Below are 72089 nucleotides of genomic sequence, written 5' to 3'. Positions count from 1 at the left end.
TTCACAAATTTAGAGGAAGAAAAATAAAAGCTGGATAAACAAGTAACTTGGAATTCATCATTATCTTATCTTGACCCCCGAAGTGGTCAATGTGAACTCAAAGTTCAAAAGATCATAAATATGCAAAGAATTGCAATTGAATTGCCTGATGCATTCACAGATACGAATAGAGTTACTAAATCACATATTCCAGCTATAAACGCACCTGCTCGAATTGACATTATAAAAATATCTAATTAATCTAATGTGGGTAGAAAACGTGGAAGACCACTTGGTTCTAAGGATGTAAATCCACGTAAAAGGAAATAGCAGAATAAAGCAGTTAGTCCAACCCCAGAAGAGGTTGATGGTAAAACTCCTGAAGAAGTCAATAAAACCCCAGAAGATGTTAACAGTAAAACTCCTGAATAAGTATATAAAATCCAGAAGAGATTAATGGTAGAACTCATAAAGAAATTGATAACACCCCAGAAGAGGTTGATAGAGTTCCAGAAGAAACTCAAGTATCAAATAATTATGAGATTTTTATAAATTATGTAATAAATAGTATTATATTAAATAGAAATAAAACACATGTTGATGAAATTTTTGCATTTGCTATAGCAAGTGATGTATATATAAAGCAGAGTAGCCTCTAATACAGGTATATATATATATAAAGAGTGGTCGTACGATTTCTGCTTTATACATGTATTAGAGCCTACTCTCCATATATATATAAGGAGACAATTATTATATGTTATATCTCTCTGACTCACCACTTATTGGAAAATTAAAATTTTGACCCCCATTCAGTCAAACCCTGCCTCCACCCCTGTTTGTTGTATATGTTTGATTTAACATAGATAAATTTATTTACGTATAATAGACATAAAGTTAGAGCTTACAGAGTGCACTGTAAATTTATTTACGTAAATTTATTCGTCAATTTTGGGAATCATACGATAGCATGTGAAGACAAACAATTAAAAATATCAGACATAACAGAGTGCACTGTAAAGAAATTTTATGCATAATTCCAGTTGTATTTATTTGATCTTCTAAAATTTTACTTAAAGAGTAATGATGCTCTTCTAAAATTTAAAAAAATTGTACAAAGTTCCAATGCTTTTAAATCATCCTAAAATTTGCACTAAGTTTACACTTTTTTTAAATCTAAGTTTTACCACCTTTGTTTTTTTGGAGAAGGCCTATTTTTACATATTTCAATTTTTGTGGATCAACATTGCTTGAAAGTTGAATTCTTATAACATTATTTTTTTTTTCTCTCGTCTATGGGCCAAGATATAATAACTATTTGTTCTTGTTGGGCTAATAAATTGACCTCAATTTTCTACCCAATTTTAGGCAGGCATCATTTCATTTTAACTATCAAATTGATATTATTAATTAGTTGTACCAATTAGACTAACAGCCCGAGGGACTACAATAATTTCATATATAACTACTGTTCAAATTTACATCATCACCAAATTACCTACTAAATAAATACATACACAATTGATGAGATGCAATATCAATTGATCTTCTTATACTTCTAGCATGAGTTGATCCAATATGCTCTGAAAAGCTGTCTCTTTGTGTGTGTGTGTGTGTGTGTGTGTGTGTGTGTGTTAAACATTAAACACAACGCAACCTATGACAAGAATAATTCCTGCCATGACAAATGCTCGAGCGGCAACTCTTTCTGGCATACTCCCACTATCAACCCTTAGACACATTGCCTCATATACCGGCCAGCAATTCACAACGCCAAACCCTGCTAGAAACACTTCCATAACCATGCCATTAATTCTGATCATTCCTACCGTGAATGCGCACAGGCTAAGTATTGCCACCGTGCCTAATATGACAAAGAAAGGCGAGTCTACCCCAAAATCAAAGAAGCCTTGGTCAAACCTATATTGAGTGTAGAAACCTGGCATTATATATATGTGTTGATTTCAAAACTTACTATGAGATTTTTTGCTTCACTAATTTCCCTATATATCCACCAATTCCGATATGTTGTTTCAACATTCAAGCAGTATTAACAATTTTATGAATATAACGTTAGTGAGTTTAAACCCAAAATGTTAGAACTGTCACTGGTAATTAGCGACACTATTAGTTATGGTTTTTGTTTAAGGATGTGTCACTTTTCCTTTTTTTGTTTAAGGATGTGTCATTGATAGGTCCACATTGCTTACAAGTTTGAGATAATTATTAATGATTGTTCTTTACAAAAAACCATCACTGATGATGTATTATGTAAATGCTGAGACATATTGAAATAATGTATTAACATTTACTCATGTTGAATTCAGAGTAAAAGGACCTCCTACACTTGAACAATATCATAAATAACAAAGAAGTTCCTAAAATTACCTCTTGTTCTGTTCGTCGTCCATGACTTTGCTCGTGAGATTAAAACCTTGGGTGGAGATGTTGAGTTGGTTGAACAAAAATTCCATAATAGCGAAGGGGAATGCGGTGAGGCCACGAATAAGCCACACTCGCTGGTCACTCCACCAGCGCCTAAAAGTGCTCTTGTAAGAGACAAAGTCGGCCATGTCTACAATGTAGGCTGCCAAGAAAAGGTATGCATACAGATAAAACCATGGATTCGACGGCTGCAATTAGGTAAAATCAAAAATTCAGTTAGGCAAGTTACAGTAGTACATTTTATAGGTATTCTTTCATCTTTTTAATGTATTTAGTTTCGACATATGCTGCCTATATACCCATTATTTATCTTCTTTAGAAACTGAAAGCCAATATATTAATGTGTGTCGATGAATGCACTTTAGAAACTGCTGTAGTTAAATTTATAATAAATATAGTCTTGGAAATCATTACTCAGCTATAAAAAGAAAAAAAACAAGATTAAGATTATATAAGCATAGTAATACACCTTTGGAAATAATGGCCTATTGTTGATTAGAGCAAGTTGAGGCAGAACAGCATAAGTGGCAATAGGGATGCACCAAATGCCCCAAAATGCGTAGCTCGAGTAATCGAGCCCCGGTCCAAGCGAGACCTTTCTGACACAAAAAATTAAGGGGCAATACCTGGAAAACCCCACCTGCAATCATCCAATTGAGCCCCAATTTATATACTTGTGCGATCGTAACAGTACAGGGATGGTATGGTTATCCATAAGCATAGCAACTTTTAAAAGGACATTTCTTTTCTTTGCTCTAAATTAGATAGTGCTTAGTGGAGTGAGGCTATGGTATTATGCATAGTGCAGATGCATCTGTACTATGGATCAATATCTTAGTTTTCAAAATTAAGATAGTCAATATATATGAACCGTTTAACATTTATCTTCATATGAAAATGTACTCGCAAACTAAATTTTATTTTTCTTTCAGAATTTTTTCACTATTTCCTTGGATAGGAAGAAAATCACTACTTTTGAATGGTCTAGAATTTTTGAATCAAGTGATTTTCTATCTATCTAAAAAAATAGTAAAAAAAATTTTGAAAAATGTAAATTTTGATCTACAAATAAATTTTCATATGGAGATCATGTTGAACAATTCAGATTGATTATTTGGATCTGTTAAAAAAACATTTGACTGGTAAGCGAAAGCCACAAAAGGCATTACCTCAGAGAGCCCAACAGCCCACCTCTTACACTGGTTAAGCACATCATTCAGGCTTTTGGGTGCTTCCCCGAGAAATGCTGGCTCGGGCGGGTCACAAAATACCGATTTCCATCCTTCGCAGTGCAACCGATAGCCAGTGTTGTAGTCCTCAACCAAGGAACCATAGCGAAAACCAATCTGATATTTTTAAAACAGTAATATATATATATATACATATATATGATATGAGATAAGTTCTTAGACAAGTCTTGCACTGTTTGTCTATCTTTCACTATTTGCATTTTTTTTAGCAGAATACATCACAATTGACATATTGAAATTTGTGAACAAGTTCCTCCAAATTAAATGTTTGATTCATAAAGAAAATAAGGACTAGATCCTTATTTTTACTCAAAAAAAATGAATGATTCAACTATTCAAGAGAACCTGATCAGCACAATATTTATTTTGTTCATGTAATACATCATCTCTTCACTCCAAAGGTGTAATAAGTGTTCTTAATATTGAAATTAATTAAAAATACCCAGAAAAAAAAAAAGCATGATGTTGGCATGTTGCTCGATAATTTGTGAAGGCTATTTATTTTTATTTATTTTATATAGTTAAGGCTATTTATTACTCTAACAAAAAGGAGAGGGATACGGATCGGATAGTGGTAAAACCATATCTGTATCCGTTTTTATTTTTTAGATACGAATATGGATCGGATATTAGACGAATACGGATACGGATCGGATATTAACCGGATACGAATATGGATATCCGTTTTTTATAATAGTGAATAACATAATTTTTTTCATAATATATGTTAAACTATATAATATATATCTACTATTCGGATACAGATAATTAAAATTTAAAATCATATATGTATCCGTATCTGCACAGATATTCGAATATCGGATATCCGCATTAAATTTTTGGATACGGAGTCGGATACAGTCGGATACAGTCGGATACAGTCGGATAATATCCAACCTGTTTGCACCCCTAAGAGGGAGACTATAAACATCACAAAATCAATTTTTTTTTTTCTGAGCAATAAGAGAAAAGTAGAACTAACCGTGTTTCCCCATTTAGTCCCGAATTCATAGTCACAACCCGCTGTCTCGATCGCTTTTTCCAAAACCATCTTCAACCCAATTTGCTCCTGATCATTTACACCTTTCAATGATGAACTAAACAAGGCACGCCTCGCATGAAATGTGTTGGTACCGACATAAGTGGGCCCGCATATTCCATCGAGACCATGACCATTTATCAGAAAGATGCGCTTAAGTTCACCTCCATATATATCATTCTTGTTGATTCCCTGAAAAAGCTGAGGGAATTGCACAAAAGCAAGCCTGGCTGAGATGGTGGGGTCGAGGAAATAGCAGAGTGCCCGATGTGGTGAAGTCGGGTCACTCGAGTACATGTCACAGTCGACTGTTAGAATTATCGGTGCATTTGTCAGGACACTCGAGACACGTACCTGACAAATAGAAGGACAGATTCAATTAGCACCATGATATATTTAAGGGGAGAGTTCAAATTTCTTCATTTTTAGAACTACAATAACTCAAAATTTAAAGTTTAAATGTCAAAATAAAATTGTTAAATATGATCTATATCATTTTCTCTATGCTCACATTAAAGATCACGACATTTTGATTTTCTTTTAATTAGTATCAAGAGCTTGCAAAAATACATTAATGTGGATAAAATATGGATGCTGATTTTTCAATTTATTGGTTCATATAAAATCAAAATCGTCAAGTGATTATTTATTATGTGCATGTAGAGAAAAAAATATATATTACATCTAACTATTTTATGTTGACATGTAAATTGTAGAATTTTATAGAGGCAAAAAAAAATAGAGGCATTTGAACCCGGCCTACTATGATTCTAATCTAGTATGGTAAATTAAGGTTTATATTCATTAACATTCATTTTCTACATGACCCTAGGTTCTAGGATGTCAGAATATACAAATGAAACTAAAAATGTTAAATTCTACTATTAATAGTTGGTCTTACCAGAACATTAAGTGCCCCGGCCTTGAAGTTATGAGGAGATTTAGGATGCTTCTCTCTTGAAACATAAATCAGGTTTGGCATGACATGACCAGAGGTATCAGTATCTATGCTGCTCTCAAGTAGCACCTGCATGCACATGAGAAAGAAAAAACCGTCACTAATGGCAAACTATCATGACAGTTCCTTAAATAGAACCGTCACTGATAGCTAGTTTCGCTAACTATCAGTGACGATTTTTGTTTGATGAACTGATGAGCCATTGATTATCAATGATCAGTTTTCTTACAAGAACTGTGACTTATGATAACAACATTTTATTGATTCGAACCTGGACGACCGTAGGATGGTTGTTGCGGGAAAAATCCTTCCACTTCTGAAAAATGTGTTGATATTCCTCTGAGGAAACTATCTCAGCACTAACATTGCCTTTATCCAGTGCACTTTCTACCTTCTCTTTCATAGCATCATACATCATCTACAACCAAAAATTGTAACAACAAAAAAGAACACTACTTTCAATCAGAAATTATGATGAAGTGAATTGATCATCATGAATCACAAGTACAGAAGATATCATCAGTGTCGGTTTTTTTAAAGAATAGTCACTAATAATATTTTTTTTAAATCTTGACAGTAGCTGTCAAGTATATATATAGTCACTGATAATTAGTGATAGCAAATATGTAAATAATGTGGATATGTTACTGTCTCTGATAGTGTTGCTAATTATTAGTAGTTCACCAAATCTTTGGTGAACTCAAGTCTAAAATCCGTCAAATCGACTTCAAATGACGAATCCAAACCGTTGAAACCCGCCTACCTTACGAGTGATGCATCTACGTGTGAAAATTTTAAACATTTGAATTAATTTAGTATAAAGTCAATCGGTCAAAATTAGAAGTTTAATAAATTAATTTGAATGCATTCATTTTTTGAGCGTTTTTTGACCGGTTAAAATTTTCACTCGTAAGGTAGGCGGGTTTCAACGGTGCAGATTTCTTATTTGAAACCGATTTAATGAATTTTAGACTTAAGTTCACCAATAAACTTGGTGAACTTAAGAACACCCTAGTTCTACTCTATAATTAAGAACTGATATTAAATTTCAATATCATCAGTGTCGGAATTATTAATAACAAACTCAAAACCAGCACTTATAGCACTCTACAACATCTCGCCTACACAAATCTGTCACTATCCGAAATTAAGTGACTATTGATAAGAATATCATTATTATTGGCAGAACTATATGCGATAATATTGACAATAAAAAATACTTTTATCTTCGCTTTCTAATCATTATTATTGACAGAAATATATGCAATAATACTAATAATAAAAAAATACTTTTATCTTCGCTGATAGTGACAGATTCTTGTAGACACTGGTGAAGTACTAGTAATACTTCTAATATAAAAGGCTATACGGAGTTCGCTGCATAAAATCTTTAATTTGATAAACAAAGGTGATGGATACGTGCCATGTGCTTTTGTTTTATATCTACATCTATCAGATATTTATGTGAAATTAATGAACTTAACGTGTGGATAACATTATATTAATTGTGTCACCATTTGCAGCATTATTGGAGTCGGCTTTTGTCTCGGTATACAATTCCAAACCAAGAAAAGTCACTGCCGTATAACCTTTATTTTCCGTTTCTGTTTGCAAAATTTAAAGCGTTTTAGACCCACATAAAAAATCAGAATATATTTCAGTCTTAATAGAAACAAAACCTCATAAATTTTGGACCATACACAGCGCATACCAGTATCATTCTAATCAAATCAACTTGAACTATAGTGTGACTATTGAAGAGATATGCAACAATACTTCATAGAAAAGAACAAACGGTCGGTTTCGCCAACAGGAGATTTTTATAGCCTATTTTTTTTTAGTATTTTGAAAATAAAAATAAAAACATGACATCAACTTTTTTTTTTATTCAAGTAATGTTTGGTCGAACTAAAGTTAAAGTGGCCTATGTTAGTTATTCTGATCTAAGTCAGTCTAAATTATTTATTTTTGATTGAAGTTTAAAAAAAGTAAAAATAAAAAATAAAACATAAAATTTGCAAATAGTACTGGTAGTGAGTCTTGAACACAACACAAAGATAAGGCAGCAAGAAAAATGATTTAGTTTAAGCCATTTTAGACCATTTAATTTGTACTATATTTGGACATTTTATCAGAAAGTTGTCATGTTTTTAATTTTTTAGATGCTAAAAAAAAAGTTTTGATGGTGAGCTTTTCTGATTTTAAAATATTTCAAAATTACTTTTTCATCCTAGACAACTAGTTGGACCGTAGGACCATAAAATAAAAATAAAAATTCTCTCTGTGTTTTTTCACTTAAATTAGACTTTTCTTTTTCTTTTTCTTTTTCCTTGTTTGTTGGAAGTGTAAATTTTGTGAGAAGCTGAGGTTATTTCTTTACCAGAATTTATGTTCAAAAGAAAGTAGATTAGGTTGATGCCTATAAAACTAAAACAGAAAACCAACATCCAATAAAACCAAGATATGCTGCCTGTTCCAAAAGAACTAGTCCAAATTGTCCAATAACACAGCTATCTTTGACAAAGGACAGAGGATTAACAGAGGCCATATATTATATATATGATATAAAATTATAAATCATCCTAAAATTATTGTGGGCTAGTATATATACATCCAACAAAATTGAATGAAAGTATATTGTATAGGTTGTTCTCATTTTTTGAAAAGAAAAAAAATGAAGGAAGCTAACAAGATAGATAGATATATATATATATATATATATATATATATATATATATATAATACATATATAAATGAACAAAATTAAAACATTATCCTTTTAATAAACAGTTTAGCACATATTAATTATCAAAAAGTTAAGAATATAAAGCAAATTAATTACCTTGAGCTTGTCCTCGTCACCACCACCGCAACAACGTCCCGAAGCAAAGAACACCTCGGGCGATCTATCTTTGATTCCGTTCTCCCTACAAAACGGCAACCAATGACGTGCAAATTTTGCACCCTCCATGAACGCAAAGAGCGTCACATCGGCACCACCATCATCGGAAATATACACCGACAACTTCTCAGTAGGATAATCAAAGGCTAAAAGTGAGAGCGCCGTGCTCACAACACCCATCGGTGGCTCCTTGTTTGGATCAGCGGTGCACACAAACACATCTAGTGCCGGCCAAGTTGTCCGTTCCGGTAACCTAGCCGGAAACTCTTGCCGGTGCACCGGCCTCCACTTGAAGCCCTGTGCACAGACCCACATGAATGCTAGGATGAGATCGGATACTAGGATCGACTGTAATAAGACAGCTTCGAGGAGGGTAGAGGAGGCGAAAATAGATGTTATTCGATGATAAATTAAGGCAAGGATAGCTAGGAAGTATACGAGCATATGCACACGGTATATCGGTATTTTACGGTCGAGATGGACCATGTTGAGTGGTGGATTGAGCTTGGCAGGGATGGAGGACTTGGTACTCTCCATCTTTGGTTAAAATTCAGAGGAGGAGATGACCAGTCAGTGAGCAAGTGATCGAGTGTGGTTTTGTTTGCTTAAATAGGCATAGTAGCATATATATAGAGAGAGGGAGAGATGAGTGTACGGATCACATCCAGTCAATATCGAAACTAAAAAACTTAAATGAAAGGTCGAAACATAAAATCTATAATATATGACATGTGAAATTTAAATTTAAGTTTTCACAGTTATCAAGTAAACTATATAGAATTTTATGAAGGACTGAATTATGTGAACATTTTAAAAAGAAATAATTCTTTTAGTAGAGGAGAGTTCAAATGTATCTATTTTTTGTGCCTCCGTCATGCATTCATTTTGAAAAACTTGAATTAATAACTAAAAATTTAAAACTTAAAAGTCAAAATAAAACCGTTAGATATGAGCTACATCATTTTATCTATTCACGTGTAAAAAAATTATGACATTTCAATTTTGTTTTGGTTTTCATCAAGAGCTTGTAAAAATGTACTAATGTAAATAATTTCTAGACGTTGATTTTTCAAATGATTAATTCACATAAAAATAAAAAATCAAAATGCAATGTTTTTTTATGAGCACAGAGAGAAAATAACATAGATAGCATCTAACGGTTTTATTTTTAAGTTTATGATTTAAATTTTCATTTATTAACGTTTTTAAAAATGAAGGTATGATTTGTTTTGTGCTATGGAGAGAAAGGTGTGCTAGAGTTTTTAGACAACAAAATCAGACAACAAGACAGATTTTTGCACAGATCATACAAGAATTTGATGCATGGTTCAGATAGCAACAACAAGTGCAGCAGCAAGTGCCGCAACAATAGACTGTCATTTAAATTTAATTTTCTTATTCCTTTTTCCATTATGTTTTATTTACTTTGACATTTTCCTTTGGAACCTTTTATTTGTAATTGTCACACCCCAGATTTTTACCATCCGGAGTGTGATTATATAAGCATCTTCACACTTTTCCTTGGCCCGTCAATCTACGTCGCCAACAAAAAAGAAAAACAAAATAACAAAACGGAGTCAGCTACAAAGCTCAGTAACCGGTTATTTAACGACGCGCTTCTCTACAATTGGCTTAAATTAACAACCATTGAAATAGGCCAGATTAATCCACACAAATTCACATTAAATTATGCACGCATATTTAACTAGCAATAGCACGTCGGTCTAGGTTATCCATAAAACCAGTCACATCATATTCACCAATGTGTAATCCCTGTCACAGGCGATTCCCACATTCTCATAACACAATTCATTTAATCCGCCAATCCAATGGGAAATCCATCCAACATTGGAAGACCGCCAACCCACTGGGAAATCCATCCAACAATGAGAGGCTACAATCACATATCAAATTCCAACTTCAGACCCGCTATCCCGTTAAATATGCCATCATAATTCAATATGCAATATCAATATTCAAGTCAACCATACAAAACGAAAACACAGTTATAGAGAAGTCCGGTTACCTTATATATAGCGAGATGTTCAGAATTTCCAATCGGATTGCAACGATGGTTGAGAATAAGTACGACGTAGTTGGAATTTGAATCAGACATATAATAGGGTTCTTCTTAATCGGTTGTGCAAGGTAAAAATGAGAGAGATAGTGTGGCAGGAAGTTAAATAAAAAGGTTTGTAATCGAATCAAATTACATGATCATATTAATTGAAGGAATTACAAGTATAGCGGCAGGGAATTGAAGGGAAGTTTAACCAGATAAAACGAAACAAATAGGCGGCAGGAAAATGAAATAAATTTAAGGGTGCGGTTCAAATCCAAAATTAAATGGAAGTTAATTTATAGGAGGCGGTTTAAAACTGATATGAGGTGGCAAGAGTTTAGATGGCAGGGGAGACGTCTATTGCATTTTATTTTAATTTTCTCCATATGGTTTAGTTAATTTAAATGATCGGTTATAAGTGATTTAATGCATAGAAATAAAGTTAGAGTAAAAAGCACTGGATGGCATCAAATAAAAACTAATAATTTTGTTTTTTTATATATATATAATGGAAACAAATGCAGTGTCAGGCCCAAAATTTGGAATAACATTTCTATTATATACTTTTTTTTTCTTTTTTTAACAATTATATCTATGTATATGTATTCTAAAACTTTATTTTGACAGAAGTTATAATTTTGATTATAATAAATAAATATTATTTTATCAATAGATCTATAACTATTTTTTTTTAATCATGAAAAACATTGTTTGCCTAAAATAATAATAATTATTTAATGTTTCGGAATGTTACATTCATCCCTCCTTCAAAAAGAATTTTGTCCTCAAAATTCAAATATATAATTAAAAATAATAGCACTACGCTTTCGTTGCGCAACTCTGATTAAATTATAAAATTATTCCAAAAATAAATCAAATTAAATATTGATAACATATTTAACGGGTTCAAATTAGACATAGATTAATTTGATAAGTAATGAATAACTAAAGTAATTGATATGTCGGATTTCACATGTCAGAATCAACAATGAAATGCTATTAAAAATATGTTGGGTTGGTAACGAAGATTAAGAGTGGGACTAATTTTGGTGTTGTCAATGAAAGATGCAATTCAATCAATAATAAAATTAATTTATCATAATATTTTATGCATGCTAATTTGAAGAGGGATAAACAGTTTTGCATGCAGAAAATTGATATAGAAAATCAAATCATATACAAAATCAAATTGTTCAACTTATAAGGAAAATCATACTAGTGCAAATCGGATAAAAGACAACTACGATAAAAAAATATATGTATATGTATTCAGTGGAAACAACATTTAATCATACCGAATTACTAAATTTTTTTTTTTTTTTGGATTGGTCTCATATATCAGATAGATCAAAATTCAAATTGAATATAGATAACAAATGAAATTTGGACCCAAACACAGTCCGAGGAACGAATGCTCTGATACCATATGTCACACCCCAGATTTTTACCATCCGGAGTGTGATTATATAAGCATCTTCACACTTTTCCTTGGCCCGTCAATCTACGTCGCCAACAAAAAAGAAAAACAAAATAACAAAACGGAGTCAGCTACAAAGCTCAGTAACCGGTTATTTAACGACGCGCTTCTCTACAATTGGCTTAAATTAACAACCATTGAAATAGGCCAGATTAATCCACACAAATTCACATTAAATTATGCACGCATATTTAACTAGCAATAGCACGTCGGTCTAGGTTATCCATAAAACCAGTCACATCATATTCACCAATGTGTAATCCCTGTCACAGGCGATTCCCACATTCTCATAACACAATTCATTTAATCCGCCAATCCAATGGGAAATCCATCCAACATTGGAAGACCGCCAACCCACTGGGAAATCCATCCAACAATGAGAGGCTACAATCACATATCAAATTCCAACTTCAGACCCGCTATCCCGTTAAATATGCCATCATAATTCAATATGCAATACCAATATTCAAGTCAACCATACAAAACGAAAACACAGTTATAGAGAAGTCCGGTTACCTTATATATAGCGAGATGTTCAGAATTTCCAATCGGATTGCAACGATGGTTGAGAATAAGTACGACGTAGTTGGAATTTGAATCAGACATATAATAGGGTTCTTCTTAATCGGTTGTGCAAGGTAAAAATGAGAGAGATAGTGTGGCAGGAAGTTAAATAAAAAGGTTTGTAATCGAATCAAATTACATGATCATATTAATTGAAGGAATTACAAGTATAGCGGCAGGGAATTGAAGGGAAGTTTAACCAGATAAAACGAAACAAATAGGCGGCAGGAAAATGAAATAAATTTAAGGGTGCGGTTCAAATCCAAAATTAAATGGAAGTTAATTTATAGGAGGCGGTTTAAAACTGATATGAGGTGGCAAGAGTTTAGATGGCAGGGGAGACGTCTATTGCATTTTATTTTAATTTTCTCCATATGGTTTAGTTAATTTAAATGATCGGTTATAAGTGATTTAATGCATAGAAATAAAGTTAGAGTAAAAAGCACTGGATGGCATCAAATAAAAACTAATAATTTTGTTTTTTTATATATATATAATGGAAACAAATGCAGTGTCAGGCCCAAAATTTGGAATAACATTTCTATTATATACCTTTTTTTTCTTTTTTTAACAATTATATCTATGTATATGTATTCTAAAACTTTATTTTGACAGAAGTTATAATTTTGATTATAATAAATAAATATTATTTTATCAATAGATCTATAACTATTTTTTTTTAATCATGAAAAACATTGTTTGCCTAAAATAATAATAATTATTTAATGTTTCGGAATGTTACAGTAATACTGGACACCACTGGTGTCATTTTAATCAATGAAATATAGAGGTATCAACCTCTGCATTTCTTCTTCAAAAAAAAAAAATGAAGGTATGGTGGAGGCACAAAAAATAGGTATTTGAAATCTAGGAGAGGTGGGTAAAAAATATATAATGTTCCAGGAGAGGTGGGTAAAAAATATATAATGTTCCAGGAGAGGTGGATTTTCGAAATATTGTTGTTTATTGTTTTTACAAAATAATATTCTAACAATTTTATATCAATTTAAGAATTAAATTCAAAAATTACTACTAAAATATAGGTTTGTTACATGGGTAAGATTTTTCTTGTCACATGGGGCAGTTACAAGGGTTACCCATGTAACGAGTACTCTTGTTACAAGCCTCCATTCAAATACTAAATTCCAGACTTATTACATGGATTATTCGTGTAATAACATTTCGAATACTTGTTACATGGGTCTACTCATGCAACTGTTGAGTCTCAATTCTGTAGACTTATTACATGGATATGAGATGAGTTGTTGCATAGATATTCATTAAAATATACTTTCTAGCCTTGCTAGCAGGTCACGGGTTTTCAATATTTGTTACATTGGTAAATAAGAGACAATTGTATGGATAGACATCAAACTTTTTACATGAGTGATTTTTGCAAGGGAGTACTCATGCAATGTGTCAGAAATGTCATTTTTGTTGCATGGACACTTCACACCCATCTAACAACTAAGTGTTACTCATGTAACAAGTCCAGCTTCTAGTAGTGAAATAAATAAAAAAAATAACTTAACTTTGGCATTCTTGACTTCAATTGTGACTAGCTATAGAGAATTTATCTGAGATGAATTAATGTTTCTTTCCAAAATGTTTTTAATTGAAAATTTTCTTTCTTTCTGATACGTCCTATCTCAGAAAGAATAAGCCATATGTTTTTTAGAGTGGAAGTCGGTAAGGTGTTCGAACTCTTCCCTATATATCTTGTGTGGATTGAATTATGAACCTCTAACTCGGCTGAGTTTAGGGCTTTATATAGATCAGCCCGTAACCATTGTATAGGGGAGCGGAGTGTTTCAGGCCCAACTACGTAATTGGATTTGGTGGGCCTTCAACAACGTTCACTGTACTCAGCCCACGAGTAGTCCTTGAGAGCCTTTGGTACATGGCCTATCACTTTCTTTTCTTTTCTTTTTCTTTAGCATTCCTGAATAGAAGAGTTTCCAATGAAAAACACCGAACTCAATAAATTTTCTTTATGTTGTATTTTACAGAGAAGTAATGCTCTTTGCTTTTCTTTTAAATTCAAACAAAATATAATATGTAAAAGTAACTAAAAATTTAAATGAAATTGAAATTAATGAAAAATATAATAATCAGTCATATGTTTTAATTACGAAATAACTTTGCAACTTTTTCCGAATAGGTCGTGCTGAGAACGTGTTATAAAATAGAATAAATTTAGCGCCTTGAAGTCTAAGTTTAGCGCTCCAAATATAGCATTTTATGCTATATTTGGCACCAATGATCTCCCATGATCTCTATGTTCTCCATGACTCCTCACCCTTAGGCTAGGCTATATAAACCCCTCTTATAATAGGAATTAGTGTGCATGTTTTACTTGTGTAAGTCCATAGTTTAGAGCAGAATATTGCGTGAAATATTTGGAGTCGTGGAGAAGAAGAGGCGCTCGAAGTCCAAGGCGGAAGAAGAGGAGTCTTCTAAGGAAGAGGTGTTCTAGGTTCTAGGTTATATCTTTTTTTATTACTTTTTTTATTTTGTCATGGCTTTGAGTAGCTAAGCTCCTCCTCGCTAGGGATGGATGTAATGAATTCCAATTGATCTTTACTATAATATTTATTTTTCTTTTATATCTATTTGAGATTTCGTTATACATAAAATGCTATTGAAATATGTCCTTGCATGCATAGTTATGTCTACAGATGGTCCAGTGTCCTCCACATACCAATAGGTGTTATAAGTCGTTGTACCTCAGTGTGAGAGGGCATACATGTAAGTACTATAAACACTTCGGCTAACGAGGCCTGGCCGCGGTTCAAAGGCTAGGATTCGAACCCAGTGGGCTCCCTTGGCATGACATAGATTAGATAGCATCTTGAGATTTACTTAGGAATTTATTTATTACTTGTAATGAATAGGGTTTAGGGTTATTACTTAGCGAGTAATAGGGGAATATAATTAATTAGATTGGTGTGAGTGGTTTAATTACATTATATCCTGTGATAATCAGAATTGTCCCCCACAAGCCGATCTTAGAGTCGAAGAACCTTTCAAATACGTATAGAACCGAACCCAAGTAATTCGTAGGGAATAATAGTACAGGTATGCGGCTCTGCTCTGCGGGGTGGTCTATATCGCATACGGCAGTGACAGAAGACCGTATGCGGCAGTGACAGTGTCGTATATGGGTAGACATGAGTACCATAAATATTGTATTGAGTTAATTAGAAGGAATTTGTCCATAACCCTAGAGGCTCCCTAAACTTGGTTTATAGCAATTAGCATCTCCACCTATAAATTCACCAGAGTAAATTGTAAAATCAAACTGCACCTATTATTATTATTTATTTATTATTACTAGTATTCACGCATCCCAAACAAAGCCGAAGAACCTAGACTAGTATTATTGTTGTTAAACTACTAAGATCTATCCCTATGGATTGACACCCGACACTACTGCATGGTAGAATTATGCGCTTGTAATCCGACAGAGTAGCATTAGGATAACTAAGTATATATTTATACATACTAAAAGTTAGTAGTCTCATTTCGAGTCATCAATATCAAGTATTACAAGTAATTATACATATGCACTAGAGTAGCTATACCTATGTAGTCAACTATTTTCGTTAGGGAAAGATTAGTGCAAGGACGATTGGGGAAGGTTAATGTGGGGATGCGGGGTCTCCACTACTTCATTTGATGTAGGTTAACGCAGGGGACCATTGAGAGACTGAAAAAGGGGATAGTCATATTAAATTACGCATGCAAGTATTAATATATTAGTTTGCAAGCATTAATTTCTTATCTTCCAAGTACTTATACCTATAAAGATTTGACATAGGACGAGTGTAAGAACTGAAAAATAAAGGATCATATAATTAGTGGGGACCATAGTACAACATTTCTCTATTGTAGCTGCGGGGATAGAGGGGGGACTATAGTGTGGAGATGAATATAATTATTCATAAATTAGTGGTTATCTAATAAATTAATGGGGAAACGAGACCAATATATTGATTAAAAATATGAACATACATATTTGAATGCATTATAAATGTTTTTAAGAAGAATTTGATGAATATTTATTGTCAGAGGTGGAAATAGCTTAATAGAATGGGATCAGTTCACCCCCAATTTTTTTAAAAAACTGGTAATGGATTATGCTTTTGTTCTGTAAATAAAGTACAATGCGTCTCCACTACTTCTAGCATTTTAGATCATTTTTTTAATCAAAAATATCAAAAATCTCACATGAAGAGTAACGAGACAATTATTATTTTATGTTATATCTATCTCTTATATTCTCTCTCTGACTCACCAGTTATTGGGAAAAAAAAAAAATTGACCCCTATTCAGTCAAATCCTGCCTCCACCCCTGTTCGTTGTATATGTTTGATTTAACATAGATAAATTTATTTACGTATAATACACATAAAGTTAGAGCTTGTTCGTCAATTTTGGGAATCATACGATCGCATGTGAAGCCTAAAACAATTAAAAATATCAGACATAACAGAGTGCACTGTAAAGAAATTTTATGCATAATTCCAGTTGTATTTATTTGATCTTCTAAAATTTTACTTAAGAGTAATGTTGCTCTTCTAAAATTTTAATAAATTGTACAAAGTAGCAATGCTTTTGAATCATCCTAAAATTTGCACTAACACTTTTTTAAAATCTAAGTTTTACCACCTTTTTTTTTTGGAGAAGGCCTATTTTCATATATTTCAATTTTTGTGGATCAACATTGCTTGAAAGTTGAATTCTTATAACATTATTTTTTTCTCTCGTCTATGGGCAAAGATATAATTACTATTTTTTCATGTTGGGCTAATAAATTGACCTCAATTTTCTACCTTGCAATTTTAGGCAGGCATCATTTCACTTTCACTATCAAATTGATATTATTAATTAGTTGTACCAATTAGACTAACAGCCCGAAGGACTACAATAATTTCATATATAACTACTGTTCAAATTTACATCGTCACCAAATTATCTACTAAACAAATACATATACAATTGATGAGCTGCAATATCAATTCATCTTCTTATACTTCTAGCATGAGTTGATCCAATGTGTACTCTCCTCTGAAAAGGCTGTGTACGTGTGTGTGTGTGTGTGTATGTGTGTGTGTGTGTGTTAAACATTAAACACAACACAACCTATGACAAGAATAATCCCTGCCATGACAAATGCTCGAGCGGCAACTCTTTCTGGCATACTCCCACTATCAACCCTTAGACACATTGCCTCATATACCGGCCAGCAATTCACAACGCCAAACCCTGCTAGAAACACTTCCATAACCATGCCATTAATTCTGATCATTCCTACCGTGAATGCGCACAGGCTAAGTATTGCCACCGTGCCTAATATGACAAAGAAAGGCGAGTCTACCCCAAAATCAAAGAAGCCTTGGTCAAACCTATATTGAGTGTAGAAACCTGGCATTATATATATGTGTTGATTTCAAAACTTACTATGAGATTTTTTGCTTCACTAATTTCCCTATATATCCACCAATTCCGATATGTTGTTTCAACATTCAAGCAGTATTAACAATTTTATGAATATAACGTTAGTGAGTTTAAACCCAAAATGTTAGAACTGTCACTGGTAATTAGCGACACTATTAGTTATGGTTTTTGTTTAAGGATGTGTCACTTTTCCTTTTTTTGTTTAAGGATGTGTCATTGATAGGTCCACATTGCTTACAAGTTTGAGATAATTATTAATGATTGTTCTTTACAAAAAACCATCACTGATGATGTATTATGTAAATGCTGAGACATATTGAAATAATGTATTAACATTTACTCATGTTGAATTCAGAGTAAAAGGACCTCCTACACTTGAACAATATCATAAATAACAAAGAAGTTCCTAAAATTACCTCTTGTTCTGTTCGTCGTCCATGACTTTGCTCGTGAGATTAAAACCTTGGGTGGAGATGTTGAGTTGGTTGAACAAAAATTCCATAATAGCGAAGGGGAATGCGGTGAGGCCACGAATAAGCCACACTCGCTGGTCACTCCACCAGCGCCTAAAAGTGCTCTTGTAAGAGACAAAGTCGGCCATGTCTACAATGTAGGCTGCCAAGAAAAGGTATGCATACAGATAAAACCATGGATTCGACGGCTGCAATTAGGTAAAATCAAAAATTCAGTTAGGCAAGTTACAGTAGTACATTTTATAGGTATTCTTTCATCTTTTTAATGTATTTAGTTTCGACATATGCTGCCTATATACCCATTATTTATCTTCTTTAGAAACTGAAAGCCAATATATTAATGTGTGTCGATGAATGCACTTTAGAAACTGCTGTAGTTAAATTTATAATAAATATAGTCTTGGAAATCATTACTCAGCTATAAAAAGAAAAAAAACAAGATTAAGATTATATAAGCATAGTAATACACCTTTGGAAATAATGGCCTATTGTTGATTAGAGCAAGTTGAGGCAGAACAGCATAAGTGGCAATAGGGATGCACCAAATGCCCCAAAATGCGTAGCTCGAGTAAGCTAGCCCCGGTCCAAGCGAGACCTTTCTGACACAAAAAATTAAGGGGCAATACCTGGAAAACCCCACCTGCAATCATCCAATTGAGCCCCAATTTATATACTTGTGCGATCGTAACAGTACAGGGATGGTATGGTTATCCATAAGCATAGCAACTTTTAAAAGGACATTTCTTTTCTTTGCTCTAAATTAGATAGTGCTTAGTGGAGTGAGGCTATGGTATTATGCATAGTGCAGATGCATCTGTACTATGGATCAATATCTTAGTTTTCAAAATTAAGATAGTCAATATATATGAACCGTTTAACATTTATCTTCATATGAAAATGTACTCGCAAACTAAATTTTATTTTTCTTTCAGAATTTTTTCACTATTTCCTTGGATAGGAAGAAAATCACTACTTTTGAATGGTCTAGAATTTTTGAATCAAGTGATTTTCTATCTATCTAAAAAAATAGTAAAAAAAATTTTGAAAAATGTAAATTTTGATCTACAAATAAATTTTCATATGGAGATCATGTTGAACAATTCAGATTGATTATTTGGATCTGTTAAAAAAACATTTGACTGGTAAGCGAAAGCCACAAAAGGCATTACCTCAGAGAGCCCAACAGCCCACCTCTTACACTGGTTAAGCACATCATTCAGGCTTTTGGGTGCTTCCCCGAGAAATGCTGGCTCGGGCGGGTCACAAAATACCGATTTCCATCCTTCGCAGTGCAACCGATAGCCAGTGTTGTAGTCCTCAACCAAGGAACCATAGCGAAAACCAATCTGATATTTTTAAAACAGTAATATATATATATATACATATATATGATATGAGATAAGTTCTTAGACAAGTCTTGCACTGTTTGTCTATCTTTCACTATTTGCATTTTGTTTAGCAGAATACATCACAATTGGCATATTGAAATTTGTGAACAAGTTCCTCCAAATTAAATGTTTGATTCATAAAGAAAATAAGGACTAGATCCTTATTTTTACTCAAAAAAAATGAATGATTCAACTATTCAAGAGAACCTGATCAGCACAATATTTATTTTGTTCATGTAATACATCATCTCTTCACTCCAAAGGTGTAATAAGTGTTCTTAATATTGAAATTAATTAAAAATACCCAGAAAAAAAAAAGCATGATGTTGGCATGTTGCTCGATAATTTGTTAAGGCTATTTATTTTTATTTATTTTATATAGTTAAGGCTATTTATTACTCTAACAAAAAGGAGAGGGATACGGATCGGATAGTGGTAAAACCATATCTGTATCCGTTTTTATTTTTTAGATACGAATATGGATCGGATATTAGACGAATACGGATACGGATCGGATATTAACCGGATACGAATATGGATATCCGTTTTTTATAATAGTGAATAACATAATTTTTTTCATAATATATGTTAAACTATATAATATATATCTACTATTCGGATACAGATAATTAAAATTTAAAATCATATATGTATCCGTATCTGCACAGATATTCGAATATCGGATATCCGCATTAAATTTTTGGATACGGAGTCGGATACAGTCGGATACAGTCGGATACAGTCGGATAATATCCAACCTGTTTGCACCCCTAAGAGGGAGACTATAAACATCACAAAATCAATTTTTTTTTTTCTGAGCAATAAGAGAAAAGTAGAACTAACCGTGTTTCCCCATTTAGTCCCGAATTCATAGTCACAACCCGCTGTCTCGATCGCTTTTTCCAAAACCATCTTCAACCCAATTTGCTCCTGATCATTTACACCTTTCAATGATGAACTAAACAAGGCACGCCTCGCATGAAATGTGTTGGTACCGACATAAGTGGGCCCGCATATTCCATCGAGACCATGACCATTTATCAGAAAGATGCGCTTAAGTTCACCTCCATATATATCATTCTTGTTGATTCCCTGAAAAAGCTGAGGGAATTGCACAAAAGCAAGCCTGGCTGAGATGGTGGGGTCGAGGAAATAGCAGAGTGCCCGATGTGGTGAAGTCGGGTCACTCGAGTACATGTCACAGTCGACTGTTAGAATTATCGGTGCATTTGTCAGGACACTCGAGACACGTACCTGACAAATAGAAGGACAGATTCAATTAGCACCATGATATATTTAAGGGGAGAGTTCAAATTTCTTCATTTTTAGAACTACAATAACTCAAAATTTAAAGTTTAAATGTCAAAATAAAATTGTTAAATATGATCTATATCATTTTCTCTATGCTCACATTAAAGATCACGACATTTTGATTTTCTTTTAATTAGTATCAAGAGCTTGCAAAAATACATTAATGTGGATAAAATATGGATGCTGATTTTTCAATTTATTGGTTCATATAAAATCAAAATCGTCAAGTGATTATTTATTATGTGCATGTAGAGAAAAAAATATATATTACATCTAACTATTTTATGTTGACATGTAAATTGTAGAATTTTATAGAGGCAAAAAAAAATAGAGGCATTTGAACCCGGCCTACTATGATTCTAATCTAGTATGGTAAATTAAGGTTTATATTCATTAACATTCATATTCTACATGACCCTAGGTTCTAGGATGTCAGAATATACAAATGAAACTAAAAATGTTAAATTCTACTATTAATAGTTGGTCTTACCAGAACATTAAGTGCACCAGCCTTGAAGTTATGTGGAGATTTAGGATGCTTCTCTCTTGAAACATAAATCAGGTTTGGCATGACATGACCAGAGGTATCAGTATCTATGCTGCTCTCAAGTAGCACCTGCATGCACATCAGAAAGAAAAAACCGTCACTAATGGCAAACTATCATGACAGTTCCTTAAATAGAACCGTCACTGATAGCTAGTTTTGCTAACTATCAGTGACGATTTTTGTTTGAGGAACTGCTGAGCCATTGATTATCAACGATCAGTTTTCTTACAAGAACTGTGACTTATGATATATAACAACATTTTATTGATTCAAACCTGGACGACCGTAGGATGGTTGTTGCGGGAAAAATCCTTCCACTTCTGAAAAATGTGTTGATATTCCTCTGAGGAAACTATCTCAGCACTAACATTGCCTTTATCCAGTGCACTTTCTACCTTCTCTTTCATAGCATCATACATCATCTACAACCAAATATTGCAACAACAAAAAAGAACACTACTTTCAATCAGAAATTATGATGAAGTGAATTGATCATCATGAATCACAAGTACAGAAGATATCATCAGTGTCGGTTTTTTTAAAGAATAGTCACTAATAATATTTTTTTTTAAATCTTGACAGCAGCTGTCAAGTATATAGTCACTGATAATTAGTGATAGCAAATATGTAAATAATGTGGATATGTTACTGTCTGTGATAGTGTTGCTAATTATTAGTAGTTCACCAAATCTTTGGTGAACTCAAGTCTAAAACACATCAAATCGACTTCAAATAACGAATCCAAACCGTTGAAACCTGCCTACCTTACGAGTGATGCATCTACGTGTGAAAATTTTAAACATTGGAATTAATTTGTATAAAGTCAATCGGTCAAAATTAGAAGTTTAATAAATTAATTTGAATGCATTCATTTTTTGAGCGTTTTTGACCGATTGACTTTACATTAAATTACTTCGAATGTTTAAAATTTTCACATGTAGATGCATCACTCGTAAGGTAGGCGGATTTCAACGGTTCGGATTTCTTATTTGAAACCGATTTAATGAATTTTAGACTTAAATTCACCAATAAACTTGGTGAACTTAAGAACACCCTAGTTCTACTCTATAATTAAGAACTGATATTAAAGTTCAATATAATCAGTGTCGCAATTATTAATAACAAACTCAAAACCAGCACTTATAGCACTCTACAACATCTCGCCTACACAAATCTGTCACTATCCGAAATTAAGTGACTATTGATAAGAATATCATTATTATTGGCAGAACTATATGCGATAATATTGACAATAAAAAATACTTTTATCTTCGCTTTCTAATCATTATTATTGACAGAAATATATGCAATAATACTAATAATAAAAAAATACTTTTATCTTCGCTGATAGTGACAGATTCTTGTAGACACTGGTGAAGTACTAGTAATACTTCTAATATAAAAGGCTATACGGAGTTCGCTGCATAAAATCTTTAATTTGATAAACAAAGGTGATGGATACGTGCCATGTGCTTTTGTTTTATATCTACATCTATCAGATATTTATGTGAAATTAATGAACTTAACGTGTGGATAACATTATATTAATTGTGTCACCAATTGCAGCATTATTGGAGTCGGCTTTTGTCTCGGTATACAATTCCAAACCAAGAAAAGTCACTGCCGTATAACCTTTATTTTCCGTTTCTGTTTGCAAAATTTAAAGCGTTTTGGACCCACATAAAAAATCAGAATATATTTCAGTCTTAATAGAAACAAAACCTCATAAATTTTGGACCATACACAGCGCATACCAGTATCATTCTAATCCAATCAACTTGAACTATAGTGTGACTATTGAAGAGATATGCAACAATACTTCATAGAAAAGAACAAACGGTCGGTTTCGCCAAGAGGAGATCTTTATAGCCGATTTTTTTTTTTTGGGTATTTTGAAAATAAAAATAAAAACATGACATCAACTTTTTTTTTTATTCAAGTAATGTTTGGTTGAACTAAAGTTAAAGTGGCTTATGTTAGTTATTCTGATCTAAGTCGGTCTAAATTATTTATGTTTGATTGAAGTTTAAAAAAAGTAAAAATAAAATAAAAGATAAAATTTGCAAATAGTACTGATAGTGAGTCCTGAACACAACACAAAGATAAGGCAGCAAGAAAAATGATTTAGTGTAAGCCATTTTAGACCATTTAATTTGTACTATATTTGGACATTTTATCAGAAAGTTGTCATGTTTTTAATTTTTTAGATGCTAAAAAAAAAGTTTTGATGCTGAGCTTTTCTGATTTTAAAATATTTCAAAATTACTTTTTCATCCTAGACAACTAGTTGGACCGTATGACCATAAAATAAAAATAAAAATTCTCTCTGTGTTTTTTCACTTAAATTAGACTTTTCTTTTTCTTTTTCTTTTTCTTTTTCTTTTTCCTTGTTTGTTGGAAGTGTAAATTTTGTGAGAAGCTGAGGTTATTTCTTTACCAGAATTTATGTTCAAAAGAAAGTAGATTAGGTTGATGCCTATAAAACTAAAACAGAAAACCAACATCCAATAAAACCAAGATATGCTGCCTGTTCCAAAAGAACTAGTCCAAATTGTCCAATAACACAGCTATCTTTGACAAAGGACAGAGGATTAACAGAGGCCATATATTATATATATGATATAAAATTATAAATCATCCTAAAATTATTGTGGGCTAGTATATATACATCCAACAAAATTGAATGAAAGTATATTGTATAGGTTGTTCTCATTTTTTGAAAAGAAAAGAAATGAAGGAAGCTAACAAGATAGATAGATATATATATATATATATATAATACATATATAAATGAACAAAATTAAAACATTATCCTTTTAATAAACAGTTTAGCACATATTAATTATCAAAAAGTTAAGAATATAAAGCAAATTAATTACCTTGAGCTTGTCCTCGTCACCACCACCGCAACACCGTCCCGAAGCAAAGAACACCTCGGGCGATCTATCTTTGATTCCGTTCTCCCTACAAAACGGCAACCAATGACGTGCAAATTTTGCACCCTCCATGAACGCAAAGAGCGTCACATCGGCACCACCATCATCGGAAATATACACCGACAACTTCTCAGTAGGATAATCAAAGGCTAAAAGTGAGAGCGCCGTGCTCACAACACCCATCGGTGGCTCCTTGTTTGGATCAGCGGTGCACACAAACACATCTAGTGCCGGCCAAGTTGTCCGTTCCGGTAACCTAGCCGGAAACTCTTGCCGGTGCACCGGCCTCCACTTGAAGCCCTGTGCACAGACCCACATGAATGCTAGGATGAGATCGGATACTAGGATCGACTGTAATAAGACAGCTTCGAGGAGGGTAGAGGAGGCGAAAATAGATGTTATTCGATGATAAATTAAGGCAAGGATAGCTAGGAAGTATACGAGCATATGCACACGGTATATCGGTATTTTACGGTCGAGATGGACCATGTTGAGTGGTGGATTGAGCTTGGCAGGGATGGAGGACTTGGTACTCTCCATCTTTGGTTAAAATTCAGAGGAGGAGATGACCAGTCAGTGAGCAAGTGATCGAGTGTGGTTTTGTTTGCTTAAATAGGCATAGTAGCATATATATAGAGAGAGGGAGAGATGAGTGTACGGATCACATCCAGTCAATATCGAAACTAAAAAACTTAAATGAAAGGTCGAAACATAAAATCTATAATATATGACATGTGAAATTTAAATTTAAGTTTTCACAGTTATCAAGTAAACTATATAGAATTTTATGAAGGACTGAATTATGTGAACATTTTAAAAAGAAATAATTCACTTTTAGTAGAGGAGAGTTCAAATGTATCTATTTTTTGTGCCTCCGTCATGCATTCATTTGTACTAATGTAAATAATTTCTAGACGTTAATTTTTCAAATGATTAATTCACATAAAAATAAAAAATCAAAATGCAATGTTTTTTTATGAGCACAGAGAGAAAATAACATAGATAGCATCTAACGGTTTTATTTTTAAGTTTATGATTTAAATTTTCATTTATTAACGTTTTTAAAAATGAAGGTATGATTTGTTTTGTGCTATGGAGAGAAAGGTGTGCTAGAGTTTTTAGACAACAAAATCAGACAACAAGGCAGATTTTTGCACAAATCATACAGGAATTTGATGCATGGTTCAGATAGCAACAACAAGTGCAGCAGCAAGTGCCGCAACAATAGACTGTCATTTAAATTTAATTTTCTTATTCCTTTTTCCATTATGTTTTATTTACTTTGACATTTTCCTTTGGAACCTTTTATTTGTAATACTGGACACCACTGGTGTCATTTTAATCAATGAAATATAGAGGCATCGACCTCTGCATTTCTTCTTCAAAAAAAAAAATGAAGGTATGGTGGAGGCACAAAAAAATAGGTATTTGAAATCTGGGAGAGGTGGGTAAAAAATATATAATGTTCCAGGAGAGGTGGATTTTCGAAATATTGTTGTTTATTGTTTTTACAAAATAATATTCTAACAATTTTATATCAATTTAAGAATTAAACTCAAAAATCACTACTAAAATCTAGGTTTGTTACATGGGTAAGATTTTTCTTGTCACATGGGGCAGTTACAAGGGTTACCCATGTAACGAGTACTCTTGTTACAAGCCTCCATTCAAATACTAAATTCTAGACTTATTACATGGATTATTCATGTAATAACTTTTCGAATATTTGTTACATGGGTCTACTCATGCAACTGTTGAGTCTCAATTCTGTAGACTTATTAAATGGATATGAGATGTGTTGTTGCATAGATATTCATTAAAATATACTTTCTAGCTTTGCTAGTAGGTCACGGGTTTTCAATATTTGTTACATTGGTAAATAAGAGAATTGTATGGATAGACATCAAACTTTTTACATGAGTGACTTTTGCAAGGGAGTACTTATGCAATGTGTCAGAAATGTCATTTTTGTTGCATGGACACTTAACACCCATATAACAACTAAGTGTTACTCATGTAACAAGTCCAGCTTCTAGTAGTGAAATAAATAAACAAAATAACTTAATTTTGGCACTCTTGACTTCAATTGTGACTAGCTATATATAGAGAATTTATCTGAGATGAATTAATGTTTATTTCCAAAATATTTTTAATTGAAAATTTTCTTTCTTTCTGATACGTCCTATCTCAGAAAGGATAAGCCATATGTTTTTTAGAGTGGAAGTCGGTAAGGTGTTCGAACTCTTCCCTATATATCTTGTGTGGATTGAATTATGAACCTCTAACTCGGCTGAGTTTAGGGCTTTATATAGATCAGCCCATAACCATTGTATAGGGGAGCGGAGTGTTTCAGGCCCAACTGCGTAATTGGATTTGGAGGGCCTTCAACAACGTTCACTGTACTCAGCCCACGAGTAGTCCTTGAGAGCCTTTGGTACATGGCCTATCACTTTCTTTTCTTTTCTTTTTCTTTAGCATTCCTGAATAGAAGAGTTTCCAATGAAAAACACCGAACTCAATAAATTCTCTTTATGTTGTATTTTACAGAGAAGTAATGCTCTTTGCTTTTCTTTTAAATTCAAACAAAATATAATATGTAAAAGTAACTAAAAATTTAAATGAAATTGAAATTAATGAAAAATATAATAATCAGTCATATGTTTTAATTACGAAATAACTTTGCAACTTTTTCCGAATAGGTCGTGCTGAGAACGTGTTATAAAATAGAATAAATTTAGCGCCTTGAAGTCTAAGTTTAGCGCTCCAAATATAGCATTTTATGCTATATTTGGCACCAATGATCTCCCATGATCTCTATGTTCTCCATGACTCCTCACCCTTAGGCTAGGCTATATAAACCCCTCTTATAATAGGAATTAGTGTGCATGTTTTACTTGTGTAAGTCCATAGTTTAGAGCAGAATATTGCGTGAAATATTTGGAGTCGTGGAGAAGAAGAGGCGCTCGAAGTCCAAGGCGGAAGAAGAGGAGTCTTCTAAGGAAGAGGTGTTCTAGGTTCTAGGTTATATCTTTTTTTATTACTTTTTTTATTTTGTCATGGCTTTGAGTAGCTAAGCTCCTCCTCGCTAGGGATGGATGTAATGAATTCCAATTGATCTTTACTATAATATTTATTTTTCTTTTATATCTATTTGAGATTTCGTTATACATAAAATGCTATTGAAATATGTCCTTGCATGCATAGTTATGTCTACAGATGGTCCAGTGTCCTCCACATACCAATAGGTGTTATAAGTCGTTGTACCTCAGTGTGAGAGGGCATACATGTAAGTACTATAAACACTTCGGCTAACGAGGCCTGGCCGCGGTTCAAAGGCTAGGATTCGAACCCAGTGGGCTCCCTTGGCATGACATAGATTAGATAGCATCTTGAGATTTACTTAGGAATTTATTTATTACTTGTAATGAATAGGGTTTAGGGTTATTACTTAGCGAGTAATAGGGGAATATAATTAATTAGATTGGTGTGAGTGGTTTAATTACATTATATCCTGTGATAATCAGAATTGTCCCCCACAAGCCGATCTTAGAGTCGAAGAACCTTTCAAATACGTATAGAACCGAACCCAAGTAATTCGTAGGGAATAATAGTACAGGTATGCGGCTCTGCTCTGCGGGGTGGTCTATATCGCATACGGCAGTGACAGAAGACCGTATGCGGCAGTGACAGTGTCGTATATGGGTAGACATGAGTACCATAAATATTGTATTGAGTTAATTAGAAGGAATTTGTCCATAACCCTAGAGGCTCCCTAAACTTGGTTTATAGCAATTAGCATCTCCACCTATAAATTCACCAGAGTAAATTGTAAAATCAAACTGCACCTATTATTATTATTTATTTATTATTACTAGTATTCACGCATCCCAAACAAAGCCGAAGAACCTAGACTAGTATTATTGTTGTTAAACTACTAAGATCTATCCCTATGGATTGACACCCGACACTACTGCATGGTAGAATTATGCGCTTGTAATCCGACAGAGTAGCATTAGGATAACTAAGTATATATTTATACATACTAAAAGTTAGTAGTCTCATTTCGAGTCATCAATATCAAGTATTACAAGTAATTATACATATGCACTAGAGTAGCTATACCTATGTAGTCAACTATTTTCGTTAGGGAAAGATTAGTGCAAGGACGATTGGGGAAGGTTAATGTGGGGATGCGGGGTCTCCACTACTTCATTTGATGTAGGTTAACGCAGGGGACCATTGAGAGACTGAAAAAGGGGATAGTCATATTAAATTACGCATGCAAGTATTAATATATTAGTTTGCAAGCATTAATTTCTTATCTTCCAAGTACTTATACCTATAAAGATTTGACATAGGACGAGTGTAAGAACTGAAAAATAAAGGATCATATAATTAGTGGGGACCATAGTACAACATTTCTCTATTGTAGCTGCGGGGATAGAGGGGGGACTATAGTGTGGAGATGAATATAATTATTCATAAATTAGTGGTTATCTAATAAATTAATGGGGAAACGAGACCAATATATTGATTAAAAATATGAACATACATATTTGAATGCATTATAAATGTTTTTAAGAAGAATTTGATGAATATTTATTGTCAGAGGTGGAAATAGCTTAATAGAATGGGATCAGTTCACCCCCAATTTTTTTAAAAAACTGGTAATGGATTATGCTTTTGTTCTGTAAATAAAGTACAATGCGTCTCCACTACTTCTAGCATTTTAGATCATTTTTTTAATCAAAAATATCAAAAATCTCACATGAAGAGTAACGAGACAATTATTATTTTATGTTATATCTATCTCTTATATTCTCTCTCTGACTCACCAGTTATTGGGAAAAAAAAAAAATTGACCCCTATTCAGTCAAATCCTGCCTCCACCCCTGTTCGTTGTATATGTTTGATTTAACATAGATAAATTTATTTACGTATAATACACATAAAGTTAGAGCTTGTTCGTCAATTTTGGGAATCATACGATCGCATGTGAAGCCTAAAACAATTAAAAATATCAGACATAACAGAGTGCACTGTAAAGAAATTTTATGCATAATTCCAGTTGTATTTATTTGATCTTCTAAAATTTTACTTAAGAGTAATGTTGCTCTTCTAAAATTTTAATAAATTGTACAAAGTAGCAATGCTTTTGAATCATCCTAAAATTTGCACTAACACTTTTTTAAAATCTAAGTTTTACCACCTTTTTTTTTTGGAGAAGGCCTATTTTCATATATTTCAATTTTTGTGGATCAACATTGCTTGAAAGTTGAATTCTTATAACATTATTTTTTTCTCTCGTCTATGGGCAAAGATATAATTACTATTTTTTCATGTTGGGCTAATAAATTGACCTCAATTTTCTACCTTGCAATTTTAGGCAGGCATCATTTCACTTTCACTATCAAATTGATATTATTAATTAGTTGTACCAATTAGACTAACAGCCCGAAGGACTACAATAATTTCATATATAACTACTGTTCAAATTTACATCGTCACCAAATTATCTACTAAACAAATACATATACAATTGATGAGCTGCAATATCAATTCATCTTCTTATACTTCTAGCATGAGTTGATCCAATGTGTACTCTCCTCTGAAAAGGCTGTGTACGTGTGTGTGTGTGTGTGTATGTGTGTGTGTGTGTGTTAAACATTAAACACAACACAACCTATGACAAGAATAATCCCTGCCATGACAAATGCTCGAGCGGCAACTCTTTCTGGCAGCCTCCCACTATCAACCCTTAGACACATTGCCTCATATACCGGCCAGCAGTTCACAACGCCAAATCCTGCTAGAAACACTTCCATAACCATGCCATTAATTCTGATCATTCCTACCGTGAATGCGAACAGGCTGAGTATTGCCACAGTGCCTAATATGACAAAGAAAGGCGAGTCTACCCTAAAATCGAAGAAGCCTTGGTCATACCTATATTGAGTGTACAAACCTGGCATTATATATATGTGTTGATTTCAAAACTTATTATGAGATTTTTTGCTTCACTAATTTCCTTATATATCCACCAATTCCGATATATTGTTTCAGCATTCAAGCAGTATTAACCATGGTATGAATATAAAGTTGGGGAGTTTAAACCCAAAATGTCAGAACTGTCACTGGTAATTAGCGACACTATCAGTGACAGTTTTTGTTTAAGATGCGTCACTGATAGGTCCACATTGTTTACAAGTTTGTGACAATTATTAATGATTGTTCTTTACAAAAACCATCACTGATGATGTATTCTGTAAATACTGAGACATAATGAAATAATGTATTAACATTTACTCATGTTGAATTGAGAGTAAAAGGACCTCCTACACTTGAACAACATCATAAATAACAAAGAAGTTCCTAAAATTACCTCTTGTTCTGTTCGTTGTCCATGACTTTGCTCGTGAGATTAAAACCTTGGGTGGAGATGTTGAGTTGGTTGAACAAAAATTCCATAATAGCGAAGGGGAATGCGGTGAGGCCACGAATAAGCCACACTCGCTGGTCACTCCACCAGCGCCTAAAAGTGCTCTTGTAAGAGACAAAGTCGGCCATGTCTATGATGTAGGCTGCCAAGAAAAGGTATGCATACAGATAAAACCATGGATTCGACGGCTGCAATTAGGTAAAATCAAAAATACAGTTAGGCAAGTTACAGTAGTACATTTTATAGCTAGGTATTCTTTCATCTTTTTAATGTATTTAGTTTCGACATATGCTGCCTATATACCCATTATTTATCTTCTTTAGAAACTGAAAGCCGATATATTAATGTGTGTCGATAAATGTTGCTTACTGCTGTAGTTAAATTTATAATAAATATAGTCTTGGAAATCATTACTCAGCTATAAAAAGAAAAAAAACAAGATTAAGATTATATAAGCATAGTAATACTAATACACCTTTGGAAATAATGGCCTATTGTTGATTAGAGCAAGTTGAGGCAGAACAGCATAAGTGGCAATAGGGATGCACCAAATGCCCCAAAATGCGTATTGCGAGTAAGCTAGCCCCGGTCCAAGCGAGACCTTTCTGACACAAAAAATTAAGGGGCAATACCTGGAAAAACCCACCTGTAATCATCCAATTAAGCCCCAATTTATATACTTGTGCGATCGTAACAGTACAGGGATCGATGGTATGGTTATCCATAAGCATAGCAACTTTTAAAAGGACATTTATTTTCTGGACCTTTTTTTTGCTGTAAATTAGATAGTTTTTAGGAGAGTAGGCTATGGTATTATGCATAGTGTGGATACATCAGTACTATGGATCAATATCTTAGTTTTCAAATTAAGATAGTCAATCTGAACCGTTTAACATTTTTCTTCATATGAAAATGTACTTGCAAACTAAATTTCATATTTTTTTTAGAATTTTTTCACTATTTCCTTAGGAAGAAAATCACTACTTTTGACTGGTCTAGAATTTTTGGATCAAGTGATTTTCTACATATCTAAAAAAATAGTAAAAAATTTTGATCTACAAGTAAATTTTCATATGGAGATTATGTTGAACAATTCAGATTGATTGTTTGGATCTGTTAAAAGAACATTTGACTGGTAAGCGAAAGTCACAAAAGGCATTACCTCAAAGAGCCCAACAGCCCACCTCTTACACTGGTTAAGCACATCATTCAGGCTTTTGGGTGCTTCCCCGAGAAATGCTGGTTCGGGCGGGTTACAAAATACCGATTTCCATCCTTCGCAGTGCAACCGATAGCCGGTGTAGTAGTCCTCAACCAAGGAACCATAGCGAAAACCAATCTGAAATTTTCAAAACAGTAATATATATATATATGATATGAGATAAGTTCTTAGAGTCAAGTCTTGCACTGTTTGTCTATCTTTCATTATTTGCATTTTGTTTAGCAGAATACATTACAATTGTCATATTTAAATTTGTGAGCAAGTTCCTCCAAATTAAATGTTTGATTCATAAAGCAAATAAGGACTAGATCCTTATTCTTACTCCCAAAAATAGAATGATTCAACTGTTCAAGAGAACCTGATGATCAGCACAATATTTCTTTTGTTCATGTAGACATCCTCTCTTCAGTCCAAAGGTGTAATAAGTGTTCTTAATATTGAAATTAATTAAAAATACCCAGAAAAAAAAAAAAAGCATGATGTTGGCATGTTGCTCGATAATTTGTTAAGGCTATTTATTTTTATTTTTTTATAAAAGTTAAGGCTATTTATTACACTAACAAAAAGGAGAGTGAGACAACAATTTCATAAAGTTTATCTTCTGGTATAAACATTACAAAATCAATTTTTTTCTGAACAATAAGAGAAAAGTAGAACTAACCGTGTTTCCCCATTTAGTCCCGACCTCATAGTCACAACCCGCCACCTTGATCGCTTTTTCCAAAACCATCTTCGACCCAATTTGCTCCTGATCATTTACACCTTTCAATGATGAACCAAACAAGGCACACCTCGCATGAAATGTGTTGGTGCCGACATAATTTGGCCCACATAATCCATCGAAACCATGATTATTTATCATGAAGTAGCGCTTGAGTTCACATCCATATATATCATTCTTGTTGAGTCCCTGAAAAAGCTGAGGGAATTGCACAAAAGCAAGCTTGGTTGAGGTGGTGGGATCTAGAAAATAGCACAGTGCCTTGTGTGGTGAAGTCGGGTCACTCGAGTACATGTCGCAGTCGACTGTTAGAATTATCGGTGCATTTGTAAGGGCACTCGAGACACGTACCTGACAAAAATAAGGAAAGATTCAATTAGCATCATGATATATGATATATTTAAGAGGTGGTTTCAAATTTCTTCATTTTTATTGTCTTCATCATGCTTTTATTTCTAGACCTAAAATAACTTAAAATAAATATCAAAATAAAATAATTAAATATGATCTATATCATTTTCTCTATATTCATGTTATGACATTTCAATTTTGTTTTAATTAGTATGATCAAGAGCTTGCTTATACTAATGTGGGTAAAATATGGATGTTGATTTTTCAACCTATTGATTCATATAAAACCAAAATCAAAAGGTGATAATATATTATGTGCATGTAGTGAAAATAAATATATATATCACATCTAATTGTTTTATGTTGACATATAAATTGTAGAATTTTTTTTATTAAAAAGTTAAAAAGTGGAGATATAAAGAAGACAAAAAATAGAGACATTAACATTCGAACCCGGCCTACTCTGATTCTAATGTAGTATGGAAAACCAAGGTTTATATGTATATAGGATGTCAGAAAATACAAATGAAACAATATATGTTAAATGCTACTATTAATATAGTTGGTCTTACCAGAACGTTAAGTGCACCAGCCTTGAAGTTATGAGGAGATTTAGGATGCTTTTCTCTTGAAACATAAATCAGGTTTGGCATGACATGACCAGAGGTATCAGTATCTATGCTGCTCTCAAGTAGCACCTGCATGCACATGAGAAAGAGAAAACCATCACTAATGGCAAACTATATATCATGAAGGTTCTATTAAATAGAACCGTCACTGATAGTTTTGCTAACTATCAGTGACGATTCTTGTTTAAGGAACTGATGAGCCATTGATTATCAACGATCAGTTTTCTTACAAGAACTGTGACTTATGATAACAACATTTTATTGATTCGAACCTGGACGACCGTAGGATGGTTGTTGTGGGAAAAATCCTTCCACTTCCGAAAAATGTGTTGATATTCCTCTGAGGAAACTATCTCAGCACTAACATTGCCTTTATCCAGTGCACTTTCTACCTTCTCTTTCATAGCATCATACATCATCTACAACCAAATATTGCAACAAAAAAAACACTACTTTCAATCAGAAATTATGATGAAGTGAATTGATCATTAATTACCTACCTGCATCATGAATCACTAGCTAGTACAGAAGATATCATCAGTGTCGGTTTTTGTAAAAAATAGTCACTAAATATTTTGTTTAAAATCTTGACAGCAGTTGTCAAGTATATAGTCACTAATAATTAGTGATAGCAAATATGTAAATAATGTGGATATGTTACTGTCTCTGATAGAATTGCTACTTATTAGTGATGATTATAATTGAGTATAACTAGGGTGTTCTTAAGTTCACCAAGTCCTTTGGTAAACTCAAGTCTAAAACCCGTCAAATCGATTTCAAATGACGAATCCAAACCATTGAAACCCGCCTACCTTACGAGTGATGCATCTACATGTGAAAATTTTAAACATTCAAATTAATTTAGTATAAAGTTAATTGGTCAAAATTAGAAGTTTAATAAATTAATTTTAATGCATTCATTTTTTTAGTATTTTTTGACTGATTGACTTTACATTAAATTAATTCAAATATTTAAAATTTTCAAATGTAGACGTTGTTGGTAATCATAAAGGCCAAACAATCACGCCTTATCTAGAGATCAAACAATTATATCTCATCTAGAAGTCAAACACTTACACCTCGAGGAAAAAGAAACAATCCCTACCTTAACCTAAGACCGTCCTATGCCAAAGAGACTCAAAACATAATCTTTAGTACATAATACAATACCTGATTCCATGTCGTTTGCCATGGAATATCAAATCCTATGGTGGAGCAACAACCGTCTCCGTGAGCGTGAGACAAGACCCTAGATGCCTAGCTATTTCCTCACGTCTTTTTTGTTGAATCTTAGATTAGGTCTTCCAAAGCAACAAGATCGTCTTTGAGAAATCATTTCCAAATTTCTAATGGATTTCTCTTCTCAATTCTTTGATGGTGGAAGAAATGAGAAGGCTCTCAAAATTTCTGTCTAAGAATAACCTCTTTCAGAATTCTGAGATGAGTTAGTTATCTTGTGCCTTGGGGACCCATCTATATATAGGTTTACACATCTGACAGCGCAAGTGCGGATGCACAGGGCCGCACTAGATTCAGTGTGTCCGCACTGGGTTGAGACATGTCCAAATAACTGCTTTTCTTTTAGCCCTGAATTTTTCCTAAGTCTTGAGTGCGTCCACACTGGGCTATAGTGCGTCCGCATTACGCTCGAACTTTTCTTCTTTGAACTTCATAAAATCTCCAAAATTTGTCTAAGTCCTGAGTGCGTCCGCATTAGGCTCGGACTTTTCTGTATTTCTGCACTAAACTTTAGAAAATTGTCTAAGTCCTGAGTGCATCCGCACTAGGCTTAGACTTTTTTCTGAAGTTCCCCAAAAATTGGCTAAGTACTGAGTGCGTCCGCACTGGACTCAATGCGTCTGCACTCAGGGTCAAAATAGCAGTTTTTCTTAATTGCAAATCTCATAATCAGTCCATCAATGATTTGATCTTAGCCTAAATTGTTCTACACATTTATGGACCACATCCTATTAAATACATAGATTGTCTAATATCTTAATTCCATATTAGATAACTTTAATTGCGACAACCATATATAACAGTAAACAATTCATAATTATATTACATATATGCTCAACGTTGGATTAAGATCCACCAGATGCATCACTCGTAAGGTAGGCGGATTTCAACGGTTCGGATTTGTCATTTGAAGCTGATTTAACAAATTTTAGACTTAAGTTCACCAAAGATCTTGATAAACTTACAAACACTCTAGTTCTACTCTATAATTAAGAACTGATATTTCAATATCATCAGTGTCGGAATTATTAATGACAAACTCAAAAACAGCACTTAGAGCACTTTACAATATATCGCCTACACAAATCTGTCACTATCTGCAAGGATAAAAATTAATTGACTATTGCTAAGAATAATATTATTATTGACAGAAGTATATGCGATAATACTAATAATAAAAAATACTTTTATTTTCGCTGACAGTGACAGATTCTTGTAGACACCATAGTGACAAATGAAAAATTCGGGTTCGGTTCGGCGAGATCAAAAATTCGTGATTCGGATATAATTCAGGTATAATTCGGGAATGATTCGGTACAACCAAAATGAAAAAAAAAAAACGTGCGAATTCAAGTTGTCATACAATCTTTATATAATTTTTGAGCACAAAAGATCATAAAACCCATTCAAATTCTAAAAGTGGTGCATATCAAGAAATCACGTGGGCATGGCCCACCTAATTCAATTACTTTTGACTTTTATCTCTCCTCTCACGTTTATTCCCAACAAAGCCACCCGAATTTTTATTCGCATTTTAATTTGTAACATAGTGACAAGGTGCGCGTTTTATTCGCGTGGGCATGGCCCACCTAATTCAGTGTCTACCATAGTGACAAGGTGCGCGTTTTATTCGCGTTTAATTTGTAAAATTCGCATTTTATTCGCGTTTTATACGGTCAAAGGTTTGGTCAACGTAAAATACGCTATTCGGTTCGGTAATAGCAAGAAAACAAATTATTCGCAAATTAAACGCGAATTAAACGCGCACCTTGTCACTATGGTAGACACTGATGAAGTGTACTAGTAATACTTCTAATAGAAAAGGCTATACGGAGTTCGCTGCATAAAATCTTTAATTTGATAAACAAAGGTGATGGATACGTGCCATGTGCTTTTGTTTTATATCTACATCTATCAGATATTTATGTGAAATTAATGAACTTAACGTGCGGACAAGATTAATTTAGTCACCACTTGCAGCATTATTTGAGTCGACTTTTGTCTCCGTATACAATTCCAAAACCAAGAATAGTCACTGATGTTTGTAAAACTTAAAGCGTTTTGGACCCACATAAAAAATCAGAATATTTCAGTCTTAATAGAAACAAAACCTAATAAATTTTGTACCATACATAGCGCATACCAGTATCATCCTAATCAAATTAACTTGAACCACAGTGTGACTATATATTGAAAATGATTTTTTTTTTTGTATTTCGAAAATAAAAATAAAAACATGACATCAACTTTTTTTGTTTTCTTTAGGTAATGTTTCGTTGAGAACTAAAGTTAAAGTGGCCAAGTCAGTCTAAATTATTTATATTTGATTGAAGTTTAAAAAAAGTAAAAAAAAAAAAAAAAAATTTGCAAATAGTACTGATAGTGAGTCCTGAACACAACACAAAGACAAGGCACCAAGAAAAATGATTTAGTTTAAGCCTCTTTAGACCATTTAATTTGTACTATATTTGGACATTTTATCAGAAAGTTATCACGTTTTTAATTTTTTAAATGCTAAAAAAATGTTTGATTGGTGAGCTTTTCTGATTTTACAATATTTCAAAATTACTTTTTCATCCTAGACAACTAGTTGGACCATAAAAATAAAAATAAAAATTCTCTCTGTGTTTTTTCACTTAAATTAGATTTTTCTTTTTCTTTTTCTTTTTCCTTGTTTGTTGGACGTGTAAATTTTGTGAGAAGCTGGGGTTACAAATTTACTTTACCAGCTTTTATGTTCAAAAGAAAGTAGATTAGGTTGATGCCTATAAAACTTAAACAGAATACGAGTATCCAATAAAACCAAGGCAAGCTAGCTGTTCGAAAATAACTAGTCCAAATTGTCAAATAACACAGCTATCTTTGACAAAGAACAGAGGATTAACAGAGGCCATATATTATATATATGATATAAAATTATAAATCATCCTAAAATTATTGTGGGCTAGTATATTGTATAGGTTGTTCTCATTTTTTGAAAAAAAAAAAATGAAGGAAGCTAGCAAGATATATATATAATACATATAAATGAACAAAATTAAAACATTATCCTTTTAATAAACAGTTTAGAACATATTAATTATCAACAAGTTAAGAATATAAAGCAAATTAATTACCTTGAGCTTGTCCTCGTCACCACCACCGCAACAACGTCCCGAAGCAAAGAACACCTCGGGCGATCTATCTTTGATTCCGTTCTCCCTACAAAACGGCAACCAATGACGTGCAAATTTTGCACCCTCCATGAACGCAAAGAGCGTCACATCGGCACCACCATCATCGGAAATATACACCGACAACTTCTCAGAAGGATAATCAAAGGCCAAAAGTGAGAGCGCCGTGCTCACAACACCCATCGGTGGCTCCTTGTTTGGATCAGCGGTGCACACAAACACATCTAGTGCCGGCCAAGTTGTCCGTTCCAGTAACCTAGCCGGAAACTCTTGCCGGTGCACCGGCCTCCACTTGAAGCCCTGTGCACAGACCCACATGAATGCTAGGATGAGATCGGATACTAGGATCGACTGTAATAAGACAGCTTCGAGGAGGGTAGAGGAGGCGAAAATAGATGTTATTCGATGATAAATTAAGGCAAGGATAGCTAGGAAGTATACGAGCATATGCACACGGTATATCGGTATTTTACGGTCGAGATGGATCATGTTGAGTGGTGGATTGAGCTTGGCAGGGATGGAGGACTTGGTACTCTCCATCTTTGGTTAAAATTCAGAGGAGGAAATGACCAGTCAGTGAGCAAGTGAGTGTGGTTTTGTTTGCTCAAATAGGCATAGTAGTATATATATAGAGAGAGGGAGAGATGAGTGTACGGATCACATCCAGTCAATATCGAAACTAAAAAACCTTAAATGGAAGATTGAAACATAAAATATATAATGCATGACATGTGAAAATTAAATTTAAGTTTTCACAGTTATCAAGTAAACTATATAGAATTTTATGAAGGACTGAATTATGTAAACATTTTAAAAAGAAATAATTCACTTTTAGTAGAGGAGGGTTCAAATGCCTCTATTTTTTTTTCTTAATCATGCATTCATTTGGAAGAACTTTAATTAATAACTAAAAATTAAAACTTAAAAGTCAAAATAAAACCGTTAGATATGAGCTACATCATTTTATCTATTCACGTGTAAAAAAATTATGACATTTCAATTTTATTTTAGTTATCATCAAGAGCTTGTAAAAATGTACTAATGTGAATAGTTTCTAGACGTTGATTTTTCAAATGATTGATTCACACAAAAATAAAATCGAAATGTAATTTCTTTTATGAGTACATAGAAAAATAACATAGATCGCATCTAACGGTTATATTTTGACGTTTATGATTTAAATTTTGATTTATTAACGTTTTTAAAAATGAAGGTATGGTGGAGGCACAAAAAATAGAGGCATTTGAACCCTAGGAGAGGTGGATAAAAAATATATAATGTTCCAAGAGAGATGGATTTTCGAAATATTGTTGTTTATTATTTTTACAAAATAATATTCTAACAATTTTATTTCAATTTAAGAATTAAATTCGAAAATCACTACTAGAATCTAGATTTGTTATATGAGTAAGATTTTGCTTGTCAGATGGGCGCACCCTTGCAACGAGCCCGAAGAATGGCAGTTACATGGTTACCCATGTAACAAGTACCCTTATTACAAGCCTCAATGAAAATAATCAATTCCAGACTTGTTACATGGATTAACCATGTAATAACTTTTTGAAAGCCTGTTACATGGACCTACCCATGTAACTGTTTAGTCTCAATTTTGTAGAATTATTACATGGATATGAGATGAGTTGTTGCATGGACATTTATTAAAATATGCTTTCTAGCCTTGTTAGAGGGTCACAGGTCTTCAAATATTTGATTACATGGGTAAATAAGAGAATTGTATGAGCAGACATCAAACTTTTTACATGAGTGACTTTTACAAGGGAATACCTATGCAACAAGTTTCACTGTGTCAAAAATGTCATTTTTGTTACATGGACACTTCACACCAATATAACAACTAAGTGTTACCCATGTAACAAGTCCAACTTCTAGTAGTGAAACAAATAAACAAAATAACTTAATTTTGGCACTCTTGACTTCGATTGTGACTAGCTATAGAGAATTTATCTGAGACGAATTAATGTTTCTTTCCAAAATATTTTTACTTGAAAATTTTCTTTCTTTCTGATACGTCCTATCTCAGAAAGGATAAGCCATATATTTTTTGGGACGTGATATGAGTACCCACACTCTTATTCCCCCATTATCCCCCCAATTTTATTTGTTCAATCTCATCCACATTTCTCATGATCTATAAGGAATTTTGCGAATCTAAAACCACGAACGTCTTCTATGCAATTTTATCTTTCAAATGAGATCCATGATGACATACTTTCGAGCTCGTCATCACACAAGTATTTATACCTCGTCATTTAAGTATTTATACCTAATATTTTTCACATATGACACTGCTGACATTTAAAAGTATTAATATCAAGTATTACAAGTATTTATACCTATGCACGGAAGTATTTATACCTATGTGGTCAACTATTTTTGTTAGAGAAAGGTTGACGCAGGGACGATTAGGGAAATGTGATGCGGAGATGCGGGGTCCACGATTAGGGATAAAATACTTACAAGTATAGGTATAAATACTTGCACGATGAGGTATAAATACTTGCACAATGAGGTACAAATACCTGTGTGATGATGAATCCGAAAGTACGTCATTATGGATCTCATTTGAAAGATAAAATTGCGTAGAATACGTTCATAGTTTTAGATTCGCAAAATTCCTCATAGAACGTGAGAAATGTGTAAGATATTGAAAAAAAAACCCCACCTCTAAAAACGTGTATGATTCTTCTCCTATGTAGTTTGAGTGGTCCCTCTATATAGTTATATCAAGTTAGACATGCAAGTATTAATATCTTAATTTGCAAGTATTAATTTATTATCTTCCAAGTATTTATACCCATGAATTTAATTAAACTTGGAAGATCACAGTGTTGTAAATAAATTTAATTAAACTAGTTAGTTAAGTTAATTTATGGGAAGTTAAAATCTGTTTAAGAGATGGGAGTACAATGCGGGTACTGGAGTGTGGGGATTGAAATAATTATTCATATTTTTTAGAGTGAAAGTCGGTAAGGTGTTCGAACTGTTTTTTTTTTTGAGATATGCCCGTAGGCCCCACACACTCACACATCTTCCAACCTTTGGCTGGGATCGAACCCACATCTCTCAAAGGAGAGTGGGGTGTCTTTACCAACTGCGCTACGCAGCGGTGACAGGTGTTCGAACTGTTCCCTATATATCTTGTGTGGATTGAATTACGAACCTCTAACTTGGCTGAGTTTAGGGCTTGATCGGCCCGTAACCGTTGTATAGGGGAGTGGAGCGTTTCAGGCCCAACTGCGTAATTGGATTTGGAGGGCCTTCAACAACGTTCACTGTACTCAGCCTTTGGTACATGGCCTATCAGTAGATATGAAACTATATAAAACCATATCCTTGGGCTTGCTTTTGTAAATCAAATACCTCCTCAAAACACCATCTTTTGTAAACACAGACGTCTCTAATTTTAACACTTTTAACCAGATTCAAACCAAAAGGGTCTTAATCTAAAAACCATCAGACTGAGTATTATACTAAACCTCTGAACTTGATCAGATTCAAATTGGCAGTCAAATTATACAAATAAGAAGCTCGAATTATTGAATCTAGATTACACTTTGGTAAAGTCGTATAACAAGACAAAAAAGTAAGGGTAAAAATAGAAGAATGTGATCGATACATATGACATAGCGATTGGTGAAACAGTATTTATTGATACCGCTTTTAAGCCGAAAAAACACAATACTTGTTTTATTCCTGCTTTAAATCATATTTGATATTAATGCATTTACAATAAGTGTAAAGAGAACTAATACAGACACAAGGAGATAAAGTTCCTTAGTTAGCTCTACATTAATTAATGTATGGCAATCATGTGTCGAACTTAATAGTAATGAAATTTTAGTGTTATTTTGACTAGTTTTTGTTGCAGCTTTTTGTGCCGAACTTGATAAGTAATTTTACATTAGAAGAATTCTCAAGTTCATGTTTTTTATGTTGTATTTTACAGAGAAGTAATGCTCTTTGCTTATTTTTATAGTTTGATATGATATTGTATCACTTGCAATTAATGTTGGTTAATTGATGATGGAATTTGGCTTTCATTATATACAATTTTTTTTGTGGGTTTGGACTTTGGACTAACCTCTGGCATACTCAGCAATGGAATGTGGCTATAGGTTTAGTAATCTTATCTCAATGCTTTGGCCAACATTGACAGAAATATATATATATATATAGCGTTTGAAGCTTCCATGGCATCATGCATCTGCTATTTAAACTGAGGAATGTTTTGATTCATTTTGAATCACTTTTTACATTTTTATATGAGAATAGTACGTGTTTCGACCAATGACAACTGAGGTGGTTGGAACAATTATTTCTCACTAAAGATGAGACAAAATAATGATTCAAATTCTGGTATGGACTAAAATGATAACTTTGTGAGTTCAAAAGATGGTCCATATATAAAATGTTTTAAAAGCTATCTGTGATAATACTAGTGAAAATTGTACTTTTTCTCAAAAGATGAGGGAATCCAAGCATTGGAAAACAGTATCTAAATTCAAAAGTAAGAGAGGAGGATCCAAATGTAGCAGCCTACTTGTCTAACTAAATTAAAACCTCCAGAAGTAATTTTTTATTTAAATAAAAAGAGTAAGAATATTATTCATATGGTGTCAACAAGATAAATTTAATGCTAAAAAATTGTATATAATGAAACCTTAAATAATAATATTAGTTGAAAAATTTAAAACCTTAAATAACCGTGCTAACTTGGTAACAGGTCTATATATATAAGTGTAATATTTTTATTTGGCTAAAATTAGAACTTTTTTCTCATTGATTACTTTTGTGTGCTGTTGGTTCAAGAGATAATAATCTGACCAGGTACAGTATTGAATAATTTTTATGTGACAGAACCTGGACTGCACATTGAGTACTATACTAAGTTACTAACTAGGCATATCACACACACACACATATATATATATCACTGTTAGGTTTACCAGCAGCTGTTCACTATCCAATTGCTGTATCCAAATTTCCATCAGGTACATATACAAATATACACATTAATAACAATACTAATGATGAATTCCATAGCTCATGAACCTCATATTCGATTTGTCACTTTTGATCTCTCTCATCTCAGCAGCTTCACCCGAGCCCAATTTAACTCCTTGACAACTTCTTTGATCCCATTGCGTTCTTTTGGGGACAACTTGGAGCACAAGAGACCGCATCGAATCACTGAAACCAAGCAATCGTGAATGTCCTGTGAATTTGATTTATCTCCTCCATCATTGACCGGGAACAATTTGTGGTCGATTATTTCAGTAACATGATCAGAGAAAGCCATCTCAACGTACATGTGGAGGCTCAATCCATCTCTGAACCTTTCGTCAGTGGGGCTTACGCCAGTAAACATCTCAAGCACTAGAATGCCATAGCTGTATGCATCTCCTTCAACCGATGCCTGACCTCCCATGCCATATTCTAAAAAATGACAAACTTACAATCATACCCTTCTACAAATAATGCACAAAGTTCAGTAAAATAGTGCTATTTTTCCTTTTCAATTCAAACATACGAGCCGTGCCAAATATCCTGGGAAAAATGAATTGACCACCCTTTTTTCAGTATGTATGATACATTGATTTAATTTGGCCTTCTGAAAGCTTGGTTACTTACTATTAACATATCAATTTAATAGCTAGGAGCTAACTAGGTTTGGGACCATGTATTAAGACAATTAAAAGAGCATATGAGACAGAGCAAATTTTGTTGAAGCAATTCTTTCTGTACCATGATAGGGTAGAAAAGGTAAAATAAATAATAAACACAAAATTAATTTCTCAGAAGAATAAGCTTGTACCTGGGGGAATATAACCGATGGAACCTCTAAGTCCAGTTGTACTTCCTGTCAACAGAGAAGACGTAGAATCAGGTTGAACTAGAAATCTGGCAAGCCCGAAATCACCCACATGTGCAGTCATGTCTTCATCCAAAAGCACATTGCTAGGTTTAAGATCACAATGTACGATAGGAGCGGGCCCATGGTTATGAAGATAGTCCAACGCTGTCGCAACATCGATTGCTATATTTAGCCTCTGGATTAGGCTGAGACTCCTAAATGGCCTATTTGTACATGCATCGGGATGCAACCATGTTTCTAAGCTGCCATTAAGCATGAACTCAAAAATCAAAGCCTTAAAATCATTACCATGGTGGTCTATGCTAGAGCATGAACTTAAAACTTTGATAAGATTTCTGTGTCTGACTTTTCTTAATACCTCACATTCAGACAAGAAACTTCTAGAAGCGCCATGTTGCTTGAGATTCAATACCTTTACAGCAACATTTGTCACGTTCTCAAATTTCATCGGAGCTTTGTAAACAGTTCCAAAAGTACCTCTTCCAATTAGATTCTCCGACGAGAAATGATCCGTTGCCCTGAGAATGTCATTGTATGACACTTTTTGATACTCAGAATTTTTGGCCACAAATGGTAGGGGATTATTCTGATATCCCTTTTTCCAACAAAAACGGGCTATCAAAAACATGCTTATACACAAGCATATAATACCGCCTATGCAACAAGTTATTACAATGATAATTTTGGAATAGTGCTTCTTCCTTCGGTTATCTAAAACACATTTGGGTAGATTCATTTCAGGTATTCCGCCACAAAGTTTTGAATTTCCTCTTATGTCTACTGCACTAGAATTCCTGAAAACCCCGTCTTTTGGCAATTCCCCCTCAAAATTGTTAAAGGAAATATTCAAATACTGAAGTTTCATCTGACCAATAAATTCAGGCACTGGACCAGATAAAGCATTGTTGGAGATATCAAGATTTTGCAACCCTATCATGTTGCTCAAAGAGAAGGGAATAGACCCATTCAACTGGTTTCCATCAAGATAAAGTATTTGAAGTATTTGGCACCCATCGATTGTGCTAGGAATTTGACCAGTTAATTTGTTATTTGATAGGTGAATTTCTGCTACATTGTTTAAATGACCAATTTCTACTGGTAGTGATCCATTCAAATAGTTATTTGACAAGTCAAGGCTGATAGAAAGTGAATGAAGATTGAAGAGTTTCTTTGGGATTGAGCCTATCAATTTATTATTTGAAAGATTCAAGGTATTTAGTACTTGCATATTGCTTAATTCCTCTGGTATACTCCCAGTGAATGCATTGTTCTCGAGATGGAGCCCATTCATATGGGTGAGGTTACCTAAAGTTGATGGGATTTCACCTGATAACATGTTTCCTGATAGGCCTAAAGATTCCAAATTCCAAATATTTCCGATTTCTTTTGGGATAGTTCCTTCAAGTAATGTAAGACCTAGTTCTAAGGTTATAAGGTTGGTTAGTTTTCCTACCTCTGCAGGAATATTTCCTGAAATTGGATTCAGGTAAAGTCCTAAATAGTAAAGACTAGTTGAGAGATTTGCTATAGAACTAGGTAGCTTTCCTTGGAGTTGGTTGTCTCCAAGATTCAATACTCGTAGAAATGTACAGTTGATTAAAGAATCAAAGAATCTCCAATCGTCACCGGTGGCCTTAATTTGATTTGTAGACAGGCTGAGCGTAGAAAGGTTTTGTAAGGTTCCTATACTATCTGGTATTGTGCCTATGAAATTGTTTGAGCTTAAATCAATCATAATCATGGCTGAACAATTGGATATGGATATTGGAATCTCTCCATTAAATTGATTTCTGTGCATTAGTAGGTATTGTAGGTTCTGAAATGCATCACAAATGTTAGAAGGAAGATTTCCGTCAAGCTGATTTCCACCAAAACTCAGGACAACCATGGCTGAGAGGTTATAAATTGAATGTGGTATCTTGCCTGACAAATAGTTGCTAGCGAGGACAAGGTGCTCGAGAGCCTTTAGTTGGCCGAGTGAAGGCGGGATGAAACCATCTAAATTATTTCCATCTAGATGAAGACTTACCAGATGCGTAAGGTTGCCTAAGGTGCTTGGGATAGATTTTGTAAGATTATTTGTACTTAGATCCAATACTTCAAGTAGTTCTAGGAAACCAAACTGCGGAGGTATGCCTCCTACAAGCAAGTTATTTCTCAATTGCATTGTTCGCAAGTTTTTACATTGCATTAGATTGGAAGGGATGGATCCTTGAAGATTATTGTTTCTCAGATTAAGTAATTCTAAACTGGAACAATTACCAAGAGTTGATGGGATGTTTCCGGCAAGGTTATTCACACTCAAATTCAGATTTTGCAATCTACTCAAATGACCAAGCTCTGCTGGGATGTTACCAGTAATCTGGTTATCTGAAAGATTCAAATTTTTGAGAAATGTGAGATTTGCCAGAGAAGGTGATATACGGCCTGACAAACTTAATGAACCTAGAGAGAGAGAAGTTACTCTGTCAGGATGGCGGTTGCCGCACCTTACGCCTTGCCATTGACAATAGTGTAGAGTTTCATTCCATGATGATAATACCTCGAACGGGCTATTGGATATGAGAGACTTGAAGGAGAGAAGTGCTAACATGTCAGTTTCATTTGTGCCAAGGCTGTTTGATGGAAGATGAAAGGAGAAGAAGCATATGAGAAGTAAGAGATGTAAACCTCCCATTTTTTTTTTTGATTGGTTTGTCAAGTGTTGTAAGAGGATATCTTTAATTAATGGCTATCTTCTATGATGCTATTTATCATTCCAATAAGTTAGTAGAAGAAGACTATCAGAGTTGACTGGAGAACTGAATGAATGGATGGAAATGCATGAATTTGCAAGATTTTTTTTCTCCCGTTCACATCTTGCAATTACTTTTTGTATGATTTTTCTAATGTAAAAGGACCACCACTTAATTGGCAATTTACCTACCTGACAGCTTAGAATGGTTGCATAAAGCATGATGCTAACTTTTCATATTATCCAAATTCAGAGACTCGGTATTTCAAACTCACCAAAATTTATCTTAAAGCCAGTTATCTGTTCAAAACCAACTAATGGTCGTTTTAGAAGCATAACATAACATAGTCAAAATCAAGAATCAAGAATCAGTTTTTAATCTAGTTAGTGGTAAAGGATACTTTTTGTGTGGGAAGTCGTAAATTTGAAACTCAGATAAAGAGTCGTGACGTCTGATCACTGGATCATCTCAATCTTTCTATCTCAAAAAAAAAAAAATTAAATAAAAACATAGTCAGAATCAGCAGCTAAAAACAACAATTATTATCAGCATATATAGTTTAAAGATTAAAATAGATACAACTTACAATTTCCAATTCCTTGCTAAATTTGATAACTAATTCAGCTATATCGGATGCATGATAGGACCGAATTTAGGATCTGGATTTCCTGGAACGGGCCCCACGGGTGGAAAATTGAGGTATGACTTGAAGAATTGCTTTTCAACAGTGGTGTGCGATGGATACATTTTATTATTAAAAACATTTTGTAGTCTACCCCCATATATGAATCTTTTCTGACACAATATTCACCCTAATTTGATTCAAATTAAGCTTGACTTGACTTCAGTCAATGTAACTATTTCTTGTTTTTCTCATACAACTGATGTATCTTTGATTAACATCATTGGTTATTTTTCAAATTAGTAGAATTGTGAACTGCAAGAAATTTGATGAATTAATCTTATTTGGATATTTTCTTACTGGTACAAAGCTGTTGGACAAGTGATAAACCCTATTAATATTTCAAGCAATTTGAGGCTGATTCAAATTTAATGCTCATTTAACCCACTATTTCTTCTGTGTTATTTTTCATATTGTACTTGCTATGTTATCTGACTTCTGCCATATTAACTGAAAATCCGAAATTAATTATCCATGTGCAACGTACAGATATGATCTAAAATAAGTTTACAAACTTTGCACCTCTAATACAATTCAATTCTCAATCCAGATTCACAAATGAAGAATGTAGATCATGATATGAATCTTGATTGGACAAACCTAGGGGGAAGCATGTACTTATCGAGTAGAACTAGGATGTTCCTATGTTCACTAAATCTCTTTGTGAACTCACACAACAAGAATGAGATACTTTTCGCGAGGATAAAAAAGTGACTTTTTGCGACGGATTACTCTCATTGTTCAGTTTTTTCTTTTTGCAATAGTACTTTTTGCGACGGACGACCGTCATAAATGCGTTTTTTTCCTTGCAAAAAATGTCTACTTTGTTGTAGTATCAGTTCTAAAACCTATTAAATTGGTTTTAAATGACAAATTCAAACCGTTCAGTGGACATTGAAATTATAAAATCAGTTAGTGAGAAAACAAATTGATGATTTTTTTTTTTCAAAAATAGGAATGAATGAATTATTGATTCAATCTAGATTTGGAGCGACAGGATCAATAGTTCGGTCTATCAGACAGTTTCGAGTGGAGATTGAATCGATTTGAATACAATTTTTATAATACACGTTCCGTTTCCATGACAGGGAAGGAAATAAGATAAATATATGTCTTTGAAGTGGCACGCACGGATATTGAAACAAAACGCACAAATTATGAAACAAATTACATCAGACCGATTTAAGTCTAATGTCCAGTCAAATGTGTCCCGCTTCGCTGTTATATCATGAAAATGGCGCAAAGATAATCAATTTTTTAACTTGGAAATTGAAAAAATCGAGTTGTCAATTGACTGATGGGTATGGGACCGGTCGCCCCCAAGTCTAGACCGAATCAATAAATCAATAGTTTAATCGTTGTTATTTCACTGATCGATTTTACAATTTCAGAAAATAAGAGAAGAATTGGGACATCAATTGATGTCGTGACTTCTAAAAAAATCATCAATTTGCTTCTGTGAATATTTATTTTTTTTCCTCTCTGAACGCCATTGACTATGGCGTCCAGTGTTTTTTTTTTTTTTTTTTTTTTTCCAGAGTTCAGCTTTCTTGACTACATGTCTAACAACAGTTTCCAATGAAAAAATCGAAATTAGAAATACTCTCAAATCCATAAAATTCTAAACGACAGCTAAATATAAAGTTCATTTTTTTGCAAAAATTTTAAACAACAGCTCATTTAGTGAGGTTGTGGTACTATGCATAGTGCAGATTGGTCCGTATTATGGATCAATATTTTTGTTTTTAAAATTCAAATAGTTGATCTAATCAGTTCAACATGATCTCCATATAAAGATGTACTTGCATACTAGATTTTATATCTTTCCGAATTATTTTACTATGTTTTTAAACAGTTAAAAAATCATTATTTTTCAATGGTTCAAAATCTTTAGATCAAGTGCTTTCCTATTTATCTAAAAAAAATTGTAACATTTGATTTACAGGGACATTTTCATATGGAATTCATGTTGAACGGTTCAAATCAACGGTTCACGAATTATTGAACCTACATTACATTTTGGTAAAGTCAAGAAAAAAAAAGTTAGGGTTAAAATAGGAGGAGAGAATTCAATTTACTTAATAATGTTTTTGAGTTTCGAATATTTTACAGGGTTTTTTAATTGCACAACTAGGAATATTCATACAAGCACTCACATTATGTACTCAATTAAAAATTTTACCTCTAAGATATCACCCAGACGAATGTACAAAAAATATTAACCCAGATACTTCGGAATCGATTTATAGGAAGTTCTCTAAATGGTGATAGCTGAGTCGAGTTTTATCCGGTTCAACCGGACTGTACCAAGGATATATTCTGGTAATTCTTTCTCTTCCCTCCCCTGAAAAGTTCAATTTGTAGCAAAATGTGTTACTGGTACCGTATTATAGAACAAGAAAAGTTTTCTTTCAAGTCTTGTGAGATTCTCCATCTATATATTAGGACAAGTCGGGTTAAAATGCCAATCATATCTCTCATATTTTACCTCTATTTTCAAAGTCCAAACAGTCGATCCAAACCACTCAACATGATCTCCATGTTAAAGTGTGCTTGGAGACCAAATTTTATAATTTTTGGAAAGTTTTTACTGATTTTTAGATAGGCACAAAATAACCTTTTGAAAAACAGTGATTTTCTATTTATCTAAAAAATTAGTCAACTTTTTTTAAAAATATAAAATTTGGTCTCCAAGCACATTTTAATATGGAAATCGTGTTGAGCGGTTCGGATCGACTATTTGGGACTCTGAAAACGGAGATAAGGATACGAGGCATGATTGGGGCATGAAAACAATGGGGCATTTTAACCTTACTTCATTAGGACTATTGAAATTTAAAGTTAAGATGCTGAATTTGATTATGTAAAGGAATTGAAATAAGAAATACACAGCAAACCTCAATGAGAATAGCAAGATCAACGACTATTCCAGTGATATATCCAAGAACTAAACTGATTATGCTCCTAGCAACAGTTGATGAACCTATGTCAACATCAATCTGCACAACGAAAACAACAAATAACAATTGAAATAATATAAATTAATAAAAATATTTTAACAGTGAGACTACAGTAACTATGCATAGCGCAGACCAGTCCGTACTATGAACCCATATCTGAACCACTCAACATGACATCTTTTTTGAAAATATAATTGGAGACCAAGTTTTACATTTTTTAGAATTATTTTATTACTTTTTTAGATAGGTAAAAAATCACCGGATTTAAAAATTTTGGACCATCCAAAGTAGTGACTTTCTACCAATCTCAAAAAATAGTACAAAAATTCTATAATTTGTAAAATTTCATCACTAAGTACATTTTCATATGGAGATCATGTCTAGCTGTTTGGATTGACTGTTTGCACTTAAAAAAGAAAATATGAATCCATAGTACAGACCAATCGACGCTATGTGTAGCACCATAGCCTCACTCATATATTAATATTAATTAGTAAAAATGGTCGTGTAAGAAAATGAATAAAAATATTGACAGTACTTGACAGTACTTCAGGCCCAATCATGAAAACTATTTATGAAAATACGACAATAGGCCCTAAAATCAATATAAACATACAAAATGAAAATACACCTACAAAATGATAACATTACACATATTGACCTTGGTTAAGATGTGAAAAGAGAATATATACTGGTATCAGCTTAGACATTATTTTAAGCATTGAATTACCTCTAAGAAGTTGTCTTGGCGAAGGTATTTGCATGTGACTGCTTTCCCTAAAAGGCATGCTTTAGTACCAACTGCACGTTTCACCATCCAATAGCCCTGGGAAAAAAATTTCATTTGATTTCAATCAATAAATGCACTTTCTTATTATAGAGCTTCGAAATCACACCTAAAGTTAATCCATAAATATATGATGTATCATGTGCACATAGACATGTTTAATTGTGACCACCTGTCGGGTAACTAATTTATGCTCTGCCCTTTCTGACAAAAATTTTGCCCGAATTTTGTAATCCAAGAATTTTTGCAAGTTACCTCCAATTTAATTCTTCCAGTTAACATGTATGTTTTAACCAAAAAAAGTTAAAAAACAAAATTTAAAAAACTTTTACTGTGTACCTCTACAATACTTGGTATGAGTTTGAATCGGGAATCTCTAAAAACATCAGTTCCTTCTACAAACCGACCAAGTAAAGATTCTTTGTTTATGGGTCTCTCTGATGCATAGTAAGTCACTAAGCTGTAGTTTGGTGTTGCTGGAATCTGTGAAAATTATTACACATTTAATATGAAAGAATCATAAGATAAAGGATATCAACAGTTTTTAAGATTATAATATGCACCTGTAAATTCACTACAAGGATGAAGGGAATCTTCTTCCCAGCTTCAGTCTGTAAAAAGTAAATCTTTAATTTAAGATATGAAAAAAAAAAAAAATAATGTCATATCATAGGTAAAAGTCTACAGCTCCTTGTTTACCTGAACAAGGCATTTAGGGTTAAGTGCAATAGAATCAATGCGATCTTCGCCCTTTAGCCAATCCACTGCCATAAGCTTCAAAAGAGGATCTCCTCCGGCAATCTACAACAAAATAACGATAAAAAATGCAGCACAATCGGATAGTGTTTTAAAATATAGAGGCATTTCTTCTTTCTTTCTTTTTTTTGAAGGTTAGTGGCCTGAATGCCTACTAATGATTGTATTAATAACTGAAAAAGAATTTACAACACTTGAATAAAAAGCTTTATTCCAGAAAATAAGCCTCTATTCTTCTTTATTCTAGTATTAACCCTCTCTATTCTACTATACGCTAGAATAATAATCTCTATTCCAGATAAACCTCTATCCTCAGCCTGCACTTACCCAGTAACATTCATCATATAATAAATACTGGTATGGTACAGTAAAAGCAACCAACAAACCTTAGAGTGATCGGTTAAGTAGGTTTGGCCTCTTATCATGAAGCCATTTCCACTAGGACTTGACCAGCAATTGGATTCTTGTTCGCTTTTAGCTTGCCTTAATGAACCATTTAACTGACTCCAATCAATTGCAACACGAGGTGATGTCGCATTTAGTTCAATATCCACTACTGAAGCTGCTTTACCAAATAATACAACAATAAGCCAAAGTATCAAAAAGGATCAAGATATTAGTGAAAGTAATTATTAAAAATCACCTTTACCTTTTTTCAAAGCTAAGCTTGAAAAAAGCAACCAAAAGATAATTCAGGCCAATCGAATTTTTTATATTCTGAAATTTAAGTAAAAGAAGTTCCAAAAAATATAAATTTGGTCTCCAAGCACATTTTAATATGGAGATCACGTTGAGCGGTTCGGATCGATTGTTTAGACTTTGAAAACGGAGATAAGGATGTGAGGCATGATGTGGGCACGAAACTAATGGAGCATTTTAACCCTACTCATTTAAAAATCACCTTTATTTTTTTTCAAAGCTAAGCCAGCAATTGCCCAGGATACATTCCTCAGCTTCATCTTTGCTCCCTGAAAAAGAAACAAAGCAATGTGCTCCTTCTAAGTCATTTGGTTGGTGACAAAAAATCAAAGTGCTGTACAGTTATTTTTCACTTGACTTTAGAATTTTTACTTGATAGCTGTTATATCAAAAGATGATAAAATGACATGTGCCAAGAAATCATTTGGAAAATTTGGTAAGAAGGATCATATAAAAGAACCATGCTATTCTTGTCAGGATCGGAATCTACAAAATCATCATTGTCCTCGTCACTATCTTCTTCATCTTCGTCAATTGCAATCGCATCATAAAACTCATCATTAGTATCCTCGTTGTCAGCATCAGAATTTACTGACGAATGTGTCAAGAACTTTGGCTGCATGATTGCTGTGGGAGACTCTGACGTCAGCGCAGGATTGGCTGCAAAATACTCACGTAGACCTGTGTTGTCGAATCAAAGAAAAATGAAATCTCATGACCTCAATTTGGGACATTTTTAAGTGCAGAAACCATGCAGCAGTCTATATGCTTACTGAGACCGGGAGTCTGTATCCTCTAAGATATCTCAAATTTTCAGTTTATCTATAGCCGGTGTAAGTTTTTTTCGGTGCCTATTCGGAATGTAGGGGCCAGTACTATTGTGCTTTGAGATCTGTGCAGAAATAATTTGAATGGTCCAGATTTTCCATAGATCAACTCAAGTTTGAGATATCCCAGGGGATGCAAATTCTGGGACCAGACCTTTGAAAAAACAACTGATGGTTTGCATAGGTATTTTAGTGGTCTTCGAGGTAGTAGTGAGCTTTCCTGGTTGGTATGGGGCTGATAAAAGAGCTTTCGATTTTTTTTTTCCATCTTTTTTTTCTTTTGTTTTATTCAATGATTTTTACAGAATGCAAGCTTAAGTTTGAGTTTGTCTATGCACTTGGGGGTAGGGGTGCCAGTGGTACCCTTTTATTTGTTTACCCGACCCATATCGTATTTGATAAGACAGATACAGGTTAGTTATTTTTATTTTTTTTGCTTATCGGGTGCGGGTGCTGGTCAGGGTAAAGTTTTTTTTTTTCGTTAACTTAATGGGTAAGGATATGAAAATGTTTCCGCCTGACCCATTACGTACCCGTCTATGTTTATCATTGCACTACCAAGTTGGATGAAACTGAGTCAGAACCAAGGAGAAATGAAGCTCAGTTTTGTGCCCTTGAGAAATATTTACTGCAGTACCTTACTTAAAATACATAAAAGATATGATGAAAGTGAAAAATAAGTACCACGACTTACCAGCTACTTGGCAAAGCAAATAATATGGAATAGATATCTCAAAATTAGCCGACAGACTGCCCTTCCACTTGTCCCAAAAGTTAGGTTGCATTTCTACCATTTGGGTCACAAGGCATTTTGAAATATGATGTGACGAGGCCAACTTTTTAATTTCCCAAATGGAAGCTGCACAAAAGTAAGCAGTTTTTTAATTGTAAATTTAAAAGCCTGAATTTATTGAAAGCAGAAAAAGAAAAAAGACTTACGGATCTTTTCACGGCGATATCCAGATTTATTAGGCTTTTTCTTGTGTGCAGTAGGCATTTGCAAAATGACTAAAGGACACGCACACATTGAGAGAGTTAGGATTCTCCTAAAGAAAATAATATGAACTATAAATTTGAAGGAGTGAGGCTACGGTAGTATGCATACCGCATATTGGTCTGTACTATAGATCAATATCTCTATTTTCAAAGTCCAAACAATTGATGTGAACCGTTCAACATGATCTCCATATGAAGAAGTACATGTAGACTATATTTTACATTTTTTTAGAATTTTCATACTATTTTTTTAGATAGGTGGAAAATCACTTGATCTAGAAATTCTGGACTATTCAAAAGTAGTAATTTTCAACCTATCCAAAAGAATAGTAAGAAAATTCTCAAAAATGTAAAATTTATTCTGCAAGTACATTTTCATATGAACACCATGTTCAAAGAACATGGTTCAGATCGACAATTTGAAATTTGAAAACAAAAATATTGATCCGTAGTACGGACCAATCTGCGCTATGCATAGTACCATAGCCTCACTCAATATAAAGACAGGAAACAACTGCTTACTATAGTTGCCATCTTGTCCCCGGAACCACTTTCGTGAAAAAAGAAAGTCCTTTTTGGAACTCCACCTGAAAATTTTCTTATGTTATATAGAAATAATTTACATGCAATTAAAATTAACATCCATCTTCCCATTTTTTTTCCCAAAATCGATAGATGTACTTACAAAGTTTTGTACTTGGCCTCATACTTCCCATAAACAATGTCACAGTGTCCATCTATTGTTTCCACCAGCTCCAAATCTCCAGTAACAACATCCCACCTAAAAAATAAATAAAATTAACTAACAATTTTACTATGATTAGTACCATGTATACAACTAATTCAGGACCTTTTACGGTGGATACAAAACATATACTAAAAGAAATCCACAAAATTAAAAAAATACAAGGGCTCTGCTTGATTTGAAGAATATGAAAATAGAACTTACTCATATCTGTTGCGTCTGTCCAGGTTGAAAACTACCTCAAATACAGAATCAGCACTTGCATTTACAACCCCAACTGATTTTAGGAGAATTCCCTTTGAGAACTACGAAATAGAACAAGCATTTTTTAAAAGGGTAAAATGGGTACTTTTTTATAAATTTAAAATGAATTTTCATTAATCAATTAAAAAGTCAATAAATTGAGTAAATTTGGGAGTTTTTTAACTTTAGATGGACAAATATAATATTATGAATATTAGACGGGGGGAAGACGTAATTTCAATATTTTTGAGGGGTATACATGAAATTCCCCATTTTTTCAAGGTTTCGAACAAGCATTTCAAGCACACTGTCCTTTTGTTGTACATTTGGTATTAAATCTGATCAGCATGGTAGCAACTCCCTACATATATCAGGGTTTTCTTTTTGCCATTAATTTTTATTGAAATTAAGTAGCCAAGCAACAAAAAAATTATATGATCCACACATATTGAAATTTCTTTCAAGCAATTGAGACATTTCAGTAAACAATCAAATCAGATTAGTATGTACCTTGGAATTAGCAGCATCCTCAAAAATTCTAGTACCTAAATATCAGAGAAACAGATTTATAAAATATTTACTAAAAGATATTATAGATGTTGCAAAATGCATATACATAATGGTACAGCCCTGATACTTTTTGTTTGTGGGTGGGTGGTTGATACATATCACATGTCAAATGTTAATTCACATTTTCCTTTTTGTTCTTTCTTTTTCAAATTTTTCATTAAAATTCATCTCTTTCTTGCATATTTACTCATTTTTAGTAATCGCAACTATATAAATAACAATTAGAAGAATAAAAGGTACCATTGACAGTTCGAACACATCTCCAGTCATGTGTTTCAAGTGCATCTCCAGTTTCATCATCAACATGTGCATTTAATACTTTATCACTACCAATTTTTGAAGACTGACGAAGTAGCATCTCTGGGCCTGCAATTCCAATTAAGTAGAAATTGAAAATAAAATACAATGTGTAACAACCTTGAACAAATTTGAACAAAGCCTCAAATTATAAATTTTTCTTTTTTTGGTAGGTGAAAGTCCCAAAATATGAAGCTTCACCTTTTCCTATTTTTACAAGCTTTCCAAGCCCATGCTGCGCATATCTTCTAACCCTAGGACGGTGTCCCACAAGATTTATCCTGAAATTCTTTTTTTTTGTTAGTAACTTACATTGAACATTCATTTTATCAATTTTTGTGGTTGTTGGATTGGTATTGATCATGGATTTATACACTAAAATATCACGATACCAAGAGAAAGGGCAAGTATATCCTATGGCTTGGTTTAGCACCAGTCAAAGCCAATATCAGTATGGTAACACTTGATTTAATTTTCTGGACTTATATTAAAAATATTCTTAATAGTTAAAATTTACACACTCATCCTCAGTGTTTAGTCTCCTATGCCTACCACTTCTGCTCATCAGATCATACTCATCCTGGAAAATAAAAAATTAAACAGCTTAAGGCACTGAAAGATAAATAACTATATTCATAATGCTTTGATTTTGTTACTTTGAGTATGATTTGTGGTATATTTTCATGTATCAACTATTTGAATATAGAGGAGGGTTCAAATGCCTAGTGTCTTTCATGCCTCATTGTGCCTCATATGCTTTATGTTTATTTTCAAAGTCCAAATAGTCGATATGAACCAATCAACATGATATCCATATTAAAATGTGCTTGGAGAACAAATTTTATATTTTTTGGAAAAATTTTACTGCTTTTTTAGATAGGTACAAATCACTGTTTTTGAATATAATACAAAAGTATATATAATTTCATATAACATAAGTTGCAGTTTGTACTTGTTGTTTGGCTTGCTCGAATGCCTCATACCACTTGCATAACTCCCCCGGAGTTGCACAGGCAATCTAGTAAAGAATACAAAGTGAAAAAAAACTTATTAACAAAAACATAAAAAAAAGCCACACGTTAAAAATAATTTCGAGAGAGATTTAACAATAAAACACGATTACAAACCTCTCCTTTCTTTGTTCCATCCAGCCTATTGAAAAATCCAAGAACATAAAATTCCTGAAAACCAAAAAAGGATTTAAATTAAAGAAAATAAGATTATTTTATAAAAGCACCCAACGTTTCTCATGTTTACAACTAACACCACACATATATTATTTATTTGCAAATGTTGCCTTAACTTACATTTCACCAAACCATAACGGAAGGTATAATCCATTAAGTATCACCAGTTTCTTCTTGCATCTATATCTAAACCAAACTTGACTTATAATGAAGCTAAGTTGATTCAGATCTTTGCTTCTAAGGTTATGATTACTAATGCAAAAAATTGCCTAAATTCATGTAAATAAGTTATCTTTCAACAGACCAAACTTGGTTTTTCAGTAGTGAATGGAGTAAATAAATGGTGAAAAGTACTAAAAATATGTAAAATTGAGCAAAATTAAGATAAAACTCTCAAAATGTATAAGAGAAGATTGTAGACAGACCCCTGTATTGACTTTTCTTCTTCCCAGCTCTTGTAGCATCAATGTGTGACTAATAATACCTTTCCTTATAGGCTTCTGTGATAAGAGATTAAAACAAAATTGATCAGAAAAAGGTTTGAAATTATCTCACATGCCAATTCAATTGATTTAGATCCAATTCAATTGATTTTTGAAAGTAAGCACTGATCCGTAAATCAACCTGATAAAGCACAAATTAGTTCAGTAAAAGAGTAAAGCTGAAGCAACGAAATTAAACAGCTGAAATTGCAACTAATTACTAACAACTCCAGGATTTTCGTGAGGATCGCGCTTGTACATGAACAAGCAATTGCCTCGAAGAATCAGATACCGGAGATTGCAGTACTGGTGCCCGATCGTGTTCACGCCTAAGTGGTACACCCACCCGGCGTATTCCGCCACCACTCTCCCGCTCCCTCCTACGGAGGAGGCGCCGCCCGACGACGACGACCTGTCCGGCGAACTCACCTCCGTCCTCTCTGCTGTAACTGTCGCCATTGCCACTTCAGTAAATGCAAGAGATAATAAAACTGGAGCTGCTTTTGCTCTGTTCTTACTCTCTTATTGTACGGTTCAAGTATTTAACAATAAATTATGGAGAAATTTTCACCTGCAGTAACTGAAATTTTGTGTTTTATTTTGGACCGTCAGATCAGTTTAGCACGAAAATAGAAGATTCTAGATTCTGATCAGACGGTCTTGATCTAAACATAAAATTTGAGTTACTTAAGAGGAACTTACACTTTTGGAAAAAATTTATTTCAGAACTTTCTTAATTTTAACTAAAATGCATTTTAATTTTTATATTCCTGATCCTGGTGTTTTAAATATTATGATTATTTGAATTATTCAGAGTTGTTCACTTGTGCTTTTCTGATTATTCCGCGTGTATGCGATGAAATGCCCTAGTTGACACGGAAACCGGGGCGTGTCGTTGATGTGGGTGGCTCCAGCTGTCAGTGAGACGAGACCAGGGGTTTCTTTTTCTTTATTAAGTTGGTAAGATGAAATGCCTTTTATTCTCCTGATCCTGGTGTTTTAAATATGAAACCATTCATAGTTGGGGACTCGTGCGTTTTTGGTAAGCCCGCGTGCATGCGATCAAATGCTCTTAATGGAAAATAAATCTGCTGTAATTCTTGGGGAATTACAGGTCCTTGAAATCCCAATCTAAACCGTTAGTATTTCTCGAGATTTGTGTATGAAAACTTACTTTTTTTCGAGATCTGTGCAGAAAATATTTGAAGGGTTGATATTAGAATTTCAGGGTCCTGTAATCCCTTTCTGGATTACAGCAGATTCGGATTCCTCTTAATTACCCGGAAAGGCGGAAACCGTGTGGTGAATATTTTAACAGAGTAGTTTTCGACTTCTTGCAGCGCACAAGCCATATGCAGTGCAGTTTTGCTTCTATAGTCTATTCGTTGCATGAAACCAAAACTGCTCTGTTAATAAAAGTTTATTGTTGGGAAATGTCTTTCCTTATAAATTAAGGAAATTTGAATTCATACCATCTAAAGTAACTCAAATTTTGAGTTTAGAACTGACCGTCAGATCTGTTTCGGCACGAATATTCATGGTGTGCATTCCATCTCCAACGTTCCGGATCTAAACTCAAAATGTGAGTTACTTCAGAGTATCCGACTTTGATAGAGAAAATAACCGTTTCATGAAAAGCAAGATTAAACGCCTTTTATTTTTCCTGATCCTGGTGTTTTAAGTATTAAATTATTTTATTAATGGAAAAACTGAAGGTGGTCCCGCATGAACTATTCATAGTCGTACACGTGTGCCTTTCTGGTTAGGCCGCGAGCATGCGATGAAATGCCGTGGTTGACATGCAAACCGTGGGATTTGTCGTGATGTAGGTTGGTTCCAGTGATGACTAAACAAGAGGTTTCGTTTTCTTTATTAATTTGGTAAGAATTACGGTTTCGACACTGCAAGTACACGTTAAAGACACGGGGGACCCGCAAAAGAAAGCAAGGGGTCTTTAAACTTCTCCAGTTTTTTGTTAATGGAGATGTCCTGTAGATTCAATGGCCGACTAGATTCAAATTCAATGATGAAGGTATGAATTTCCGGGAAACAAAAAAAGAGAAAGGAATTCGAATCCTCTGAGATGTCTCAAATTTTGCGTGACTTTATGGACAATCCTAACCGTTTAAATACGCTCTGCACGAATCTCAAAGCACACATAATACTGACCCCTACATCACTCCCCAATAGACACCGGACACGTCGTTTCAAATTGTCAAATCCCACTTAAATGAGAAAAGGAACGTCCGAACGTGATTGTATTGGTGACTATGAGCGTAATAAAAGAAAGGAAAGAATTTAGGGTATGACACAGAAACTGTTATTTCTGGTGAGCTATTTTTAACGCAACACATTTGGGTGAAAAAAAAAACGTTATTTTCAATAAAGAAATAGCTCGGGTTAGCTGCTATTTCGTTATTTCTATGAAATATTGTGTTAGCGACTCTTCCGAACCTAGAAATAGTTGTTATTCTAAGCTATTACTTGATTCATCCAAACGCACCCTTAATAATTATGTTGTGAAACATTGGAAGAAGGAAACATGTTGATATCGTTCTCGTACAAGAAGAGAACGGGTAGATCTGATGGCTATCGGATCTACTTTTGAGTTTGATAGATTTTAGAACTGTTTGATCCGTTTTAAGATCTGTACGTATGAAAATTGAAGCGAGTGTGCACCAATAAAACAGATTGCACTGATTTTAAAACGAATTGAATGATTGGATGCTTCTCGGACCAACTCTGCAGTCATAAAAAAAGTTCGAGCGAGGGTTATCCTCCCTCGGACAACAGATTAAATTTAATCTGATGTTCAATTGGAACCGTCTGATCTAACTGAACATCGAATTAAATTTGGTACGATAATCATTTTCTTGAGAAAATAACTCAATAATTGATAAGAGAAGATAATTAAAGAGATAAAATTTCTAATAATTTAAAAACTAAATTATAACCTGAATTTCATTTTTCATACAGTTTGACTTTACACGACACCTAAATATTAATATATTTCAACTACTTTTTTTTTTCTTTTCAAAATAAAATTACACCATGATTCCATCCATTGCCACATAATTAGTTGGATCACTTGAAATTAAGTAATGTATTATGATGAAGTCAAGTTTTTATGTGTTACATTGTGAATCATAACTAAAATTATGAGAAATTGCTATGACACGTGTAATAACAGCATGTGACTGATCACATTTAATTATATTTATCGAAGTTCTAGTTTTTTTTAAGAAAATTAATGTTGTCAAAAATATAATATTAAATATAGACACAAAACTACGAATTTTTTTTATAAACCATAAATAATTAAATTATTTTTAGGGAACCAATATGATTACTTTTTTTTTTTTTAAAAACCATAAGGACCGGACGGTCCGTCCGGTCTCAAAATCAGTTTTTCCCCAAACCGGATGGACCGTCCGGTCTCACTTTTTTTTTCTTTTTTAAAAACAGAAAAAATTTAATTTTTTTTATTTTTTGTATTAAAATATTAGAAATGTTGAATATATTTTTTTGAAAATAGATGAAATACAATATAATTTGATTTATTAGAAAGACTGCAACAAATAACCCGGATCAATATTTTTCAGATCGGATTTTTCGCGGCTATAAGAAAAATTAATATATTTCTTTATGTGTTATTAGAAAAAAATAAAAATGCTTAGATTCTGAGTTATTGATCCGAGTTCAAAAGTCACTTCTAAGTAATCCAGAAAATATTGTGATCCTTCTAGGACATTTAATTTATAAAAAGTTGTATCTATTTTGAGAATTCTTTTTGAATAATAATCATTAAATGACTTAAAGTTTTTGTTTTTTTTCAAAAATAGATACAACTTTTTATAAATTAAATGTTCCAGAAGGATCACAATATTTTCTGAATTACCTAGAAATGACTTTTGAACCGGGATCAATAACTCAGAATCTAAGCATTTTCATTTTTTTCTAATAACACATAAAGAAATATATTAATTTTTCTTACAGCCGCGAAAAATCCGATCTGAAAAATATTGATCCGGATTATTTGTTGTAGTCTTTCTAATAAATTAAATTATATTGTATTTCATCTATTTTCAAAGAAATATATTCAACATTTCTAATATTTTAATACAAAAAATAAAAAATAAAAAAAATTATGTTTAAAAAAAAAAAGTGAGACCGGAAAAACAGATTTTGAGACCGGACGGACCGTCCGGTCCTTATGGTTTTTTTTTTAAAAAAAAAGTAATCATATTGGTTCCCTAAAAATAATTTAATTATTTATGGTTTATAAAAAAAATTCCAAAACTACGTACCATGACATATCTCTTGCCATGTCATACCATAACCAAATTAGTTCACGCGTTGTGTAATAAGTCAAATCCGTTATGGATAAACATTTGATTTCAGCTACTCAGATTTGTGGCCTTCTTTTATCCACCTTCCGTTATCAAAAAAATACTGAACCGACTTCCTTTTTTCAAGTACCAGTACATCAATTTAAAAGCATATTCAAATTTATTAAAAGAAAAGGAATATTCAAATTTATTTTCTGTACATGCATTATCCATCTAATTTTCACAGACCTCTACAGTCTTCACAGGAACCGGATTGAGTCTGATTCAGCTGGGATTAATCTGACCTGTCAGTTTCAAGTTGCTCGAGTCAAGTACCTAAACGGACCCCTACAGTCTTCATAGGAACCGAATTGAGTCTGATCCGTCACTTTCAATTTGCTTGCTTGAGTCAAGTACCTAAACAGACCCCTACAGTCTTCACAGGAACCGAATTGAGTCTGATCCGATTGGAATTAATCTGATCCGTCAGTTTCAATTTGCTTGCTTGAGTCAAGTACCTAAACAGACCCCTACAGTCTTCACAGGAACCGAATTGAGTCTGATCCGATTGGAATTAATCTGATCCGTCAGTTTCAATTTGCTTGCTTGAGTCAAGTACCTAAACAGACCCCTACAGTCTTCACAGGAACCGAATTGAGTCTGATCCGATTGGAATTATTCTGATCCGTCAGTTTCAATTTGCTTGCTTGAGTCAAGTACCTAAACGGACTCCTACAGTCTTCACAGGAACCGAATTGAGTCTGATCCGATTGGAATTAATTTGATCCGTCAGTTTCAATTTGCTTGCTTGAGTCAAGTACCTAAACGGACCCCTACAGTCTTCACAGGAACCGAATTGAGTCTGATCCGATTGGAATTAATCTGATCCGTCAGTTTCAATTTGCTTGCTTGAGTCAAGTACCTAAACAGACCCCTACAGTCTTCACAGGAACCGAATTGAGTCTGATCCGATTGGAATTATTCTGATCCGTCAGTTTCAATTTGCTTGCTTGAGTCAAGTACCTAAACGGACTCCTACAGTCTTCACAGGAACCGAATTGAGTCTGATCCGATTGGAATTAATTTGATCCGTCAGTTTCAATTTGCTTGCTTGAGTCAAGTACCTAAACGGACCCCTACAGTCTTCACAGGAACCGAATTGAGTCTGATCCGACTGGAATTAATCTCATCCGTCAGTATACATAAGGATCCGATAAAGACATCACACCAATTTCATGCTTATTCAACGATATAATATGCTTTTTATAAACGATTTCTAAGAAGCTTGCATTTCCAATAGAGTATACATAATACATAATCTTATGCAAGCAATTTTAGTTATTACTAAGATATTATTAAATTAAAATAGCCCTGATTTTCTAAAATCAGTGCAAAAGACAAAATAATCTTTTGTCATTTTTCTTCTAAAACTTATCGAATACAAGAAATCCTAAGTTCCATCGTTGACATATAACTTTTTTTTTTTTAAATAATGCGTTACAGCTGTATGTTTTTAAGTAAGGATGATCAAATTTGTGTCAACTGGATACACATACTTTTGTGCGTTTTTAGTTTGTTTACATTTATATACTTTTTAAGATACTTATTGTCTCATCTTATGTAACAACTACGTTGTAACTCTTTTAATAAAATAAAAAAGTTACAATGGATTAAACTTTTCACCCAAAAAAAAAAAAAGTTTGCTTCATTTTTCCTCCTTTTCCAATCTCACACCCTACCTTTGTTTTTTTTTATTTTGTTTTTGCCACATCCTCTCTCCGTCACTAAAATCGCCTCCATATCAAATTCCAATTTTTTTTTATTTAATAATTCAAATTCTTCAAAATAAATTAGTTGGAAATTAATAATGATATTTTGAGAAATAGAAAGAACATGTAAAAATTACGTGTTACCCGTATGTATATACATGATCACATGACGTTTCATAATGTGCAACAAAATGTAATGTGATATGACATGACGTATAAAGACCGCTTCACATGACGTGACATGTTGTCTTAATTTTCATTTCAAGAGAGCAAGTTTCGTGAAATAAAGTTAATTAATTTTGAACATTTTGAGCAGAGGTGGGCTATACATTTTGAAACAAAAATAGGTTAATTTTTTAACCAATATTATTCCGAATCTCAAACTAGGTTAATTTTTTAACCAATAATTCGTTCATTTTGCAAGTTAAATTAATTATCATAACATATAAAAGTTCTATAATTAACTAATGCAAATTGTTACATAATATTGGGGCAAAGTCAAATTTTATGGAGCGAGATATAATTTTATAATTATTTTAAATATTATATATATTTTTTATAAAATAATATAAAAATACAAGCTGATTATACAAAGTAACTTTTTTTTTATGAAGCGAGATATAATTTTACAACCATAAATTTTACGCTACACCAAAAAAATATAATCATTAATTATTTTCTAATACTAAAAATAGTGATAGAATTCATGTTCAGAATATTTTCTCTTGTCACTATCAAATTAAATCAACACGACACAAACGCGTCAAGTGGATGAACAAAAACGCCATTTTTGACTTCTCTCAAAAGACTTTCCAAAAAGAAACACGTTGACCAGAATTTCCTCGAAAAAGAAGTATTTATTTTTGATTGATTTTTAAATTTTAATTATCATTTCCTAAAATAATTCTTTTTTTATTATCTCAGGGTCCACAAAAACTAGAATTTACAAGTATTATTTTGATAGTTATATTTTGATTATTATGATTTTTTAAAACTGACCGATTCTTATGCACTGTACAAAAAATAATTATGATAATGAGCAAGGGTGGATGCAGGATTTTCGTCAGGAGGTAAAAAAACATCAAATCGGATTTAAATACCTTATCGGATTTAAGTCCATTAACTAATTTGGTACTCGATAAAAAAAGCAATGATTTGACTTATATTTTCCAATACTATGACTTATAATTTCTCATGCTTTAACTTATAATTCTAATTACCAATCATAATTCAAGAAATTTATTTTAATTTTAACACTAAATTTAATCCGAATTACAAATCAAACATCGAGAGGAGGGCAAAAATATTTTCAGAGATGGACAAAGTCAATCGGTACCGATATATCACCACTAAAACTTGAAATCCAGGAGGGTGGCAGTTGCCCCCCTGTTCTATTCTGGGTCCACCCCTGATAATGAGGATAAATTTGATTTTTCAGATACGTTTTAATGAAATTATGGGTTAATGAGAATAGCTGCTAATCCAAGCAAACTCCAAAAATTGCTAATCTCAATTGCTAACCCAACAAAGAAAGATTACTTTGTATGGCGTGTTCAAATAAGGAATTAGTGCTAACCCAAGCTCATCCAAAAATCTAAAATAAAGTTGCTATTATCCCATAAAAAGATATTATATAAAAACAACAATAATAGACATTGACCCAAGATTTTTTAATTTTAGAAATTAAAAAAAAATTAGAAAAGGGAATGATTATATTTTTCTTCGAAAAATAAATTGGTACCACAATTCCACCAAGACCAACTAATTGATTGTGCGATTTCAGCTGATTTCTAACAAATATGTGGCCATGATGTATTTTAAGATTCGTAAAACACATAGTCGCATCATTTTAGTATTGGTAACGTTCAATCTTTTTTTCGAAGAAAAAATACACTCTGTGTTCAAAGTAGTTTTATAGTGAGCATTTTTTATATTTTTTTTAAAACAATAATTATCTTTTTAGACAGATACAAAATTATTATTTTTCAGATGAGCTAAAAATATAATACGATAACTACACTAAATATATAAATTATAACTATGTAATTGACGTTGATACTTTTGTCATTTTTATTGAGGATAAATATGGTTTTTCACTTTTTCTTAACAAAATTGCTCATATTCCATAAAAGGATATGACCAAAATCAGAATAATAGACGCTCACCATTCCCTCTACTTAAATTCGGTTTAATTATTCAAATAATATTAATTAGAGGAGGGTTCAAATGCACCCAAATTTTTGTGCACCCAAATGCACCCTATCTTTCAAATCTTTTTTCTCCGTTTTCAAAGTCCAAATAGTCAATCCGAACCGTTAGATGCGATCTATATATTAAGATGTGCTTGGAGACCAAATTTTACATTTTTTGAAATTTGTTTACTATTTATTAAGCCACTTTGAAAATCGCTGATTTTATATTTTCTGGACCATTGGATCAGCGATTTTCAAAGTGGTTTAATAAATAGTAAACAAATTCCAAAAAATGTAAAATTTGGTCTCCAAGCACATCTTAATATATAGATCACATCTAACGGTTCGGATTGACTATTTGAACTTTGAAAAAGGAGAAAAAGAATTTAAAAGATAAGGTGCATTTGGATGCACAAAAATTTGGGTGCATTTGAACCCTCCTCTATTAATTAATATGACGACCAGGTTTAATTAATATTTAATTTAGTCATATAGCAGACAATAATTTTAGGAAGTTTGAAAAATTCAATTATAATTTTTTTTTTTTTGTTGTAACTTTTTAATCTTTCAATTCTACCTACAAAGTAGATAAACCTTAGCTGGCACCAACTACAGGAGTAAAGATTTTAACAGAGTACATTTTGCTTCTGCAGCGCAGGAACTGTAAGCAATACTGTGTTGATTGTACAATCTATGAGCTGCATCAAGTGAAAACTTCTCTGTTAAGATCTTTACCCTACTTGAGAGGCAAGTTGCTTTCAGTCGGTAACCTAACCGACCTCTCATTAAACAAACTGCACACACCCGGTCTACATTGAACCAACAGAAAGCAACGGATCATTCGTCTGAGGTTCACAATACACCAAGTCTACAAGATAGAAACAACGTAGCTCCTAGGGAACCAACTAACCATAGGCCCCAGCCGACCATTCGGCTTTCGTTTCTAAATACTACATATGTGTAACGATTCATACAATAAGTGATTTTCACTCGTTACATGAAACACTACAAATTATATAATACAAAGTAGCAGGCGACGACTCGTTTATTGGTCCCCGAATACACGTCTTCACGTATTCCAGGTTTCTTCCCTTTTAGTAAAAACCCTTAGTGTTCCAAAATATTACAAATATTGCCATTCAAGGTTGCTTCTTTTCATTAATGGTGTCCCACCTGCCAAACCGCCCATGTGCGCTGGGGACCACTCCGTGGCATTTTAGATATATCAAGAAACTCTGAGGTTGCTTTTCTTGTTTGAACCCGTCAATAATTGCGTGCGCGAGTGGTTCATAGTATATAATTAAAGATAACTTTTAATTCAAAGCGAGGGAATATTTAAATTATTTTATTATAAAATGTCGCTCTTGTGTCAAATCTTGTATCGGATCCGGGTAAGGACTGAACCCGTTTAGACCCTCCGAATCCAATTTCGGTTTCCCAATTTTCTCAGTTGTTGGATAATGACTAGGATATTTATCTTCTATTTATATTTAATTATTCAATTTTGGCATAAGAAACTATATTTTGTTAGACCTATAAACTTTATCTTTTTTTTTTGGAAATATTCAATATAAGGAAGACACTGTTTAAATATTAGTACTATTTTTTGGTTTAAATAAATATTTTTGTTTACTGAAAATCTAAAATCATTCAACTAATTAAAATGTTATTTAATATTTGTATTAGATTAAAAAATGATATACAATGCAAAAAAAAAGAATTTAATAAAACATGTTATTATTAAAACAAATAAAATTGAAAACGTTTTCAACATCCTAATTAGGGGTAAAGATTTTCAACAGAGCAATTTTGACTTCATGCTACACACAAATGATAAAATCAAAACAAAATTTTATATAGCTTTTGTGTTGCATAAAGCCAATATTACTCTGTTAAAATCTTTACTCCTAATTAGTTCTACTTGTAAATTTGACCTTTTTTTATTTAGGAATAAAACAAAACAAAACAAAATGTCTTATCATTAAAACAATAAAACTGGAGACGTTCCATCATCATAACTAGTTCGGAAATAGGGTACGTCTGATGCCTGTCATACTTATATTTTTAGTCCGATGGGTTCTTGCACCGTCCGATCCATTTTAAAATTCATGTGTATTGTTTTAATATCTATTCAAATCGGCTTTAAGATTCGCATTGATCTAGCGTGCACAGATCTGAAAGCGAATCAAACGATAGACACATCTATAAGACTCAAATTTGAGTTTAATTTATATTTACCCCTAATTAGTTCTTCTTATAAATTTAACCTTCAAAATTATTAGTTTCATCTAAAAATAAAATAAAATGTTGATAATAAATTAATAATTGAGAACAAATGGCATTTTTCAATTAAAAACAAATACAAAAAAGACAACTGCTTTTGTTTTCAACAACTGGTTTTGAAACCGCCTAAACGGGTTACCAATACAAATTAGGAAACTTCATATCGGGTATACCCGCAATCAAAACAAACCGAACCGTGAACCGCCTCTCTCTAAATAAACCTTTCCCACCTATATATACACCCTCCATCTATTTCACCATTCATTTCATTTTCATTTTATAGGTTTCCTTTTTCTCTCTTCTTCTTCTTCTCTCTCTCTTTCTCTCTTCGCCATGGCGACAGAAATCCTGAGACCACAAGACTGTCTCAGACAACCACACACTTTTTATGAGCCGCTTACTCCACCGAACCGGAGAAGGTCTCGACCGGTTCGATCGAACCAATACCAAACCACCCCTTCACCTAACCCTAAACACGCTAAACCAAACCCTAAGTCTAGGAAATCCAGCTCGCCTTCTACTTCTCCTCCTTCTACCCCTCTATCAACCTCTCCTTTGAAAAACGGCTTCAGGCTTTTGAAACGGGGTGAAGCTTTCAAATCGGGTCAAAATGGATCTGATAAGGTTTCTCCTGTTAAGAGTAAAGATACGTTGCCGCTGACACAGAAGAAAACCCAATTGGATCGGTCCAGACACGGATCTGAACCGAACCGGGTTGGATCTGCCACATTTGCTGGGCCGGTTTATGCATGCCGTGCACCGGAAGCAAGTTGTTTGCCTCAACCAGGTTTATCCTTACTGCTGAGGTCATCCAGTGTAGGTCCCACAAGTGATGACGAGGCTTCTAGAGCCTTGCGTAGTTTACTGAAGTTGTAGTAGTTTCTGTGGTACACTGGGTGTTTGATTTGTATGATCTCCAAAGAAAAAGTTGCTGTCTTTGACTGTGTTGTTGTAAAAGAGACTTCAATTCGCTCTGAATTCCTCTGAGTATTTTTTCAAAAGAGGAAAAAGGGGTTGAATTGGGGCTAATTGGATCAATAGTTAGAGGAGGCAGGTAGCAGAAGTCGCGGCTTCTTTCTTGTGCAGATGCAAAATGGTGACTTTTTTCTTATTCATCCTACAAGTTTTAGAAATTAGATAGTTGGGTTGGTTGGTTTGTTGTTAATTGGGAGTGCATTAGTTTGTAATTTGGTTAGATTAGTTTTATTGGGTGGTCTTTTAATTTCGATTTCGGAGTAGTTACTTTACTGGTAAGGGAAGTTTGTTCTAATGTTGGTATAGAAAGGTTTGTTGGTAATTTGGAATATGATATAGTTTTGTAATTTGGTTAGGTTAGTTTACTGGTCGGTCTTTTAATTTGGAGTTACATATCACTTTACTGGTAAAGTGTTGTTGTATTGTTGCTGTAGAAATTGGGTTTTACTGGTAACCACTTTACTGGTAATCACTTTACTGGTAAAGTAAATGTATCTGTATCTGTAGGTGTAAGATTTTCAATTCAAGTTAAGATGAATAAAATGAGTTTGTGGGTATATTATTTGACTGTTTCTATGATTTCTTAATTTTTCACTTTTGCACATCTAATTCTCTAATTATTTGGAAGGATTGTTTCTTCCCCTTTGCACAGTTGTTCCACTAATTGAAATTTGATGGAAGCATCACCTCCATCTTAAATTTGATTAGTTTACTGGTAAAGTTTATACATATATATATGCACCACTGAATAATTTCAGTAGGGATTTTGTTTTCATTCAATATAATTGGTTTTACTCAACTTAAAATGTCAATATTGTGTAAATTGCATTGTTCTGAACTAATCTTGATGGTGTACCAGTATACTGAGCCTGTACCAGTCACATTTACCAGAATGTTTAACACTATTTGGCTTGAGTGGGACTGTGCCAGTCACATTTACCATTTTTTGTGGTTTGTTGGATTCTTGGTTAAAACATGTTGAACAACAATTGATTTGATTAATTAAAGGAAAAAAGATTTTGTTTACCAGTATTTGTGGTTTGTTGGATTCTTGGTTAAAAGTTAAAACATGTTCAACAACAGTTGATTTGATCAAAGAAAAGATTGTGTTCACCAAATATGGTGCTTTTAATTTGTGGTCTATAATTGACATTAGGTTGAGGAATCTTTTGAGGCACCTTATTTGTTTTTGTTCTTCATGCTTTTGCTTTAAAGAGAAACCAAAAACAAAACAGTCCCTATCATTGGTTGTGTACAAGTTTATTCAATATTATTTTTTTATATATATAGTGGGCAATATGATATATTAATATTAACACGGTTTGTTTAGTAAAATAATTTAAACAGAAGCCTCTTCTACATATGGTCTTTTTGAAAATGTCGACTATAGAATATTTAATAGAATTTTTTATTTATACAAATAATATCATAATAATATAGGGTTTAAAGGAACCGAAAAAATATTTGGATTCAAGTAGTAGTACTGGTATTGATTTTATTGTACCATTGTTCAAACTGGTTCTCAGCTATATATATCAGTGTTGTAAATAATGGTATGTGCTCGTCATAATTGGCTATAATTGAAATAATTACCTGATTAATTAGAAAAATTTTTGACTACCAACATCTAATTAACCAATTAATCGATCTAAATTGATATTTTTTGGCTTGAGTGGTAACATTTACCAGTATTTGTGGTTTGTTGTATTCTTGGTTAAAACATGTTGAACAACAATTGATTTTATTTAATTAAAGGAAAAATATTTTGTTTACCACTATTTGTAGTTTGTTATATTCTAGATTAAAACATGTTCATCAACAGTTGATTTGATCAAAGAAAATATTTTGTTCACCAAAAAAGGGGCTTTTAATTTGTGGTTTATAATTGACATTTAGGTTGAGGAATCTTTTGAGGCACCTATTTTTTTTGTTCTTCATGCTTTTTTGCTTTAAAGAGAAAAACTTAAAAAAACAAAACGGTCCCTATCATTGGTGAGTCCGTACCACCACCAAACCCACCCAACATCCCCCCGAATTCATATCCTCTGCATTAACTCAAATTTTGAGTTAAGATCTGAACCGTTCGATTTAAATCCGCACTAATATTAAAGGGCC

The 72089-nt window shown here is 33.2% G+C and overlaps 5 protein-coding genes across 11 annotated transcripts; all 5 read right to left on the bottom strand.

The window, feature by feature from the left end:
* Positions 1-1420: 1420 nt before the first annotated feature.
* On the bottom strand, positions 1421-9219 carry LOC144546315 (cellulose synthase-like protein G3). Its single transcript, XM_078294867.1, has 8 exons — positions 8514-9219; positions 5943-6089; positions 5615-5740; positions 4657-5067; positions 3594-3770; positions 2894-3064; positions 2368-2612; positions 1421-1899 (listed from the first exon to the last, which is right to left on the bottom strand). The coding sequence occupies exons 1-8, from the start codon at positions 9108-9110 to the stop codon at positions 1614-1616; spliced, it is 2160 nt and encodes a 719-aa protein (XP_078150993.1). The 5' UTR covers positions 9111-9219; the 3' UTR covers positions 1421-1613.
* Positions 9220-17597: 8378 nt separating this feature from the next.
* On the bottom strand, positions 17598-25436 carry LOC144546273 (cellulose synthase-like protein G3). The gene is made up of 8 exons (XM_078294826.1): positions 24735-25436; positions 22131-22277; positions 21799-21924; positions 20841-21251; positions 19779-19955; positions 19079-19249; positions 18553-18797; positions 17598-18084 (listed from the first exon to the last, which is right to left on the bottom strand). The coding sequence occupies exons 1-8, from the start codon at positions 25329-25331 to the stop codon at positions 17799-17801; spliced, it is 2160 nt and encodes a 719-aa protein (XP_078150952.1). The 5' UTR covers positions 25332-25436; the 3' UTR covers positions 17598-17798.
* A 4796-nt stretch (positions 25437-30232) lies between these two features.
* LOC144546272 (cellulose synthase-like protein G3) lies at positions 30233-39215 on the bottom strand. The gene is made up of 8 exons (XM_078294824.1): positions 38509-39215; positions 34426-34572; positions 34097-34222; positions 33114-33524; positions 32393-32569; positions 31706-31876; positions 31174-31418; positions 30233-30737 (listed from the first exon to the last, which is right to left on the bottom strand). Exons 1-8 carry the CDS (start codon positions 39103-39105, stop codon positions 30452-30454), a joined length of 2160 nt encoding a protein of 719 aa, XP_078150950.1. The 5' UTR covers positions 39106-39215; the 3' UTR covers positions 30233-30451.
* Positions 39216-43648: 4433 nt separating this feature from the next.
* Positions 43649-47209, bottom strand: LOC144546375 (receptor kinase-like protein Xa21). Of its 2 annotated transcripts, XM_078294916.1 has the most exons (3): positions 46926-47033; positions 44402-46831; positions 43649-44022 (listed from the first exon to the last, which is right to left on the bottom strand). In XM_078294916.1, exons 2-3 carry the CDS (start codon positions 46650-46652, stop codon positions 43670-43672), a joined length of 2604 nt encoding a protein of 867 aa, XP_078151042.1. In that variant the 5' UTR covers positions 46653-46831; positions 46926-47033; the 3' UTR covers positions 43649-43669. The 2 variants fall into 2 exon arrangements, with proteins under 2 accessions (XP_078151042.1, XP_078151041.1); XM_078294915.1 differs by having other exon boundaries at positions 44402-47209.
* A 2730-nt stretch (positions 47210-49939) lies between these two features.
* On the bottom strand, positions 49940-58972 carry LOC144546268 (ENHANCED DISEASE RESISTANCE protein (DUF1336)). 6 transcript variants are annotated; one of them, XM_078294816.1, is made up of 23 exons: positions 58923-58950; positions 58653-58888; positions 58371-58445; positions 57886-57939; positions 57693-57776; positions 57280-57338; positions 56960-57039; positions 56702-56827; positions 56402-56436; positions 55853-55953; positions 55589-55684; positions 55426-55490; positions 54847-54915; positions 54602-54766; positions 53541-53761; positions 53283-53349; positions 52768-52946; positions 52325-52426; positions 52189-52236; positions 51965-52108; positions 51569-51664; positions 50776-50877; positions 49940-50222 (listed from the first exon to the last, which is right to left on the bottom strand). In XM_078294816.1, the coding sequence occupies exons 2-23, from the start codon at positions 58884-58886 to the stop codon at positions 50136-50138; spliced, it is 2289 nt and encodes a 762-aa protein (XP_078150942.1). In that variant the 5' UTR covers positions 58887-58888; positions 58923-58950; the 3' UTR covers positions 49940-50135. The 6 variants fall into 6 exon arrangements, with proteins under 6 accessions (XP_078150942.1, XP_078150945.1, XP_078150946.1 ...); XM_078294819.1 differs by having other exon boundaries at positions 57711-57776; positions 58653-58972; XM_078294820.1 differs by having other exon boundaries at positions 52768-52943; positions 57711-57776; positions 58653-58972.
* Between the last annotated feature and the right edge of the window lie 13117 nt (positions 58973-72089).

Source organism: Carex rostrata, chromosome 29, assembly GCF_964058835.1.
Source record: "Carex rostrata chromosome 29, lpCarRost1.2, whole genome shotgun sequence".
Classification (NCBI taxonomy): domain Eukaryota; kingdom Viridiplantae; phylum Streptophyta; class Magnoliopsida; order Poales; family Cyperaceae; genus Carex; species Carex rostrata.
The sequence above is the reverse complement of the archived record's forward strand: the minus strand, read 5'-3'. Positions and strand labels throughout refer to the sequence as shown.

What these genes read in the sequence shown, in the direction of transcription:
- LOC144546315 (XM_078294867.1), bottom strand. Translation starts at nt 9,110, where the DNA reads ATGGAGAGTACCAAGTCCTCCATCCCTGCCAAGCTCAATCCACCACTC. An exon ending in GTGACGAGGACAAGCTCAAG is followed by an intron (nt 6,090 to 8,513) that starts GTAATTAATTTG and finishes TTTTGGTTGTAG; the next exon opens with ATGATGTATGATGCTATGAA. An exon ending in GGGCTGTTGGGCTCTCTGAG is followed by an intron (nt 3,065 to 3,593) that starts GTAATGCCTTTT and finishes GGATGATTGCAG; the next exon opens with GTGGGGTTTTCCAGGTATTG.
- LOC144546273 (XM_078294826.1), bottom strand. Translation starts at nt 25,331, where the DNA reads ATGGAGAGTACCAAGTCCTCCATCCCTGCCAAGCTCAATCCACCACTC. An exon ending in CTGGTGCACTTAATGTTCTG is followed by an intron (nt 21,252 to 21,798) that starts GTAAGACCAACT and finishes TCTATTTGTCAG; the next exon opens with GTACGTGTCTCGAGTGTCCT. An exon ending in GGACTAAATGGGGAAACACG is followed by an intron (nt 19,956 to 20,840) that starts GTTAGTTCTACT and finishes TAAAAATATCAG; the next exon opens with ATTGGTTTTCGCTATGGTTC.
- LOC144546272 (XM_078294824.1), bottom strand. Translation starts at nt 39,105, where the DNA reads ATGGAGAGTACCAAGTCCTCCATCCCTGCCAAGCTCAATCCACCACTC. An exon ending in GTGACGAGGACAAGCTCAAG is followed by an intron (nt 34,573 to 38,508) that starts GTAATTAATTTG and finishes ATTTGGTTGTAG; the next exon opens with ATGATGTATGATGCTATGAA. An exon ending in GGACTAAATGGGGAAACACG is followed by an intron (nt 32,570 to 33,113) that starts GTTAGTTCTACT and finishes TGAAAATTTCAG; the next exon opens with ATTGGTTTTCGCTATGGTTC.
- LOC144546375 (XM_078294915.1), bottom strand. Translation starts at nt 47,138, where the DNA reads ATGGGAGGTTTACATCTCTTACTTCTCATATGCTTCTTCTCCTTTCAT. An exon ending in CATCGGTTATATTCCCCCAG is followed by an intron (nt 44,023 to 44,401) that starts GTACAAGCTTAT and finishes GTCATTTTTTAG; the next exon opens with AATATGGCATGGGAGGTCAG.
- LOC144546268 (XM_078294815.1), bottom strand. Translation starts at nt 58,886, where the DNA reads ATGGCGACAGTTACAGCAGAGAGGACGGAGGTGAGTTCGCCGGACAGG. An exon ending in GAAGAAAAGTCAATACAGGG is followed by an intron (nt 57,940 to 58,370) that starts GTCTGTCTACAA and finishes TTTGGTTTTCAG; the next exon opens with GAATTTTATGTTCTTGGATT. An exon ending in GCCAAGACAACTTCTTAGAG is followed by an intron (nt 50,878 to 51,568) that starts GTAATTCAATGC and finishes TTCGTTGTGCAG; the next exon opens with ATTGATGTTGACATAGGTTC.